Source organism: Microcaecilia unicolor, chromosome 3, assembly GCF_901765095.1.
Source record: "Microcaecilia unicolor chromosome 3, aMicUni1.1, whole genome shotgun sequence".
Taxonomy (NCBI): Eukaryota; Metazoa; Chordata; class Amphibia; order Gymnophiona; family Siphonopidae; genus Microcaecilia; species Microcaecilia unicolor.
This window is the reverse complement of record NC_044033.1, coordinates 120414818-120486906: the sequence shown is the minus strand read 5'-3', so window position 1 is coordinate 120486906 and position 72089 is coordinate 120414818. Positions and strand designations below refer to the sequence as shown.

General features: G+C 42.1%; 1 protein-coding gene across 1 annotated transcript; it reads left to right on the top strand.

Moving 5' to 3' along the window:
* The first annotated feature begins 35814 nt into the window (after positions 1–35814).
* Positions 35815–36669, top strand: LOC115464756 (small acidic protein-like). Its single transcript, XM_030195110.1, is given in 2 exon segments — positions 35815–36136; positions 36169–36669. Coding segments are annotated over 2 exon segments (558 nt in total). The 5' UTR covers positions 35815–35928; the 3' UTR covers positions 36519–36669.
* The last annotated feature ends 35420 nt before the right edge of the window (positions 36670–72089 follow it).

Sequence of the window (72089 nt, the reverse complement as noted above, 5' to 3'; positions counted from 1 at the left end):
ACTACCATGAAACAGCGTTAAAAATATACACATTTAAAAGCACTTAAATTCAAACTACACAGATATAATGTCAGCATAATGAAATATCTAATAAGCACACAGAACATTCAAATAACATAGATATGACTCTAATGATTTTCTACAATACATAGAGTAACGTGGAGGGGAATAATCGAACGGCACGGTGAAATACATGGCCGATGATGTATTTTGACGGCGCCGCAAACAGCTGGCCAGACCCGTATTTTCGAACAAGATGGCGGCCATCTTTTGTTTCGATAATACGGTTCCGGCCAGCCAAATGCCTTGGATTTGGTCGGGGTTTGAGATGGCCGGCTGTGGTTTTTAGCGATAATGGAAAGTTATGTCGGCCATCTCAAACCCCAGCAAATTCAAGACATTTGGCCGTGGGAGGAGCCAGCATTTTTAGTGCACTGGCCCCCCTGACATGCCAGGACACCAACCGGGCTCCCTAGGGGCACTGCGGTGGACTTCAGAAAAGCTCCCACATGCATAGCACCCTTACTTTGGGAGCTGAGCCCCCCAATCCCCCCCCAAAAAAAACCCACTACCCACAAATGTACTGCACCCACTAAAACTGTTCCAGGGACCTGCATACAGCCTCTAGGACTTATTGCTGCTGTATAACTTTGGCACACCAGTTCACACCTGAAGACTAATCGCTCTGAAAAGTCCTTTCTTGAAATAACCATGTTTACCTCACAGTTAACTGCAGATCAGAGGTTGTGCTCCACTGCCAAGAGTCCCCTGGTACTAAGATGAGCAGTAGGTCAGAGCTGGCACAATGGTGTACAATGCTCTCTTCAGCACCATTCAAGGTAAGAACTATGTTCTCTAACGTGGGTAACACAGGAACGGGAACTAAACTGGCTTACAAAAATGGACTACAAAGGAAATAAAACAGGGCACACTCTGACCCAGTAAGCAGAGGGAAAGCACCAGGGAGTAAAGCCTACCAACTACCAATACCTACACCCACCACAATGCATTGCTGATGTGATTCTGCAGTGCAAATAACAGAAAAGGTGTCACACTCACCCCAGAGCCACATCACAAGCAGGAAAAGGCTGTCGGAGGACAGAACACATTCTGTTGTCATGGAGGTGGGTACGGCTTTTGAGGCTGGCATACAGGCTGGAAAAAAAGTGTTTAAAGTGGGGTTTGTTTGGTAGGAAGGGGTTAGTGACCACCTGGGAGAGTACGGGGAGGTCATCTCCGCTTCCTTCCAGTGGTCATGTGGTCAGTTTGGGCACCTTTTTGAAGCTTGGACCTGAAAAAAAAGGGACCAAGTAAAAGCGGCCAAATGCTCTTCATCGCCGCCTTTTTTTTTCATTATGGGCTAAAGCCAGCCATTTTGTAACCCCGCCCATGCCCGCCCATGTCCCGCCTTTGCGTCGCTGCCAACACGCCCCCTTGTACTTTCGCCGGCTCTGCGACGGGAAAGCAGCGATGGTGTCAAAATAGCCGCTTCCGATTATACCGATTTGGCTGCCGTTGCGAGATCGCCGGCCATCTCCCGATTTGTGTCGGAAGATGGCCGGCGATCACTTTTGAAAATGAGCTGGATAGTAACATAGTAGATGACGGCAGAAAAAGACCTGCACGGTCCATCCAGTCTGCCCAACAAGATAAACTCACATGTGCCATTTTTTGTGTATAGCTTACCTTGATTTGTACCTGTCTTTTTCAGGGCACAGACCGTATAAGTCTGCCCAGCACTATCCCCGCCCCGCCTCCCACCACTGGCTCTGGCACAGACTGTATAAGTCTGCCCAGCACTATCCCCGCCTCCCAACCACCAGCCCCGCCTCCCACCACCGGCTCTGGCACAGACCGTATAAGTCTGCCCAGCACTATCCCCACCTCCCAACCACCAGCCCTGCTTACCATGTAGCTGAGGGGCCAAGTGCAGATATATAGATGGGGACAAGATGAGTGGTACAGAGTCAGTTGGGATAAATAGATGGGTGGCTAAAGTCAAGGCAAGTTTTTTTCTACAGTTAAACAAGATATAAGGAACTGATCTAAGTTACAGGGTGTGTAGTAAGCTATTCCAGGTGTAGAGTGATGTATAGTCAGTCACCCTATGTATTAAAGGCTTGGGAGAAGAGCCCAGCTTTCACTTACTTCCTGAAATAGAGTTATTCTTGAGTTAGGTGTAGCCTCTCTGGCAGTAAATTTCAGAGCATGGGGACTACTCCTGAGAAGGCTCACTGGCAGGTATCACATTGTACAATTTCTTTTGATGAGGGTACAAATAGTGATGGTCCTTGAGAGGACCTTAGAGATCTCAAAGATGTGTAAAGGGCCAACTTATTCTTTAAGTACTCTGGCCCATTTTATCTGACGACCTTGAAAAGAGTTTTAAATTTAGCCCTGAAAGGAACTAGTAGCCAGTTGAGGGAAGGGTGTGATGTGGTCATGCAGCCTTCTAGCAGTCATGCAGTAGCTTTCTGAATTAGTTGGAGCAGATACAAACTCTTTTTGGTTTGACCAGGGTACAGTGCATTATGGTAGTCTAGTCATGATGTTATCATGGCATGGACCACTATGGTCAGACTAGTCGTGTCAATATATGGAAAAAGGCTTCGTAGCTGCCGAAAGGTGATAGAGACCATTTTTAAAGGCTGTTTGAATTTGTGGGATCAGAGTGAGTGATGATTCTAGCAGTATCCCAAGATTCCTGACCTGTGATTTTAGGGGGAGTTCATGCTTCCCAGAAGTTATTTTGAAGGCAGGTATTGATGTTAGGTATCCAAATAACCTCTGTTTTGCTTGGTTTCAGGCAGAGTTTGTTTTTATTGTTTGCCCATTCCTGAGTTGCAGTTAGACAGGCTATCAGTTTACTGAAGGCTGTGGATAGATCTGGTTCAATGGGTATAAGTATTTGCATATCATCAGCATAGATATAGAACTTTTGCTCATTGATTCCTAAGACTGAAGTTTAATTACTTGTATTGCGTTGTATAAAATTAAATCTGACCATTTTGAAAATTATAAGTCCTTTTATACAACCTGCTAACCTCCAAGAATATGAACAGTATATTACAAAAAATTCCTAAGTCTCAGTAATAACAGGTGGGATGCAGATTGTCTACTGTAGCTATTGATAGGCAGCGTGATGCATTTAAGATATCTGGAATAATCTGCATGGGTTTAATAACAATGCATCCCTATATCCTCTGAAGAAGGCTTAACTCATTGGTGTACTTGCTAAGATGCTATGTCACTGTGAGATAGATTTGCATGCATTTGTTGTGAATATTTTGTAAGCCAGATTGCTTAGGAGGTACTGTATGTTAGGATCAACTTGAGATATATACTTTATAAAAAGCAGTGATACCATGACTATAGCACCAAGAACTTATGAAATGAAGATTGAAGAATATAAATTTAAAGTGAATATTCTCCAGTTGTTAAGGGAATTTAGTACTCACCAAACTGAGCTATTCAAACTTCTGGTGACAAAGAGAATGAAATATCATGGTTAAATGCCTTTTAAATGTTTTAAAGAAACTCACATCTATAGAAGAAAGCCATTTTCTCTAAAACTGCTCTATGATGAATTATTTAGAGCAACTTGCAGCCTCCTATTTATTATTCAGAAGCTTGTACACTTTATTCAGGAATTATTATCAAAAGCAATTTAAGCCATGCGGTATTCTTCAGCTTCTTTGACCTGTATTTCACTTTTAACTACATGACTGAGCTTTGAGCTAATAGAATTAGTGACAGTTATCTGATCTCTCCCTCTTATTCAAAAAAAAAAAAAAGTAAAATGCCATCTACTCTTGCAATGTGACCATGAAAGAACCAGAATCGAAAAGACAAAAACAGATTCCAAAATGATGACTGTGTAAGGGTTCTGAATTTGCTCCCTCATTCTCACACGACCCTGTAGTGAATCCAGAGCACAAATGAAGGAACAAATTGTGGGGGCCCTTTTACTAAAGCTTAGAAGATATAGAAATCCGAAGGAGATGTACCACTGCTGTTCCTTATGACCTTGGGCAAGTCACTTAACCCTCCATTGTCCCAGGTACAAAACCTTAGATTGTGAGCCCCCTACAGACAGAGAAAGTACCTGTATATAATGGCTACATCTAGTAGCACTATAGAAATGATTAGTAGTAGACACACATGTATGGAAACAATTCAACTATATTAAAGACTCCTCAAGAGGTAGTGTCTCATAATTTAAACCTGATTAGACACAATTCTACTATAATGACAACCATTTGAACACACATCACATCCTGCAAAATCTTCTAAAACCCCATCTGATATTATAACTAAAACTATATTAAAGTTTTGATGTACCCTCAGTAAGGCCAACAAACAATCCCTCCATTGCCAAACGATGTAGAAAAAAAAACACATTTAGAACCTTACCATAACATAACATCAACAATCTTATCCGTGTAAAGGCAACACTGTAAATATTACATTGGCCCTAAAACACCAATACACCACCTAGTGAGAAAACAGAACAAATGGGACTGCTATGAATCTCTATTCAGAAATTATATATTAGCAGAATACTGCACCATGGTAACACATATACAACACAGGTAGACCCTCACTATCTGCCCTCTTTCTCCATCTTCCATCCATCCATCATCTGTCCTCTTTCTCTCTCAACCCACCAACCTACATCACTTCCTGGGCTACCGACCCCCATCCACACCTACTTTCTGAGCCACCAACCTCCCTCCCCACCTCTTTCAGTGCCACCTCTGCCTCCCAACATCTCACCGAGGCTGCTCACTGAAGAAAAAAACCCAGTAAGTGCAGGACTGAAAGCATATGTCAGAGGTTCACATCAGAGGGCATGCGACCAGCAGGGTATTAGAAGTGTACCAGAGTCTGAACATCCCCATACTTACTGATTCTTTTTTTCAGTGAGCAGCAGCAGACTTGGTGAGATGCAGACAGGCAAAGGTGGCCTCAGAAGAGGTAGGGGAAGGGGGGTTTGGTGACCTCAGAAGAAGTGAAGAGGAAGGGGCAACTTCGGAAGATGTGGAAGAGTGTGGAGGTGGCCCTACTGGAAGAAGTGGTTGGGAGATATGGTCCGTATCTGCGGAAGCAAGTCAGGGGGTGGAGACGCTGCTGCTAGCCGAAGGAACAAAACATTGACTGCATCAGGGAAGCCAGTGAAGTAGGCTTTTGGCGCCCTTGAATTTTGCCACCCTGAACCAGTGCCTCATCTAGTTCATGCCTTGAGCTGGCCCTACTCCCAGGCATCTCAGCTTATTCATGAGACTCTGATGTGGGACAGAATCAAAGCCTTTGCTGAAATCCAAGTAAACTGCATCCAGTATGTGCCCTCAATCTCATTCTCTAGTCACCCAATCAAAAAACTATCAGATTTATTTGACATGATCTGTCTTTAGTACAACTATCTTACACCTCTGATCTTGCAGGGATGAACTTTAGTTCATTTAATCACCAAATATTATGAAAGTTGGTAAGGAGTTCTCACACCCACAAATTTTGGGAACTCCCTGCTTAAAGCTTCTGTTTTTGATTACACCAATAAATTGTACATAGTTTTGTTTGATTTATTTATATCCCGGTAGATGGCAGTGCAGCATAGCATCATGTAGGATGTTAAACATTAGAAAATATTTTTTGTTTCATTGTCTATAGGCACTGGGTCACAGCAAGTAAGAATTTATAATGATAGTGGGTGATGCAACTTATATGCCTGTGATTGTTTTATAGGGTTACTTTTAAATGTCTTATACCAGTGGTTCCCAAATCTGGTCCTGGAGGCACCCCAACCAGTCAGGTTTTCAGGATATTCACAATGAATATTCATGAGAGATTTGCATGCACTGCCTCCACTGCATGCTGGACTATCTTATGAATATTCATGTTAAAATTGTTAAAATCACAAAGCTCAGAAAGTTGTTCATAAAAAGTTGACATTAATATGCAAATATTTAATCATTATAATATTAATAGTGATAGTAAGGAAATTTATTTTGCTGCTAGTTGATATACCTTTGTAGCTGAGTTTTCTAATTCAGTGCCTGGATTTTCACTATTATCAAAATCGAAGAAATTGTCTGCTGTAGTCATGGAGGCATCTTCCTTTGTTTCACCAGCATCTGAACTGATTTGTCTTGCTTCATCTAGAAAGACTGATTTCACCCAATGTTTTTTGTCAGGTGATAGCCAGTGCAACTTGAAAATAGGATGACAGACTGCTGCTGTGTAAACCTTAGAATTATTAGAATGCTCAAAAATATGAGGGAATTATCTTTCAACACAGCAACACAATTCTTCTGCCACAGAACCACTCTGTTCCACAGCAGTTGCAATATTCAGCAACTTCTTTCTAACCTGCTGAATAGTCGGCATTGATAATCCACAGTAATAGTCATTCTCTCCTTGAAGCTTATCTAAGGCCATGGCAATAGTTGACGTGAATCATCAGGTATTCCTGAAGAACATCCAATTCAATCTTCTTAAAGTGAGACATATCCGGGGCATCCATTACAGCTGAAAGCTTGTGAAGAACACATGGTTCCATAAGACACTAGATGATATCATATGTCATATCACATCTAGTCTCACCAGGAGTACGAATGGACAAACTTATTATAGACTCGACAGCATCTGAAGCCTTAGTACTTCTACTTATGCTGTTCCAAAGTTTGGAACACTTTGTTAACACACTTCTTATCTGGTGCTTGTAACTGCTTCCATTAGTGGTGATTTTCTTCTCCACTGTGTACAATGGTCTCATTTCACCTATAATATAGTTCATCACCAGTTTGTCAACTCTGTCTTGTGTAACAGGAATGGTCTGAAATGATGTCAATGACTGGTTTTCATGTATGCAGATATTCTTAGTTCCTCTTGAGGTTCCTGTGGCCAATTCCTCAACTGATGTAGATGATGCTGGTCTTTTGCATGCATTTTTATGTTCAGTGTAAACATTCACCTTGCTTTTTATGGATTGTCTGAAACAAGAATTATAAAGTGATATTTTCAAAGAGAATGACATGAGCTGCACGTACTGCAGCAGGACATGTTTATCCACTCCTAACCTAACTAACGTGATATTTAATCATCTTTCTGACCTCATGTGTACCTTCCTTTAAATTAGTCACTTTATTTTCTAACTCTTCTTACTCTCTTACCTATCTATATGTTCCATCATTGCGTATACCCTTCACTGTCAATTAAAATGTTCTATTACGTATATGTTGACATTGTAAGTAGTGTATTATGCTATACTTTGTATTGTTATTTGAATATTTTTACTGCTGTACTTGCCTACTGATCATGTCTGATTTATTCTTACTGTACACCACCTTGAGTGAATTCCTTCAAAAAAGTGGTAAATAAATCCTAATAAATAATTAAATAAACTTTATTAGACTTTAATGCTGCTTCATTAAATGAATTAGATGAATTAGATCTCTTACCTTCTAATGTTTTAGTAAATTCGATGTGACATCTATCTGCGCATTTAAAGTCTTGTTCGCACACAACATGCATTTTACAGTAATCTTTTTACTGTCTTGCTTAAATAATGAAAATAATTTTCCATCTATAATTGCTGGTATTGCATTGCCTTGTTGTTCTTCTGCCATTTTAGAAAGCACCAGAGACCTTATATCACTAGCAATTTTGGGACTGTGATGAGCTCACCACACTCAGAAGACATCTCTTCTCACTTTCTTATGGAATGAGTGCAGGAAGAGGTCTGGAAGAATCATGGGAGGGTCATGTGGGCAGTCCTGCTCCAATCCTGTGCCTTCCCTTCCAAGCAGTGCATCATGGGCACAGTGAAAAATCATTGGTGATGAGTTCACCCTTCTCTCCAGACACTGAATTAGAAAACTCAGCTGCAGACTACAGCTCCCTGGAGCCCCCTTGATGGGGTGTTTCTCTGCCATAAACCTACCTAGTTATAAATTAATTACTACAGAGTGGCTTACCAGATGCTGAGCCTTTTCTTATACTGGTCCTGCTTTGGAGGACAGCATAAAGCAAGTGGAGGAGTAGGCTAGTGGCAAAGTATTTGGACAGAAGTATTTTGTTACACTTTTTGAAATTACTGAGTAATTGGGGAAAAGTATTTAAAGTACAAATGCAAGTACCAAAGCAGGATAGTATTTCAAATACAAGCATAGAATACTTCATATGTATTTTAATTACTATTTTTAAAACTTGTATTTAAAATACTTCTCAACACTGGAGTCTAGACAGATCATGGATGAGACTCACACTTAATGACATAACTTATAAAATACTGTAACACTGCATATGTATCTCCACCAGTTAGGCATGAGTACTTATACTGCCTAAGTTAGAATTCTATAAAGGAAAATAGTTGCCTACTTTATAGAATAGGTGCCTTGATTTTATGCCATAATGCAACTTGTGTTCACTGAAGGTTGCATTATGGGTTTTACATAGTAATGCATCACATTACTATGTAACCCGTGGAGACCTAAATATTGCCAAATTAGGGCAAGACAAGCTGTGTTAATGCCCTTTAAGTCACATTAAGGGGCAAATAACACTACTGACCTAATGCAGCTTGATAGCTTCACTGTATAGTGTAAAATAGAGGATCTTGCTCACATTCAATACTCACTCCATTTGGAGTACTGTATTCAGTTTTGGTGACTGTATCTCGTTAAGGACATCAAAAGACTTGAGACAGTTCTGAGAAAGGAGACAAAAATGATATGGGGCTTGTACCGAAAGACTTATGAGTAAAGACTTGAAGACGTAAATTTTTATACTCTAGAGGGATAGCGAGGATATGATATAAACATTTAAGTACTTAAAGGGTATTAATATGCAAAATATTCTTTTCTGGAGATGGAGAACTAGCGGTCATGAGTTGAGGTTGTAGGGTGGTAGACTTAAGAGCAACATCAGGAAATACTTTTTCACAGAAAGGGTGGACGGTCAATGCTTGGAATGCCCTCCAGGGAAGATTGTGAAGGCAAAAAATGGTGGCAGAATACAAGAATATGTGGGATAAACATATACTGCCTGATGTTCATAGCAATTTAAACGGCCTGGAGAGGTTGTTGGCCACTTAAGTTGCTTGCCCATGGCTAACTGCAAATATTCAGTGGCACTTAACTGGTTAGTACCACTGAATATTTGTGGTTAGTACCTGAGCCGAAACTGTCTAACTTGTGGTTGTTTCAGGGGCAGAGCTTTTACTTATGCAGTTAAGTGGCAATATTCTGCCCTTAGGTTCAACACTCAAAGTTTAAGAAAGTCTATAATACCCAATATACAACAATCCCCCTCTTTTGTGTAACTGTAAAGTACTTGATACACTATATTATTCCTGAGGAGTGCAAAATATGAGAAAGAGAAAAAGCCTCTGTAACCCAACCTTCACCCTTAATGTATTGATAGGGCATAAAAAAAATCTTAAACTTTTAACTTTTGCTAAAATCTCCACAGGAAGTTCTTAATGGATCAGTTCCAAAAACATGAAAAAACACAGCTTCTGGGTTAGTGATCGACGTAAAACGTGCAAACAAAGTCAGTCATACCGACTGTGGCCAAAGTTTCGCTTCTGTGGGCTGTTTCAAGGTGTGCAAGACTAATCTGTGAAAACAGTTGAAACACTTTAATAAAAAAAAACAAAAAACAGAACACAACAATTCTGGTGAAAAAAATGTGAAAATATACAAAACAAGATTAAAAAAAATTTGACTTTTTTTGGGGGATCTTGGAGGTTGGGTTACAGACGTTTTTTCCCTTTCTCGTATTTTGCACTCCACAGGAATAATGTGGAGGGGCATAATCGAAAGGGGCGCCCAAGTTTTCCTGAGGATGTCCTCGCAGGACATCCCGGCGAAGGGGCAGGGAAACCCGTATTATCAAAACAAGATGGGCGTCCATCTTTTGTTTTGATAACGCCCAAATCCCAAAATTTAGGTTGACCTTAGAGATGGTGAGCCCCGATTTTCAGCAATAATGGAAACCGAGGACGCCCATCTCAGAAAAGACCAAATGCAAGCCATTTGGTCATGGGAGGAGCCAGCATTCGCACTGCACTGGTCCCCCTGACATAGCAAGACACAAACCAGGCAGTGTAGGGGGCACTGCAGAGAACTTCAGAAATTGCTCCCAGGAACATAGCTCCCTTACCATGTGTGCTGAATCCCCCAACCTCCCCCAAACCCACTACCCATAACTGTACACCACTACCATAGCCCTTAAGGGTGAAGGGGACACCTAGATGTGAGAACAGTGGGTTTCTGGTGGGTTTTGAAAGGCTCACACTTACCACCACAAGTGTAACAGGTAGGGGGGGATGGGCCTGGGTCCGCCGCCATGCACCCACTAAAATTGCTCCAGGGACCTGCATACTGCTGTGATGGAGCTGGGTATGACATTTGAGGCTGGTATAGAGGCTGGCAAAAAATATTTTTAAAAGTTTTTTTTTAAGGGTGGGAGGGGGTTAGTGACCACTGGGGGAGTAAGGGGAGGTCATCCCCGATTCCCTCCTGTGGTCATCTGGTCAGTTTGGGCACCTTTTTGAAGCTTGGTCACAAGAAAAATGGACCAAGTAAAGTCGCCCAAGTGCTCGTCAGGGACGCCCTTCTTTTTTCCATTATCGGTCGAGGACGCCCATGTGTTAGGCACGCCCCAGTCCCGCTTTTACTGTGCTTTTGACACACCCGCGTGAACTTTGGCCATCCCCACGATGGAAAGCAGTTGAAGACACCCAAAATCGGCTTTCGATTATGCCTATTTGGGCGACCCTGGGAGGACGCCCATCTCCCGATTTATTTATTTCTAACATAAGCCTGATACAACCAGATATTCAATGCCAATGTCCAGAAATTACCCGGCATTGAATATCTGGGAATACAGCCAGTGGCAGACATAAAAATGCTGATAGCCTCCAGCTAAACATCAGCCAGAGAGGATCCCTACATACAAAAAGGATGGAATCAAATTAAACCAAAAAACAAATAACCTCATAGCTGGAGTGAGCTTCAATGGTAGCTCCAGTAGCTGGAAATTAGGACCAATGCCAGGCAGACTTCTACACTATCAGCCTTATTTTAGAAAGTGATGGGCGCCCAGATTTCAACCCAAATCGGGAGATAGGCGCCCATCTCACAAAGGCGCCCAAATTGGCAGAATCGAAAGCCGATTTTGTGCGTCTTCAACTGCACTCCATCTCGGGAATGAACAAAGTTCACGGGGGCGTGTCGGAGGCATGGTGAAAGCGGGTCTAGGGTGTGTTTATTGGCCGAGGAGAGATGGCTGTCTTCGGCCGATAATTGAAAAAACAAAGGCGTTTTTAGCGCGAATTTAGGTCACTTTTTTTGGACCCTTTTTTCACAAACAAGTCCCAAAAAAGTACCCTAAATGACCACATGACCACCGGAGGGAATCGGGGATGACCATCCCTGACTCTCCCAGTGGTCACTAACCCCCTTCCACCAAAAAAAAAAAAAAAAAACTTTAACAACTTTTTTTCCAGCCTGTATGCCAGCCTCAAATGCCATACCCAGCTCCATCACAGCAGTATGCAGGTCCCTGGAGCAGTTGTTAGTGGGTGCAATGGACTTCAGGCAGGTGGACCCAGGACCATCCCCCCCTTAACTATTACACTTGTGGTGGTAAATGGGTGCCCTCCAAACCACCCCCAAAACCCACTGTACCCACATGTAGGTGCCCCCCTTCAACCATAAGGGCTATGGTAATGGTGTAGAGTTGTGGGTTTTGGGGGGGATTTGAGGGGCTCAGCACCCAAAGGAAGGGAGCTATGGACTTGGGAGGTATTTGACTTTTTTTTTTTAATTGTTACAAGTGCCCCCTAGGATGCCCGGTTGGTGTCCTGGCATGTGAGGGGGACCAGTGCACTACGAATCCTGGCCCCTCCCACAACCAAATGCCTTGGATTTGTTTGTTTTTGAGTTGGGCGCCTTCGGTTTCCATTATCGCTGAAAAACGAAACCGCCCAGCTCAAATCCACACAAATCTGATGCATTTGCCAGGCACAAACCGTATTATTGAAAAAAAAGATGGGCGGCCATTTGTTTTCAAAAATAGGGTCTGTCCCGCCCCTTCACGTACCCGTTCTCGGACATAGATGCCCATGGAGATGGGCGTTCGCATTCGATTATGCCCCACCAAGTGCTCCAAAACTGGCAGGGAGCGATACAGATTAAGTATGCATGTACTAGACTTCTACAAATCTAAATTTTGTAACCGTCTTTTTAGCAATATGTAAGCCACATTGAACCTGCCATATGGTGGGAAAATGTGGGATACAAATGCAATAAATAAATCTATCATATCACATTCAAAGTATATGCTAGAATTGCAAGTGATGTATCTCTATAGGAGGGAGGGGTAGAATCATAAAGCTGATATTAGCAAATAAATGAGGCTGGTTAACGGTAGGGGAAGGTAAGACACTCTTAGGTGTCCTTTTCCAAATATGTGTTAGAAAGTGGCCTTAGCACCCTTATGAGGGTTTATCCTGCTTGAAAAGGCCACTTGTACCATAACAGTAAAATGGCTGATTTTCTATTTTCAGAAATAATGGCCATGTGCTAATGCTGTCATTAGCATACAGACTTTAATAAAACATTAGCATGTGAGCGCTTACCGCCACCCATTTTGTAGGTGGTAAGGGCTCACATGCTAATCCTACACTAATCAGATAACACACGTAATGCAGATGTGCTGATTAGCACAAAAAAGCCCACTCTCTGGCCCCACACAGATCTCCATTGCAAAAAAAATAAAAAGAAATATTTTTTATCCCGTGGCTACAAAGCACACATTTTAAACTTACTGCAGGATGCCTCTAGCACATCCTACAATAAGACATTTTAAACTTCAGTATATGTATGCTAGTACTTACCACAGCTTAATAAAAGGACCACTTAGCATTCAAAGCATTGCCAAAAATGTTAAAAAATCCAGTAGCGAACATGGCCATTTTAAAACCAAAAAAACATCTAACTTTTTGTTTCAAAAATGGCCATTTGTTGGCCTTTTTGTGCTCAGTGTGTCTATTTTTAGGGCTATTTTTGAAAAACAAAAGACATCCCAAGGAAAAATGCACAAATTAAACCATTGGGATGTATGGGGAGGGGAGCATTCTTAGTAGACTGGCCACACAGACATCCCAGCAGAGACATCCTAAGGGCACTGCCGTGGACTTCACATAAAATTCCCCAGGTATACATCTCACTGTTACCACTTATATTGTATGGTAAGCCCTCCCAAACCCACCAAAAACCTACTGTACCTTAACTGTACACCACTACAATAGCCCTTATGCTTGCAGGTGTCATTTATATGAGGTACAGTAGAGTTTTGATGAGTTTTGGAGGGCTCACTCTTTCCACCACAAGTGTACCAGTTAGAGTGGTATGTGGGCCTGGGTCCCCTTCTCTACAGTGCACCACACTGACCACTAGGCTACTCCAGGGACCTGCTTGCTGCTCTAATAGGACTGGCCATAACATCTGAATCTGTCATAGAAGCTGGAGGGTGGAAAGGGAATGCCCAAATCCCACCCTCAACATGCCCCTTTGTGATTTACAAGTACTGCAGAGAAAAATATCTGAAATCCGTGTTTTGAAAATCGCAATTCAGAGAAAAACATTCCAAATACCAATTTATGCCGTTTTTGAGACGTTTTTCTCTTTTGAAAATGAGCCCCCTAATCTTTTCTGGTTTGCTATTTAAAAATAATTTTGCATAAAGAATGCCTCGTAAGCATAGTCCTTGAACAATGACAGCACATAACATCTGGTGGGGGAATGCCTGGAAGAAACACTTTCTCCTTAGAGGCTTACATCTCTGTTTGATCTTTTCTTCTGAAGCAGTACATTACAATATGATGAGTGAAGCACCCGGAATAAATCAGGCTGGAAGTTACAGTGGAATGAACAGTTCCCTCAAGATTTCTTCTATTATCAGGACTAATGAGCACAAGTCTCTTGGTCGATTAAATTTCTGTAGGCAATGCAGGGCTAATAAATATGATTACTCAGAAAACAAGATTGACGTATTTAACCTATCCAACAGCACCCTCTGTCGGTTACTCTTGTGAAGCAGAGCCAAAATGAAAACATGCAATAAACACAGCTGCTTGTCTGATTGCCATAGGAAAAAGAGCCTAGAGAATGGCAAATTGGAGAAGGAATGTTGCAAGGTCTGGTGTTAGATTGGAATTCAGGAGGAATAAATAAAAATAAAAGGTAGTAATGTGCATGTTAGCATGCATTTGGATCATTAAGACACCTTAAAAGTTCTTCTGCATGCCACATCAGTGTAACACATATTAATCTACGAGTTAGTGCATGGATAATAAAATTCCATTTATTAAAGGGCTCTTTTACTAAGTGGTGATAAGCATTAATGCATGCTAACTGCACAGTAAAATGCTGTACTGCGGGGTGCGCTCAGGCATCCCACGATAGTTTTTGGTTCTACATGTGCTAGCCATGTGCTAAAAAATAAATCTTATTTTCTTTAGTGCTGGGGCATGCTAATCACTATGCTAATTATTATGCTAATCATATAGCATGTGGGCATTGCCATGCACTGATTAGTGTAGGATTAGCGCGTGAGTTCATACCACCATCAAAATCGATGTCAGTAAGTGCTCATGTGGGCCTTTATTGCTGAAATACAAAAATGGCCCTTTTCCTGGCAGCACTTAAGGGTTCTTTTACTAAGCCGCGTATGGTGTCTACAAGTTCCCAATGTGCAGCAATTTGGAACTACCACCCGGCTATTGTGTGGCCCAGGTGGTAATTTCATTTTGTACGTGCGTCCACTAAGCACACGGGAAAATATATTTTATTTTCCGGTGCACAGCGCTAACTGGGCGGTAATTGGCATTGTACACGCACTGACGATTACCGCCCAGTTAATATACAAGACCTTACCGCTAAGTGAATGGGTGGCAGTAAGGCCTCAGGTCCAAAATGGACGTGTGCCAATTTAAATTTTGTCGCATGTCCATTTTTGGCCCCCCCCAAAAAAGGCCTTTTATGCAGGCGCGCTGAAAAATGGACCTGCAACAGAGCAGGCCATTTTTCGGGGCACCTTAGTAAAAGGACCCCTAAAAGTGGCCTTAACGTGTGGGGAAGACCCTTGCTGGAGTTAGCGCAGGGCACTTTTTGGCGCTGATTAATAAAAGGGCCCCTAAATATTCTATGCATTTTGAGCATATTAACACTGCTTTGGTTTCTTTGCATTGGCTTCCGGTACATTTTAGAATTTAGTACAAGATTTCATTGTTAGTTTTCAATGTGATGATTAATACGATTTCACCTGTTATTGTGTCTAGTCTACATTTGCATCAACCTGCTAGGCTACTGAGATCGTCCTCTACCAAACTTTTGGATATTCCATCTTTCAAGCTGATTTATCTGGATGAATATAGAAATTCTATTTTCTATATTATTGGGATGAAGCTTTGGCATTCCTTACCCCCCTGAATTGAAATATCTGAGAAGTTTGCCCAAATTAAAAAAAAAAGCTTTGAAAACTGTATTCCAGAGGGCTTTTCCCTCTAGGTAGAATGTGAATTATAGGCTAGAATTATTGACTGTACTGCCATGTTTTTTAATTTGTTTTATTAAGAGTTTTGTTTTTATTTGTAATCTATGTTGGCAGCTAGGTTTGTATTTTGTTAGCCGCTCAGAATTGTAGATGATGCAGGTTATAAATTTTATAAATAAGTAAAATTTATATAAAAAATGAAAATGTATGTGCAAAAATGAGTTGATTTTCATTCACGGAAAAGAGGAAAAATCCAATCTTCCTAAGAACTGAAACATTTTTACCTATGCACATCTCTAATTAAAACAAAACACTTCATTTGCAAAAGATTTACAGTCTATTTCAGTTTGGTTTAGTTTTAATACTTAATATACCGCCTTTTGAAACACCTAACTAGAGTGCTTTATAATAAAATAACAGTAAAATATATTAGAATAGCGCAAATTAAATAATAAATAACTACACATGAAAAAAGGTAAGCAACTGTTGAGTCCTGTAGCACCCATTACTACATAAAAGTATGACATAGAATTAGGTTTGCAGAAATGCTTATTAAAAGAGAAGTTTCCAAAGTCAATTTTTACCTTTGAGGTCTCTGCGCAAACATACGAACAAAAGAATAGCCATACTGGGTCAGAACAATGCTCCATCTAGCCCAGTATCCTGCTTTCCAACAGTGGCCAATCCAGGTCAAAAGTACTTGGTAGAATACAAATAGTAGCAATATTCCAATCTACCAGTCCCAGGAATAAGTAGAGGCTTTCCCCATGCCTATCTTAATAGCAGATTATGGACTTTTCCTCCAGCAACTTGCCCAATCCTTTTTTAAACTAAATACACTATTGTTAAGCCTTTCCTCATATAAGAGGAATGCCATTCTCTTAATCATTTTGGTTGCTCTTTTTTAAATCTTTTCTAATTCCGCTATAGTTCTTATTTTCAAAGTACTAGACTTACAAAGTTATGTAACTTTGTAAGTCTATGTGCTTTGAAAATGAGCCTCCTCATCTTTTTTGCACAAAATACTCAAGGTGAGGTTGTAACATGGAATTATACAGAGGCATTATAATATCATTTATTTTCCATCCCTTTCCTAATAATTGTCAGCATTCTGATGGCTTTTTTGGCCACTGCCACAAACTGAGCAGAAGATTTCAATGTTCGGTCCATGATGACACCTAGATCCTTATCTTTGGTGGTGACTCTTTAAGTGGAACCTAGCATCAAGTAGCTATGATTTGGATTACTCTTCCCAAGGTGCATCACTTTGCACTTGTCCATATTAAATTTCATTTGCTATTTGGATGTCCAGTCTTCCGATTTTCTAAGGTCTTCCTGCAATTTTTCACAGTTTGCATGTATTTTAACAAGTTTGTTTTGTATCATAATCACTTCACTCATCCTTTCCAATTCCAGATCATTTATAAACATGCTAAAAAGCATCAATCTTAGTATAGATCCCTGTGGCACTCCACTATGCACCTTCCTTCAATGAGACTAATGACCATTTAACCCTATCCTCTGTTTTCTATTAACTAGTTCCCAATCCACAACACAACATTGCCTCCTATCCCATGGCTTTTTAATTTTTGGAGTCTCTCATAAAGGACTTTGTCAAAAGCTTTCTGAAATACTAGATACTCTACATCAACCAGCTCACCTTTATCCACATGTTTATTCACACTTTGAAAGAAATGATGCAAATTGGTGAGGCAAGACTTCCCTTGACTGAACCCATGTTGTCTCTGTCCCATTAAACTATGTTTATGTGTTTGGTAATTTTATTCTTTATAATAGTTTCCACAATTTTGTCTGGCACTAACATTAGGCTTACTGGTCTGTATTTTTTGAATCATCACTGGAACCCTTTTTAAAAATCGGTGTTACATTAGCCACCCCCCACTCTTTAGGTACTGTGGATGATGTTAATTAATGATAGATTACATATCACTAATAGCAGATCAGCAATTTTATCTTTTCCCCATTGTAACATTCCATTGTTTCTACGCTCCAAATGATGTTTTGACTTTACTTTGTCTTCCCATAACTCCTCATAATGTAACCCATAATCGTACTGTAACACATTGTATTTCCATCATTCACAATGTATTGTAAGCCACACTGAGCCCGCAAATAGGTAGGAAAATGTGGGATACAAATGCAATGCAATAAAATAAATAAATAAATATGTGCAAATTCTTTCAGTACCCTGAAGGCTCATCTGGTCCAGGTGATTTATCACTCTTTAACTTGTTGATTTGGCTCAGTACACCTTCCTGGTTCACCAAGATTTGATTCAGTTCCTATGTATCATCATTCTTGAAAACCATTTCTGGTGCAAGATCTTTTATATCCTCTTCTATAAAAACCAAAGCAAAAAATTCATTCAGTTTCTCTGCTATGGTCTTGTCCTCCCTGTGTGCCCCTTCTACTTCTTGTTGATCTAACAGTCCTATTGATTCTCTCACAGGCTTTCTGCTTCTGATATACCTGAAAAAGTTATTACTATGAGTTTTTGCTTCTGCAGCAAGATTTGCCTTCTTTATCAGTGCTTTACATCTAGCTTGCCAGTGCTTGTGCTTGGATGGCAACACCTGTGTGATGCAAAAAGATCACAGGCTGTGTACCCGATGAGACAGATAGTTAAAGGTTTAATAGTTATGGAAATTTGTTATGATGAAAATGAAGCATGTTTTATGTTTCCTGGCTATGGCCTTAATAAATTCCACATACTCTCGAAAAATGGAGTCCAGTGACTTCTATGGCAATAAGGGGAAATGAGTGAGTGCCGAGTGACCAACTTTGTGAGTTTTTGCCTCTGTAGCAAGTTTCACCTTCTTTATCACCGCTTTACATCTAACTTGCCAGTACATATGCAACTTCTTTTTTAGGCAGAGAAATCTAAAGAACAGAGGCCTGATAAGAAAAAAGTTGACTGGCATGTTATATCTAAATAAATGAATGAGAGTAGGAAAAGCAACAGTCAAAAAGTTCTCAACAAACAAATTTTTGATAAGACTTAAGGCTAAATTTTGCCATCCTATAAATACACGTGTATCTTGCACAGTGTGTATTTTACAAGTAGGCCTATACCTGGGCATAGTCTGGGTGGAACATGAGAAGGGAGGCAAAACTATTCATATAACATATAAAATACTATAAGTCATGTGTGTATCTCCAGCACATAGGCATATACACTCCAGTTTCATGGCTTGTAGAAATGCTCATGCCTAAGGTATAGGTGTGTATTTTCATTACTATACTAGTATTCTCTACAAAAAGGTATGCAACTACATTCCTTTATAGACTATGCTCCTATCAGGTGCCCTCTAGGTGTCTTTTTATAGAATTACCCCCAAAGGACTCCACCAATTAGGTACCTCAAGACTGTGGTAGGATCTTATTCTAAAATGTAACCTGGGTGCCTAGATTCCATTATAGAACAGTAATGTAACTTGGTATTATCCTCCGGATCCTATATATCGTTCCTAGGGTTCCGAAACCAAAATCCAAGTGTATTCTATAACAATGCACGCAACTTAATTGGCTTAACAAGCTAATCAGTATTTAACAAGCAATAATGAGCACTAATGGGCAGTAATTAGAATTTACTCCACAACTTGCTAAGTGTATTCTGTACCGCACTGCACCTAAATGTAAATGTGTGCAGGCAAAAAGGGGCATGGTTATAGGCGGGGAGATGGACATTTCTTGGAAGTTCTAAAATTTACACTGCACTGTTATAGAATACGGCCCTCTACACCTAAATCTACATGCCGGGATTTATGCCACGTTTTCATTGGTGTAAATGGAGGCGCATAGTTTTAAGTGCTAGAATATCAACTTAGCATATTCTATATAGTATATATACCATGCCTAAATCTAGGCTCCACTTATAGAATACGCTTAGGCGGAAATGTTTTCTGCGCCAATTTTTTTAGGTGCCATATAGAATCTGGCCCTATAAGCCTAACATCTAGGTACCCACATTTCCACTGTCCATCGAGCTGACATAAGAGTGGATGCCTAAATGTGGAGAGGAAGGCATATTGGTATTCTGTAAGTTAATCATATAAGTGTTAACCCCACCTATGCCTTGCCATGCTCTGCCCCTGTGTATGTACCCCTTGCAAATATGTGTATCGCAACTTAAACTGGATCCAGGTATATGCCAGTAGTTAGTGTTGCAAAGTTAGCAAGAAAGAACTTGATCATACTGTTTAGCATTCATTTTAAAACATTTAAAGCAATTCTGGCCATGGCAGCTAGATATTGACTGGTATAGCTCAAATTGAAGGGAAAAGATAACTTATGTGGAGGGCAATTTTTTTTAACAAACTGCCTAGGTTAATAGAGCAGGAAGGCACCTATTTTAGCCTCGACTCGCATATGGGTCTGATATTCAGTCAGTGGCGATCAACATTTTGCTGACCACTGCCAGCGTTAAACCAAGAAAATCAGTGTTAGGCCATGTCCGTGCACTGGCATTGAATTTCTGGATTTTCAGATCTGGCTAATGCATAGCCGGTTAAGTGCGATATTCAGCACTTAACTGACTTTTATGTGGTCCTATTGTAAGCAAGAGGCCCCCCTATGCCTGTGGATGACGAAAATAGAACAGGAAACTGAGAAGCCACATGTCGATAGTCGTGGCGACTTCCCAGTTACCAGCTCACAGGCATGAGGGGCAAGCTACAAAAACTAACCTCGTCGCTTACCCTCTAAGGATGAGCGAGGAATTGAAACTAAATTCAGAATTTTACCCCCTTTGTGGACAACAAAACACAACTTCTCAATTAGAATGTAAAACGATTTAAAAGATTTATTTATAACATGCTTCAATTGTATGCACAACTATGGTAGCATTAATGAATTCAGAAAAATCTAACTAGAAATTTTATGTAATATGAATCAATGTGGTTTCAGCATCCTTATGTCACCTCTTTGTCTCCCTGCAGGAACTCTTGCTTCATACAGAAAATAGTTCAGATAAGTACTTAAGTTTATTTCCTAAATTCCTCAGCCAAAATAGACAGTTACTTTTCCCTTTTTCCAACTATTAAGTGTAGAATTTCCCCTGCAAGAAATTGATTCTTTGTGGGGTTTTTTCCTCTTTTTTTTTTTTTTAACGTTAACGAAATTTATGATTTGCTGAGGCAGGTGTATGGTGACAAGGTGGCTTTGGGTTTAAGAATCCAAGAGTTTTACAACTATCGCCAGGGGGGAAAAGAGACGATCAGAATCTTTGCATATAAGCTACAAGAGAAACTAGAGTCAATAATGAAGAGGGATCGGAGACGTATGGGGAACCCAGATGAGACTTTAAAGGAACAGTTTGTGATTGGGTTACAGGTCGAGAGCTTGAAACGTGAGATCATGAAAAGGAGCGAGGACAACCCGGTGATGCCGTTCGCGGAACTGATGCAGGCGGCTATTCGGTGGGCCGGAGAGGAAAGGGGGTTGGCCCCCTGGGAAGCACCCAAGAGAATTCTGCAAAGAAACCGAGATGACGCCGGTGATCACAGCAGAGCTGAGGAGCCTGCCACGGTAGGAGTGTTGCAGCAGATAACCAGCATGTTCGCACGGATGTGCGAGAGACAAGAAGCGGAATGGGAGAGACAAAGGAAAGAACGTAACAGTCAAAGATATCCCAGCTCTGGAGGAGGTTATATGAGTTATAACCAGAATCAAAGTGCTGCCAGGACCTCTTCAGGGGAAGTGATTTGCTACAGGTGCCAGGAGCCAGGGCATATAGCGCGCTATTGTCGGAGTGAACGAGTGACTCGTGCTGGTGCCGGAGGGGACCGAAGGGAACTGGAAGATCAACGAGCTCGTGGTAATGGTCAGAGGAATGGGGACGTGAGAGCGGAGGCGACAGGTCCCTCAAGAGAGAGTGATTCCAAGACTGTGATACGGTTACAGAAACCAAAGAGTCAGGAAGATCTCCAGGAGGAAAAACTGCTTGCAGAGAGAGCGATTGGGCCAAGTCCACTCTTAAAGGTGAAAATAGAGGGAGTTGAGACCCTGTGTACAGTGGATACTGGGTCTAATGTGTCCACTCTCTTGGCCAGTTTCTTCTATAAAATTTTTTAAAATGTTGATTGCTTAAAAGATGCCAGTTGACTGACTCTGGTAGCAGTGAACGGTACCGAGCTACCAGTTCTGGGATATATTGAAGCTGATGTGGAGTGTCTGAGGCAAATAATCCCTAAACGTTGTATTTTTATTGTGAAGGACAACTTTCGAGAAGGTCAAGTGGAGAACGTGAATATCCAGGGGATTATTGGAATGAATGTGTTGCAGCATTTGGAAGGGCTATTCAGGGACCTCTCTTGCTTCGCCCTAGAGCCGGTAAAAATTGCTGGGATCCTGACAAAGATATCTCAGAGGTGAGCAACTAATTCCAGAGAGCCCGAGGGATATGTAAAGCTGCAGGGAAGTGTGAGCCAGATAATTCCGGCTAGGTCCGAGCGAGTTTTGCTTGGGAAATGCCAGAGGATAAGGAAGACTTCGGAAGCCTTTTAGTAACTGCTTCAGGAAAAATCAGCCTACCCGAGAAAGTTTTGGTAGCAAATACCCTGGTCACTCCACAGCGAGGGAATGTGCTGGTGAGAATGATCAACATTGGGGTGAAGGATGCACGTATTCCCGGAAGAGCGCAAATAGCGGAAATTTATAAACCGGATTGGATAGCTTCTCCGAGAACCTCTGAAGGGGTCAGGGAGTCGGAGGAGGACTGGGAAAGAATCATCTCCAAGATGAAAATTGAGTGGGACAATTTGTCACTGGAGCAAAGCCAGAAACTGAGAGAACTGCTGTGGAAGCATCGGGCGGTATTCTCGGTAGATGATACCGATATCGGGTATTCGAGCCTTGTGTCTCATAAGTTAAACACGGGAAATGCCAGTCCTATAAGGCAACCTTTCAGGAGGGTGTCCCCTCATCTTTTCGATCAATTCAAGACGCATGTGAATGATCTGGTGGGGCAGGGCATACTCAGAAGAAGTCATAGTCCGTGGGCCTCACTGGCGGTGGTAATTCGTAAGAAAGATGGAAGCTTGAGGTTCTGCGTTGACTACCGCCGGTTGAATGCAGTGACCATCAGAGATGCATACCCTCTGCCCAGGATAGACGAGTCATTGGATGCTCTGGGTTCCTCGAAGTGGTTTTCCTCACTTGATATGACGTCGGGGTATTTCCAAATGGGCATGTACCCCAAAGATATGGAGAAAACAGCTGTCACAACACCTTTCGGACTCTTCGAGTGGACCCGTATGCCGTTTGGGTTATGCAATGCACCGGCCAGCTTCCAACGACTTATGGAAACTGTCCTGGACGAGTACGTTTTCGAGATTCTGCTGCTGTACCTGGACGGCATCTTAATCTACGCGCCAAGCTTCGAGAAACACCTGGAAAGGCTGGATTTAGTCTTCCAAAGAATGAGGGACAATGGGTTAAAGTTAAAACCTGCTAAGTGTAAGTTGCTGTGCCAAGAAGCGCGGTACCTGGGTTATGTGGTATCTAACAGAGGGGTTTCAGCTGATCCAGAGAAGGTGCGAGCGCTTCAAGACTGGAAGGAACCAAAAAGCAAAACCGAAGTGAGAAGCTTTATAGGCTTTGCCAGCTTTTATCAAAGATTCGTCAGGAATTTTGCAAGAATAGCTGCGCCTTTACACGCTCTCACAGGAAAGAATGGGCAAGCAGATTTTAGTTGGAGTGAGGAGTGTCAGTTGGCTTTTGAGACACTGAAGCAGAATCTTTCTTCCGCTCCTGTGTTAGCTTATCCAGTCTTCACAGAGCCATTCATCCTGACCACGGATGCGAGCAGCAGAGGTTTGGGGGCGGTTTTGAGTCAGATGCAGGAGGGAGAGGAGAAAGTAATCGCCCATGCCAGCAGAGGGCTGAGAAAGTCAGAAAGAAACCCAAGCAATTACTCTGCGTTCAAGCTAGAACTCCTGGCGCTGAAGTGGGCCACCACTGATAAATTTCGAGAGTACCTTTTATACCGGAAGTTTATTGTCAGAATGGATCACAACCCGTTAAAATATCTGGGGACCGCAAAAGTACAAGCGGTAGAGCAACGATGGCTCGCGCAGTTGGCTGAGTTGGAGTTTTCAGTCGAGTATAAGCCAGGACGCAACAATCTGGTGGCAGATGCTTTGTCCCGTTTACCTGATTCAGAGGAGCCAGAAGTTGAAGAAGACACAGGAAAAGATTTTTTGACACTCGCATGTTCTTTAATAAGAGTCGGGGTGGAGGCCCAACAAACAGGGAAGCTGCAAAGGGGTGAACCTGGAGGAACGGAATGAGGTTATCAGGAGGGCACAAGCCGAAGATGAAACAGTAAGGTGTGTGATTTCTTGGCTTTTGCAAGACCAGTACCCATCTCAGGAGGAGATGGATACCTCAGAGAAGAGAGCGTTATGGAAACATCGAGGAAGATTGTTGATTGAGAATGACCTTCTTTACCGGAAATACGAGGACTGCAGACGAGGCAATGATGAATTGCAGGTTGTGGTGCCTCAAAAACTGAGAGAAGAATTGCTGGAGACATTCCATGATAGGATGGGGCATTATGCGACTGAGACGACTTTTAAAAATCTGAGAAGGCGTCATTTCTGGGTTGGCATGAGAAAGGATGTGGAGTTATGGATAAGTAAATGCAGAAGATGCTGTTATTCGAAAGAGCTGTTTCCATGTGAAAGAGTGGAACTGGGATGTTTCAACGTGGTGAGACCGCAAGAAGTGTTGGCGGTGGATTACACGATGTTGGACAGGGACAGCGCAGGATTCGAGAACGTACTCGTTCTGACGGATATGTTTTCTAGGTTTGCGGTGGTGGTACCAACCCGGAACCAGACGGCGAAGACCACAGCAAAAGCCCTAGTGGACCGGTGGTTTGCAGTGTATGGTACACCTGATAAATTACATTCAGATCAGGGTCCGGCCTTTGAATCATCTCTCATCAAAGAGCTGTGCGGCTGGTATGGAATTAAAAAGACACGAACCACTCCTTACCACCCTCAAGGCAATGGAAGATGCGAAAGGTTTAACCGGACCCTGCACCAGATTCTTCGTACCTTTCCAGAGGATAAGAGGAGAAATTGGTCAAAGTTTCTTCCCGAGCTAATGCAAATTTATAACAGCTCAATACATCAGGCGATGGGCTATACCCCGGCATCACTCTTTTTAGGTAGAGAAAGTTTGACACCTTTCGTCCAGCTTGTGGAAAAGAATGAAGATGAAGTGGGGGAGAATTTAAGAGGGAATCTTGAAGATTGGATGATCACACATCAGGAAAAGATGGAAGTGGCATATGAGATGGCAAGAAGAACGATGGAGCAACAGCAGGAAAAGATGAGAAAAGAGTTCAACCGGCACACGGGAGCTGAGGAGCTTCGAGTGGGGGACTGGGTGCTGCTTAGGAGGCAGAGATTCTCCGGGAGACACAAATTGCAAGATTTGTGGGAAGAGCAGCCTTATAAAATAATAGAAATTTTTGGTGATACTTTTCAGGTTATAAGAATGAGGAATAACATGAATGAAGAGAAAACGGTGCATAGGAATTTGGTCAAGAAATATAATTTAGAGGTGTTAGAACCTGTAATGAACCAGTTCCAACATAAAATGGTAACTAAAAGGGAAGAGTCTTATGGGGATAAAGTAGATACGGGTACTAAATGGGGATATACTCTAGTTACTGAGATTACCCTGAATCCTTGTAATTCAGAGCCGAATGTGGGGAATGTGATGAATGTTAAGAGATCTTCTAGATGCAATAAGGGGGTATGTTCCACTTTCCTTAAAGAGAATTTCGTACTAGAATAAATTTAACTTATGTATTGGGGTTATGGATTGTGTGTAAAAGTTTAATGAAGTTGGGTACTTCGTATCCCGTGAAGGGAGAGCTAAGCTGGTGAATGAGGGATGGTGATTGTGAAGAATTTTGATAGATGTCCGATCAAAATTCTGTTTCCCCTCATTCACACACATTCTAGATGGTGGGGATGCTGATGAATATATAAACAGTGATTCCTGTTGGGTTCAGTTAAATGATATTTGCTGTTAGAAGAAAAAAAGTTAGAGATAATTTTTGTTTTTTTTGGTTAAAACTTAGGGGGTTTTATATGTGCCCTAGGTTGGATCAGAGGGTGAGGTATTTCACTTTATTAGTTTTAGGTGGAATTTGCTGAATCTGTGGTTGTGAGAATTGTATTGGGAGACTGTTGGAATTGTAGAGTGGAAGGATGAAAACAGTGTTGGGTGTGTATGTGGTGGAACTAATGTCAGGGTTGTGATGCGAAATAGATTTTGTAATGAGCTAGAGGGTGGATAAGGTAAGGGGGTAGGAATATCTGGTGCAAGTGGGGTTGATAGTTGGGAAAAGTTTTGGTAAGTGAAGGGAATATTGGGACAATATTTGATTTTAAAGCATGGGTGAATGTAATATAGGGACAGGGAAAGGGAAAAAATATATATAATTAAGTTTTTTTACTCACCTGTGGATGTCCGGAGGATGCAGGGCAGTGAGGGGAAGTTTGAGGCATCGTTTGGGGTTGAGGTACGAGGGGAGAGGTGAAGGACTTGGGGGAATGCTGGGGAGAGGGTGCCGGCAGTGAGGAGTGTTGTGGGAGGCAGTGCCAAAAGTTTTGGTGCTCTGGGGACGGTTGGGCACGTCCCCGGAGGTGGGGGAAGCAGCGGCAACATTTTTGGGGCCAGTGTTGCGCTGGGAAGTCGGGCAGGAGGCAGCGCTGTAATTTTCAGGGAGAGGAGTAGCGCAGCGCCGTCTTTGTGGGCCAATCAGGGAAACTGGCGCGCCAGGACAGTGCCGTCGTTTTCGGGCTCCCGGGGACGAATGGTCCCCGGGGTGAGGAAGAGAACTGGGCATCGCCGTTGTTTTTGGTGCCTTTGGGGCCGTGTTGGGAGATTCCGAGTCTGGTAGGAGCCGGTTCGCGGGTCCGGGACGTTTGGGCATCTTCGGGAGGGAGTAGCATTGTGGTTTGGTGTCCTCTGCGATTGTGCGAGGGCACCAGAGGCGGAGGGGACGCCGGAGACAGTTCAGCGAGGAGAAGAAGATGGCCGACGAAGAAAGACGTCGGCGCGAGTGTGCATGAGGCGGCGCGCCTCATGCACATATCGGGATCGCGCGTCTTTGTGAGTAGACTGAAGCCGGGGCCTAAATTTTGGGCCGGCTTCGGAGCTTTTTTATTTTTAACTTCGTTTTGGCCCCAGGATGACGAGGACCGGAACCGAGGGCAGGGTTCGAGTGAGCAGAAAATCCCGGTACAGGTAAGGGGTTTTTTTTACCCGAAATTGTAATGTATGTATTTTTCAAATGTGTAAATATGGTTTTTGATTTTTAAAAATTTAGGGATTGGTTCAATTTAAATTTGGTTTGCATATTCGTGATCGGGGAATTTTTCTGGATTTTTGGGGTGGGTTAGTTTTTAAATTTAAATATTTTTAGGGGGTATTTTGGAGGGGTGCTAGTTTGAAGGGGTTAGGAAAGGGTTAACAAATTGAATTCGATGTAGCAGGTAGAGGGGAAGGTAAGGAAATTTTTAAGGTAGGTTTTAAATAATTTTGGGATTTGGGGGGGATTTTAGGGGTAAATATTGTGGGGCGGGTATTAAAAAGGGTTAAATTTGAAAAATAAATTTATAGATCAGGAATATAAGTAGTGCTTGATGGTGGGTGTAAATTTGGGACATTTTGATGGAAATTTAGGGGTTAAATTTTTATTTTTAGTAATTCTCCATTAAAGTCTATGGGAAAAATAAAAGTAAAATGGGGATACAGTTGGGCTTCTCAGAATTCCATTTGCTACTGGAAAAAAATGGAATTCTGACCCTGAGTCTGATTGGCTGAGGGGGAGCGGAATTCTGCGCTGGGGTTCCGTTACCTAGGAGACGGTGCGGTGCGTTGGCTGTGGTCAGAGGAGGCTGAAGACAGCGAGGCGAGAGGGTGTGTGTAAGCAGTGCTGGTGGAGCTTGTGAGAAAGGGGGAGGAATTAAAGGAAAATTTAAGAAATGAATGTGGGAGAATGAGAATGTTAAAGGGTGAATGAAGGGTAAGTGAGAGGAATAGGGAAATTGTGAATGTGTACCTAAAGTGTCGGAAAGGGGTGTTCCAAAGGATTGAGAAAAAGAGTGAATGGGGTGTTAACCTGTCAGGGAAGGGGAAAAATAGTAGTGAGAAAGGTTTGAGTTGAATGAGGATGCATGGGTTCCTGAAGAGTTGGGTGCGCCTCCTTTATAGATAGGGAACCAGTGATTGAGCTTAGGTTAAAAGGATATAGGGAAAATTAATTTTATTTTATTTTAGTGAAACCGGCCACAGTTTTATTGTCCAAAATTTAAAACCATCTAGGACAGGGAAAATTCATATGAGGTTAGGGAGTGAGGGTTTTATTCCCATTTAAGTTTTTAAAAGAGAGGTTTAGGGTGAAGACGAGCTGAAAGACATCGGAGGAATCAGTTCCAGGGCCCCTACGCAAGACAGATTTCCAGAGAAAATAACACAAAATTTACAACGACAGTTAAGTGGTGTTTGTTCTGTGAAAAAAAAAAACAATTCTTACAAATACTTACCCGATGAGACGGCTGATCCGTGACCTGAAAAAGAAAGAAAGAAAAAGACACAAAGAATCATTTTCTCGCAAGGGAAATCTTACACTTAATAGTTTGAAAGAGTGAAAAGAAACTGTCTATTTTGGCTAAGGAATTTAGGAAAAAAAACTTTAAAATACTTATCTGATATTCTTTCTGTATGAAGCAAGAGCTCCTGCAGGGAGATAGAAAGGTGACGTAAGAACACTGAGCATTGCTTCAAGCAACATAAAATTTATGGTTAGGTTTTAGGAGTTCTTTAATGTTACCGTAGTTGATTTTATAATTGAAGCATGTTTTAAATAAATCTTTTAAATTGTTTTATATTCTAATTGAGAAGTTGTGTTTTGTTGTCCACAAAAGGGGTAAAATCCTGAATTTAGTTTAAATTCCTCGCTTATCCTTTGAGGGTTAGCGACGAGGTCAGTTTTTGTAGCTTGCCCCTCATGCCTGTGAGCTGGTAACTGGGAAGTCGCCACGACTATCAACATCTGGCTTCCCAGTTTCCTGCTCTTTTTACGTCATCCACAGGCATAGGTGGGGTATCTCGCTTACACTATTTGTGTGGTTGACCTGGATGATGAAGTGCTGAATATTGGCACTAAACTGACCAAGTGCTGACTCCGCCTCTGGAATGCCCCCGAAACAGTCAGTTTTCAGTTCAGTGCTAACTGATTATTTTCAGCGGCACTAATCAGTTAGTGGTTAGCCCTGAACAGGAGCCATTCCTGCCTGGTTAAATAGCGCTGAATGTTGGGTGGGGGGGGGGGGTCTCCTACTAATTCATTCACATGGTTTTCCTTATTTCTTTTGGCACCCGTTGGTCTGAATATGCCTATTTATGAACAAATAACTCATCACAATGTCTTTCAGAATTAACCTAGATCCACAGCACTGTTGTAAATCAGCATTACCCAACCCAGTCCTGGAGGCATTCCTAGTCAGTCTGGTTTTCAAATATCTAGAATGAATATGCATGTGATACCTTTTCATACATTAGACACCCACGGGTCCTTTTACTAAGGTGCGTTGAAAAATGACCTGCAGTAGTGTAGATGCATGTTTTGGACGTGTGCAGAATTATTTTTCAGCATACCTACAAAAAAAATGCCTATTTTTATTTTTGTTGAAAATGGATGTGCGGCAAAATGAAAATTTCCACTCATTCATTTTGGGTCTGAGACCTTACCGCCAGCCGTTGATTCAAAGTTTCACGCAGTAACTGGGCGGTAATGACCTAAGTGCATCAAATGCCACTTGGTGCATGTCCAATACTCACGTTCAAAAAGAAAAATTATTTTTTGGATGTGCTTATTGGACGCGCGCCAAAAATGAAATTACTGCAAGAGCCATATGGTAGCCGGGCGGTAACTCCATTTTGGCACATGGGAGCGCATAGACACGCGGCTTAGTAAAAGGGCCCCCAGTGTATGCAAATCTATTTCACAAATAACCACTGTGGTAATCCTGAAAGCAAGCTGAGTAGAAGCACCTCTAGAACAGGATTAGGAAACATAGCAGTAATGATTATTATTTATGTTGATGAAAATCAATTTTTGGAGAGTAAGGCAAGAATTCAGACTAACAGATATATGCATTTCCATGTGTAGGCACAGAGGATGCATAATTGTGTTTTATTAGTGGGGGGACATTTAAAGAAGAAATTACAGACAGAATAACTGTTAGACTATTAAATGTGACCATCTCTGGAAAATGAAGACTAACGTTTTTAGAAACAAAAAGTGAGGTTTTAATAAATTCTGTTAAGCAAGCAATTTGTAATACAGTAGTTCAAAACTCATCCTTTTAAGTGAAAAAATAGAAAAATTACAGAAGGTCAAACATTTAACTTTTTCAGACTGCTTATAGATCCATGACATGAAAAATCGGCCATCCTTAACAATTTGGATCCACTACTTCAGTCGCCTTTTTCCCCAGAGATGATCACAAATGTTAGTGGACATTGCACATCATTTGCTTTTAGTTTCCTGTAGAGTTATAAATATACTATGGTGTTCATTTTCAAAGTAGATTGGACACCTCAAAATGTCTAAAAAAATCCATCTGCTAAAATCATCCAAATCCTGAATTTGGAAAGTCAGACTTTGGATGTTTCACACTGCAGTTCACCCAAATAGCAAGGGGATGTGTTGTGGGTGTGTTTTGGACGGGAATAGGGAAGGCCCAAAATTAGGACGTCCAACTGTGATTTTGAATGGGAAGAAAGGTCCATGTCTAAAAAAAAAAAAAAAGGACATTTCTATCTAGATCTGTTTCAGTCACATCCAAGTTACAAAAAGGTGCTCTGATCAGTGGCGTTCCGTGCTTGGCTGACACCCGGGGCGGTGCAACACGGCGCCCCCCCCCCCCCGGCGTGGCACGGCACCCCCCCCGGCGTGGACACCCCGGCGCAGCGCCTCTCACTCCCCCCCGACAGTTCCCACCTGCCTACCAGCTGAGCTCCGTGCACCCGGCACCTCGAATCTGCAGTGCTGCTGACTGTAAAAGAAGAAAACCGTCTCGTCGTTGGCCCTTCACTCACTGAGTCCCACCCTCTGATGTAACTTCCTATTTCCTCGAGGGCGGGACACAGTGAGTGAAGGGCCAACGACGAGACGGTTTTCTTCTTTTACAGTCAGCAGCGCTGCATATTCGAGGTGCCGGGTGCACGGAGCTCAGCTGGCAGGTGGGGACTGTTGGATGGGGGGGAGTGAGATGTGCTGCGCTGGGGGGGTCCACGCCAGGGGGGGTGCCGTGCCACACCGGGGGGGGGGTAGACGGAGCACCCCCCCACACTCGTTGACACCCGGAGCGGATCGCCCCCACCGCCCCGCCCTTGCTACACCACTGGCTCTGGTTGAGCAACTGACAACTGGAGGGATTAAGGCATGACTCTTCCTTAATCCCCCTAGTAGTTGTTGTCCCCATCCCTCTCCCCTGAAAGTGAAACTGAAAGGAAAAACAGGCTATATGTCAGCTGCAGGTATTATGGCCATTCTGAACAAAGCAGTAAGGAGGTCTGAGGAGTAGCCTACTATTAGGTGCAGTAGACTGTACACCAAGGGACACAGGTTCAAATCCCACTGTGACTCTATTCCTTTTTTATTCCTGGGGCTCCCTCCGGAACAGAAAAATACTTAGGTCTCATTTTAATAAGTGATGGTAAGCCCAATGCAGGCTTACCGCTCGCTATAATGGAAGTACCGCCGGGCTACCGCAGTAGCCTAGCAGTACTTCCCACCACTACTGTGCCATCATTTCCGGCACTACAAAAATGTATTTATTTTTGTAGCACCAGACTGTACCCTGCGGTAATCGGGCAGTGCCGGGTTAGTGTGGGAGCCCTCACCGCCACCTCAATGGGTGGCAGTAAGGGCTCCCCACAAAATGGCTGTGCGGCAACTGCTTCGGTAAAAGTGGTCTCAGCGCACATATAATGCCGCAGCTTGGTAAAAGGGACCCTGAAAAACCTGTGATAGAAGCCGATTGTGGAGAGGTCATCTATGTAGATCTTCCTTGGCAGTTGAGGTTTCATTTGCATAATTATATAAACTCACAGTGACCGGTTCTTTCCCGTTAATATTCTAAGAAAAATTTATTGAATTTTTGATACCCATGTAAATACCTGTTTCAGAAAGCAGCTATTTATATGTAGAGATCTGTATACCATGTAGGGATTTCAAGGGAGCATGGTATGGATGGGACTAAAATCTATATGTGTATTCCACATTTTGTAAAGTAAATATATGTGTATAGGTTTATACCAACTCAAAGGCACACATTGGTTAAAAAAAAGTGCTAATTAGTTAAGGTTTTATACAAGGGATTAAGGGAGTTATTCCCCTTAATCCTATGTAGTTTATATCCACCTCCAAAATGAAACCAAGTTAAATTTGCAGCCTCAATAATATGATATACCACTCTATTTTGTCATACAAAATCAGAGTGGTTTACAATATAAAAAAATTCAATAGAAACAGAAAAGAAAGCCATAAAATATAGGACAGACTCACAGAGGGACCCACATCAAGTCCTTCACTCTTCCGTCCCTGCAGGTTACCCAATTGAATCACAACAATCAGACTGCTTGGCCCAAAGTTTTTGAAAGAAAAAAATAAGTTTTAAATGTTACTTTAAACTGCTTAAACGACTCCTCTTCCTGAATATCTAAAGGGGGGTTCCACAAAAAAGGGGCATACCAAAAATAGTAGAAAGAGTGCTATATTATCCTGCTGGAACCAAACCTAACAAAGTAATCAGAGATGAAACTTTTAAAGACAATAAAACATTTAAAACTGCAGGCTTCAGGAACTACTGTATTTTTCGGACTATAAGACGCACCGGACCATAAGACGTACCTAGGTTTTAGAGGAGGGAAATAGGAAAAAAAATTTTGCTTTTTCCCTCCTCTAAAACCTAGGTGCTCCGGTGCGTCTTGTCCGAATCCCTCCCTCCGAGTTCGGGATCGCCCTCCCCCTGGCCCTGTCACCACTTCTCCCTACTCATGCGATCTTCCCTGGTGGTCTAGTGACGTCGGGGCAGGAAAGAGCCCCCTCTTTCCTGCCCAGCGCGCTGCTCTCCATCCTCCTGTATGCATTGCTGCCTGACGGTCTCGGCGAGATTCAAAATGGCCGCCGAGAATTGAAGTCTCTTTCCTGCCCCGACGTCACTAGACCACCAGGGAAGATCGCGTGAGTAGGGAGAAGTGGTGACAGGGCCGGGGGGGAGGGCGATCCGGAACTCGGAGGGAGGGAGGGAGTGCGATCCCGAACTCGGAGGGAGGGAGGGAAATCTCTACCTTCGGACTATAAGACGCACCCCCCATTTTCCTCCCAAATTTGGGGGGAAAAAAGTGTGTCTTATAGTCCGGAAAATACGGTACTTGGTTACATTGCCAGAGCACACAAGATACAGTATGAAGCTTTGTAAAAGCAATAAGTAGGTCATATTACTCTGTAATGTGCTGACCTACTTTTAATCACAATGGCCCAAAGACATTGTATATCACAATTCACAGATCACAAACAGCAGATTGTTGCATTTTCACATTCCCTCTTTATCCTGTTCTTTCTACACAGCTGCTTTAAATAAGTCCCCCAAAAGATGATGGTTTTGATGAAAAATGAATCTCACAAAAATCTAAAAAAAAAAAAAAAAAAAGATTATTAAAAACCACCACCACAGCAATTATCTGAGAATTCTGAACCACAATTCCTGAAAGATAGGGTAAAATTGATATTACTCAAACTGGGCAGGCGGCGCCTTGGCACTCTCCTTTCATCCCAATCATACTCTATATATATCGACGCGTGACAAGTTATCTGAGTGGAATTTATTTTGACTTCATCATTCTACAACTTACATATTTAAAATACATTCACAGTATTGGCCAACTGCATTCATGCATACAGTTTACAATAGCAATCAATTAAATACATGATTTAATCTTCTTTCGCCCCCGGAGTTCTCCTATTGCTACTTGTCCCACCCTCTCTAATCCTTATTACCTCCTCCTCCCTATCCCTGTCTAATTTGCTTAGTCCTTCTTACTAGCCCTTCCCCAAATTCCCAGCTCCCCCACCCTCCCCTTCCTCCCAGAACCTCATTCTTGGCCATGCCTGGCTGACACCCATTTGTGCTTCTGATCACCTATATGTCTGGGTCATCGCCCCTTACACACTAAAACCTTGCATGGTAAAATGTGCTATAAAAAGTGTCTGATACAGTATGGGAGAAATTACCCTTTTGAGATTTTTGCCTCACCACTCCTCTTGTGACTTGTTTAGATACCTACATCCAAAAGCTGACCTTGAGAATACAACTGCTTTTCTTTCAACCAAATAATGACACAAAACCAAAGCTGAACTCCAGTGGGAGTCTTATTAATGGTGCCTTGACATTTGCTAGTCCACTAACCTTTCCAACACTGGGTCCCCTCACAACCCAGTCCAAGTTCTTTGGATTCCTTAAGGTTAACAAAATAACTATCCAAATGTAGTGACTCTTAGAATCTATTTATGTCTTCTTATGTCTCTGCTTCACTTTACAGTCTACAGTAAGAGGGTTGAGTAAAAAGAGGTAGGAGTGATGCAATGAGAGAGGAGGTATATCAATCCCACTTGGATGGAGGAGAGAGACATTAAAAGAAGAATCAGAGATCAGGGCATGTGGTTGAGTGGATGAGTCTGATAAGGCAGAAGAGGAGAGCAGGAAGCCAAAGGGACTGTGCTCAGCCTGTGGCTTTCTGGAAGGGCATTCAGGAAGAGCTCAGCTTTTTGGGGAGACAAAGAATTTTTTTCCAAGGATGAGAAAAAAGGGATACAGGAGAGGATTCTAGCTATTGTAGCAGTGTTCAACCACAGGTATTTGAATGTCAGTGTTTCAGAGCAGTGAAGAAGCCTTTGTGATATATTTTTTTTTTTTTGGAGATTCAAAGTACAGGAGCTGAGAGGAAAGATTGGGAAGCCAAAGCCATACAATGTAATGCCCACCATAAACTGGAAGAATAGATGACAGGAGCTCAGTGAGTGTTCCCTGACTGAGGTACCTGGCCAGTCCATTTCCTCCACAAGATTGCTTTTTCCCCTTTTCAGTGTTACAGTGCTGTCAAGTGGTTATTAACAATCTTGCTTTGGAATGATGACAGCTACGTAATATAATAGATAATTGTATGATATTATTCTCCAGTAAAATTATGTCACGAGAAGAAATATTACAAAGCTGTAAGATAAAAAAACAAAATAACTTTTATTGCATGCAAAGGTAATGTTAAACAAATATTAGGTATTAAAATGTTCTAGTTAAAATAGTTCTAGATAAAATTATTCTTTTTAAGTTCAATTTCTTTAATAAGTTTTAAATGATGCAACATAAAAAACAACACATAACAATAAATCTCATCACCAAAACAATTCTAATGTGTGCAGTTCAAAAGGGGTGTAGCTATGGGCAGGGAAATGGGCATTTCATGGGTATTCCAAAATTTAAATGCATACTTATAGAATATGGCCCAGTGCTTATAAATCCATGTGCAGGGATTTACACCACGTTTTCATTGGTGTAAATGGATGTGTGGAGTTTTAGGCACTGGAATATCAACTAAGCGTATACTATATACCACGCCTAAATCTAGGTGCTGCTTATAGAATATGCTTAGACGGAAATGCTTACCATTCAGATTTTTTAGGTGCCATGTATAGACTCTGGCCCACAGTGACTCACTAAAGGTGTTGTTAGTACTTGTCTGGTATAGTTACTTAAGACCTTTTGACAACAATATTTTGCATGTTCATTTTTAGTTTGATGGACTATTAATTTATGACATCATCTGTTTGTAATATTAAGTATTCAGATGCATAGTTTTTCCCATTTTCTAATTGTTTTATGTAGGTTTTTACAGTATGCAGATTTCTTACAATTGTAACTATGGATTTTCAAAGAAGGAAACCACACCCCTCAACTTAGTTCTGGTATTTATGTTTCATGGCATATGTTTGATTATTTGTATATGTAGCATGCATTTTTAAGTATTTTTACTCATTTGGTTTTAGGTGTCTTTAATGTAACTCATTTATGTATTTTTCATTATGTGTAGATCCCTGATGCAGGCACTCACTAAAACACAGGTCATGTTGGGTCCATCGTTAAGGTGGTGGTGGTGGTGTTAGTGGGCCCGAGACGAGAGGTCCAGCCTGCAAATCGCGGGACCTTGAGAAAGGGGAGGTCTGGTGGCAGCGCGGCTCGGGCCCGGCTCGAGATGAGCTCCGCAGACGGGCTTCGGCGTGGAACAAAGCGAGAGGTCTCGACAGATGATCAAGGATCTGGCAACTGGGAACAGGCAGATTTAGGTAATGAAGAGTGAAAGCAAAAGTTTTTGAGACTCATGGGAGCAGGCAAGAAGGAACATACCGGCCGTCTTGTCATAGGAGACCATAAATCTACTTCTCACTTTAGAACAGTGAAACGTAATCAAAGTACACTGGACATATAGGGGCAGAAGATGAGAAAATGAATGAAGAACTGGAACATCAGTACCAGCAAAGCATGGACAGTAAATTGTCTGGAAGAAACCGACGCCACTGTGGACTTGGTTTCAGTGAGGCAGAGGATCCTAAAGAAAAAGCTACTGCCAGGAGCTCTCCTGAACCTGAAAGATCAGAGGACTCTGACACTGGATGTGAGAGTGAGAGTGAGAGCGACAGCGAGAGCGACAGTGAAGAAGAGGACGTGGTGTCTCCAGAAGCAGAACAGTTTCCCAAGCAGGACCTTGACAAACCCCCAGCTAGCAAGAAAGAAGACAAGAAAAGCAATTATAAGATGTCCTTTGTTAAATCCAATACTTCATAATTCCTTCCTGTAAATAGTGTTTGTATTCAAGTTGAGCCTTCCTGCTACAGTGCACAGCAGAGGACAGCTTATAGTACAAACCCATGTGTTACAATTTTAAAAATCCTATTTTTTTTTAAGCCATTGGAACTTTTATTAGCATGACCTTGATACTTTTTTTTTAACTGTAAACAGTTATATCATTGAAAAATAAATTAAGATTCCAGTTTAAAAAAAAAAAAAATGTTTATTACGTGCATTTTTTTTTTATTTGGCTAGGGCGAATGTAACCCGAAGGGTTATACTGTATAAATGTACCTGAGAGTTTGGTGTAGACGGAGATCCGGCAGCCGCATGTTTTGATGCGATGCGCCGAGATCGGGACCGGGAGAGAGGAGGAGTGCACGGAGAGAGCGGCGATCAGCTGTTCAGCTGATTGGCGGTGTTGGGGGGCAGCGGCGTTCGGGTTATCTCCGGGTTTGAGGCTTCTGCTGGAGGTCGGCGGCGGCGTTGGGAGCGGCGATTACGGGGAAGGCAGGGCAGGAGGTCTCAGGTCGTCGGGGTGAGCTGCAGCGCGAAAAAGATGCTGGATGTTATGGAGGGGCGGAGCGAAGGCGAAGAGGGGGAGGTCCGAGCGCTGATTGGCCCTGCGTCGGCGTCTGACGTCGCGCAATGACGTCAGACGTACACATCCGATGCAGGGCCCAGGATATCATTTATTTTAAAGGGAACCGGCTCTATTAAGCGGGAGAGCCGGTTCTGAAGACAAATAAAGCCGGGGGTGAGACTGGAGATGGTGGGGAGAGTGCTCCGGTGCACTCTCCCAACGTTTTATTTTATTAATGTGGGGGTTTGCGGCGGAGAGAGTGCGGCACGCACTGGGGGAGCGCATGGGGAGTAAGAACAGCTGATGACACGAGTCAGCTGTTGCCTCGAGAGTGGAGCGGCGAGAGGCTCGTGCTGGGATGAAAAAGGAGCTTTTCTAGGCTTCAGAGAAGAAAAAGGTACAAAATTTACATTGTTTGAACATACTGTTTATGTATACATGTTTAAAAAATGGTTATTTTGATTTTAAAATGCTGTGTTTATGTACTGTGGGGTTTGGAGTGTTGAGCTCGTGCTGGGGCAAGAGCTAGGGTAAGGGTTTAAGTGTGACGGTTTTGTCAGTTGGGAGGTGAGTGCTGAGCAGGGCAGAGCTGTTTTAGAACTGTGCTCAGCTGAGAGAGTACTGTGGGTTAAAATTAAGTAAAAGTGTTTAAAGATGTGTTTTATATGAGTGTGCTGTGAGAGGTTTAAAGTGATTCAGTTAATTTAAAAGCCCGCCGCGTTTCAAAGGGCTTTAGGAAAAATTGATGACTGACTGTGAGTTGAGATTGTAAGTGAATTAAATTCCTCAATCTTGACCTCAGATTAATGTGTTCTGGGCTCTCTGAGAAAGGAGTCCTGAGCTAGTGGTAGCTTGATAGCACTTTAGAACTCTATAGAGCATAAATGGTTAAGAAGGAGTTAAAAAGTGAAAAGCTAACCTGAAAGTTTAAGTTCCTAATTGATTATAAAGAAACAGGGTTTCTTTTAAATTTCAACCCTGGAATTTTAAAGAACTACTTAGCACATGCTGATGTTATTAAAATTCTGATGGGGGGAGGTAAATAGAGTAGGGATTAATAATTATATGTTTTCTTTTAAAGCTAGATAGGAAATGTGTGCAGTAGGCACCTGTATTGTGGGGATCAGTTAGATTTTAGGGTTATTGCTTTGTTATAGATTAGAGTAGTAGGTGTCTTCGTTCCTGGTTCCTGTACCCTGGCCAGGGTTCAACTCCGCAGCAAGCTTATGGTACCCAACGATTGGCAGAATAGAGAAGATACAAAGCCAGCTGAGGGGACGTAAATAAAAGTATCCTTTTGAACTTTAATGGAATAAAGAGAAAAATAGTATACTTACCTTGAAGTCTCTGGAAGAAAAAACCTAAACCTGAAAAAGAAGAAAAGAAACAAAGAATCAATTCTATATAAGGGACTCATATTAGAATATAATCTTCTGCATGCATGTTTAAACTTTAGTTTAGGAAATTAAACTGCTACTTATCTGATGTGAAGTCACTCTGAAGTTGAGCCTTATAGAGAATAGAGGAACCTATGGGAAATAAAGAAATGTAAGGTTAAGGCTACTGAGGGGTGGAATCTATTGTGTTCATTTAAGTGCATATTAGAATAAAGTGAACTTTTACTAATCAATTGTTATTTCAAAGTTTTTTTTGTGCCCTTCTTCTGCTCTGGGTGAAACACTCGGCTCAGACTATATTCTATTTGAACCCAGGAGTGGGGGAGGGGTTACATTGCTTTCTTGGCAGTTTGACTCCGCTCGTTTGTTTTATCTGATTCTGAGGCTCTCTACACTGGTTCTGCTCCACGACTATTTGTTTTGCTGTTTCCCTCCGATCGGCCGGTATTGACTAAAGTTTAGCCTTACCTAAGATAACTACAAGCTATTTTACTGTGCACTGCTATATTTTGGTTCTGTGTTATTGATACTTTATTTATATTCTCAGTCTTCTGTAAAACTATACCGTTACTGAGGCTAAATCACAAAATGTTTGCTGTCAGTTTTTATGCAAAAACTTCTCTTTTTAAAAATGTTTTATTTATTGAATTTACAATTTGAAACCAAGAAGAATAACCTTGTACAGTAAAGCTGAGAATAATAAAAGCAATAACACAAAGAAAAAGTACAAAAATCTTCCCCTATCTCTCCGAATTCACAGAGTGAGTGACAAGTATATCAAGTTAAATTAAATCAGCACAAGTCCACAATATATGAGGAACAAAGGCAATAAATTTTTAAAGAAATGTTTTATACATGTTCATTAATGAGATAGATACTTACATCTTAACTTCCAGAGAGAGCAATCACTCCCTGGGCCATTCAACCTCCCTGCTTTGTGAAAGATTCCTTAATGTTGAATATATTTCCTTTGTGAATGACCGTGGGGTCCTGCATAGCTAGTAAAAGATATAACCAAATGAAAATTCTATGAAGGATCTCTTCAGTTCCAGTGGGTATGCTAGAAGCTTCCATTGAGTCTAATGTTAATTCTGCTGTTCTATCCACATTTAGGGGTCCTTTTACTAGGTCGCACTAACAGATTTAGCGTGAGCTAAATGATAAGATGCCTCTTATATTCCTATGAGAGTCTTATCAGTTAGTTTGCGCTAAATGTTAGTGTGCACTAACCTGCTTATAATTGAAAAAGAAAAACGCCTATATTGCAACCCAAATCGGGAGATGGACGTTTATCTCACAAAAACGAATAAAGCGGTATAATCGAAAGCCGATTTTTGGACGTTTTCAACTGCACTCCGTCGCGGATGCGGACAAAGTTGATGGGGGCGTGTCAGAGGTGTGGCGAAGGCGGAACTGGGGCGTGGTTATCTGCCGAACAAAGATGGGCGCATTTCACCGATAATGGGAAAAAAGTATGCGTTTGTAGCTAGAATTTAGGACACTTTTCCTGGACCCTGTTTTTTCACGAATAAGGCCCCAAAAAGTGCCCTAAATGACCAGATGACCACTGGAGGGAATCGGGGATGACCTCCCCTGACTCCCCCAGTGGTCACTAACCCCTCCCACCACAAAAAAATGATGTTTCACAACTTTTTATTTTCACCCTCAAATGTCATACCCAGCTCCCTGGCAGCAGTATGCAGCTCACTGGAGGAGTTGTTAGGGGGTGCAGTGGACTTCAGGCAGATGGACCCAGGCCCATCCCCCCTACCTGTTACAATTGTGCTGCTTAATGCTTATTAGTCGTCCAACCCCCCCCCCAAACCCCACTGTACCCACTTGTAGGTGCCCCCCTTCACCCCTTAGGGCTATAGTAATGGTGTAGACTTGTGGGCAGTGGGTTTTGAGGGGGATTTGGGGGGGCTCAACACACAAGGGAAGGGTGCTATGCACCTGGGAGCTCTTTTACCTGTTTTTTTGGTTTTGTAAAAGTGCCCCCTAGGGTGCCCGGTTGATGTCCTGGCATGTGAGGGGGACCAGTGCACTACGAATCCTGGCCCCTCCCACGAACAAATGCCTTGGATTTATTCGTTTTTGAGCTGGGCGCTTTCATTTTCCGTTATCGCTGAAAAACAAAAACGCCCAGCTCACAAATTGTCGAATAAAACATGGACGTCTATTTTTTCCGAAAATACGGTTCGGTCCGCCCCTTCACGGACCCGTTCTCGGAGATAAACGCCCATGGAGATAGACGTTTTCGTTCAATTATGCTCCTCTTGATCTGCTAGCGTGCCTTAGTAAAACAACCCCTTAGTGATCTCTTAGCAATAGGGAGATAATAAATTCTATTAATAGTAGGTGTAGATGCAGGTGATATATTGAAAAACATCTCTAGCAAAACTATTCTCACATGGGAAGTTCAATAATCTTAAATTTATTCTCCAAATTGAATTTTCTAGAGATTCCACTTTAGACTTAATAGCTGATTGTTCAGTGATAATCATGGCTTGCACTTTCTGGAAGCGAACTACCATTGTTTTAAAATTCTTGAGATGTTTCTGAAAAAGATTTCATTTTTTCTAGAGCCTCATCATATTGGGCCATTTTAGTCTCCAAAGTTTGAATTCGAGGAGACAAGTCATTTATAAAGTCTAGACCAAATTAGATTTAGACACCCAGATAAATAAACCTACTGAGATGACACTGGAATCTATCAAAGTTAAAAGTAGATTTAAACTTATCTCTTCTGGAGCTGGCATGTCCTTGAATGTCACTCCTTCGGCCCTCTGATTTGGGGGGGATGCAGATGCTGTTGCTCCGAAAAAGTCCCCACAATACTCTCTGGTGCTCCCAAGGATGCTCCTCTCCTCCACTCTACTGTTTGGGGTCACTTTCTCCTCTCTGGGACACCAGACCCATAATGGGGTGAATTCTATATTCGACACCAAAAAAAATAGTGCAAAAAAAAGTGTTATTCTATAAACCGCATTTATGCCCATGAATCGCGGCTAAATTTAGGCGCTGCCATTTGCACCAACTGAAACATGGTGCAAATCTTCATGCCTAAATTAGGTTCCTTGTAAAATATCTGTTCCCACTGGATGTGTTGCAAACTACATGTTTTCTCTTGCAGCCTTGAAAGGTATTTTTCAAAAGGGTCCATGTCCAGAAAGCCTTTTGTAAAGTACTCTGAAAAACTGTGAACATCCAGACTTGAACATCCTTTTTTCTACCTAGAAGACCTGTGCAAAACCGGGCTGTATGTCTGTGTGCATGGGTGTGTACGTCTATGTACAGCATGTGAGAGTGTTTGTGTCCCTGTAATAACCCTTTTTGTTAGTATCATATTCACACCAAATTTTCAGGACCTGTTGGACTTGGGATTGTCCTGTCCCCCCACCCCCACTTCCTGGAAAATAAGTTACTACTACTACTACTACTACTTACATTTCTATAGAGCTACAAGGCATATGCAGCGCTGTACACCATACACAAAAAGACAGTCCTTGCTCAAAGAGCTTACAATCTAGATAAGACAGGCAGACAGACAGAAAAATTAAGGGTAAGGGAATAAAGATGTGAGGATAAAAGGACAGGGCAAGTAAGGGTTAGGAGTCAAAAGCAGTGGTAAAGAGGTGGGCTTTAAGTTTGGACTTGAAAACGGCCAAAGAGGGGGCTAGACGTACAGGCTCCGGAAGTCTATTCCAGGCGTGAGGTGCAGCAAGATAAAAGGAACGGAGTCTAGAATTAGCAGTAGAGGAGAAGGGGACAGATAAGAGAACTAAAGTTCCTTTAGTTCTGGGTGTAACTTCTTATTAATATTAGTTCTGCAGACAACTGTGATGGGGTGATGGATATAATATACCGCCTTTCTGTGGTTCAACCAAAGCGGTTTGTATTTAGTATATGTAGGTACTTACCATTTAAAAGCCCAATATGAAAAGATGCTGTAGTTCACAAACTTTCAAAACATCCAGGCCTCCTCTTCAGAAGAAAAGGCCAGAAAGGTCTTAAATTTCATGCATATTCTTGGCAGTCCTCAAAAAGTTATCACAGTCTACAAGGAATCCAGTTCTATATAATGAGAGTATTTTTCAATATAGAGGACAGACAGGTAGTTTCAGTGCACACTTTCTTCTCTATCCAATGTGCATGTTTACGGATGTAGTTTCAACTCACTTTCCATTTAAAACAAAACTAATCTACTTCCTATGAATGTTTCAAGTTTGCACATTGTTTGCTAGGATTGTTTTGCCTCTAAGAAGGAATTCTCTTTTGGTATTTGCAGAGGTCTGACCTGTTTTTTTTCCCTTTCTGAATGCTGGCATGGCTGTTGACCTCCTTTGTTTTTGCTGTTCTCTTGCTCTGGATGATATTTTCCTTCAGATTGTTTCATATTTCCTCCCGTACAACCCCAGAGAGAGCAATCACTCCCTGGGCCATTCAACCTCCCTGCTTTGGTAACCAGTTGTTTTAAAACAAGCGAAAGCACTGTGAGTTGTTAATATGCTGAGAAGTCATGAATAATAATATAAATAGAACCAGTTCTGCTAATATACCATTAGATAAATGTTCAGTTCATTAAAATATTTAAAGAGGATCATCTTCCTGAAATAATGCTGCATAATGCAGCCTCCCCAGTCTAAACTGAACTGCAATGATTTTGCTGCATACTTTGCCAACAAAATTAAAAGTCTCCACCAGGATTTACAGACAATCCCACCCAGTGCCCAACCATTCAACCAGGGGTGCACAAACTTGCCCCCTCCTAACAGAGACAGATGGAACACTTTTAACCTAATGACAGAGGAGAGCCTTGACAAACTCCTAAGAGACCTTCAAACCAACTACCTGCTCCTTCGATCCCTGCCCATCAAAGATAGTGCAGCAGGCAAATACGGGCCTTATAGAAGGCGCCACAAAAATTGTGAACACCTCTCTTTCTAATGGGCAACTACCAACAGCATTAAAAAAGGGCAGTGGTTCACCCTCTGCTGAAGAAAAACAACCTTGACCAGGACAAATTTGAAAGTTTCAGGCCAGTATCCAAGATCCCATTTCTAGGGAAATTCATAGAACAAGCAGTCTGTGTTCAACTTAATGAATGGCTAGAAAAGAGTAACTGGCTAGATCCATGTTAATCTGGATTCAGACCCGGTTATGGAACAGAAACGGTTCTCGTATCCCTGCTAGATGATCTTCACAGAAACCGAGACAAGGGATTCGCCTCGATGTTAGTACTGCTAGATTTCTCAGCAGCTTTTGACACTGTGGATCAACTGACAGAAACAGATATCAATGGTACAGTACTTGCCTGGTTCAGATCCTATCTATTAGACAGGCAACAATCCATGTTTGGCAGCAACTCATCACCACCATGGACACTGACCTGTGGGGTACCACAAGGATCGATACTGTCACCTATTCTGTTCAATATCTACCTCAAGCCGCTAGCTGAGCTGATTCGGTCAATGGACTCTCAGTTCTACATCTATGCGGATGATGTGCAGCTACTCATACCCATTGAACTTGGCTTATCTACAGCCTTGAATAAACTGATTACTTGTCTAACATCAATTCAAGAATGGGCTAAACACAACAAACTTTGCCTGAACCCAAGTAAAACCAAGCTTCTCTGGGTCCCTAACACAAGCAGATACATACCTGACATCAAAATCCCTTTTGGGAAGTATGAACTCCCCCTCCAAATCACAAGTCAGGAACCTTGGAATACAGTTAGATTCAACCCTTACTCTGATTCCCCAAATCCAAGCAACCTTCAAGAACTGCTTCTACTATTTGTGACAGCTATGCTGCCTCTCTCCTTACGTCAAGAAGGTAAATTTTATCCCAGTGGTGCATGCCATGGTAACATCAAGATTGGATTACTGCAATGCACTATACAAAGGTCTGACTACAAAGCCATCTACCATCTATTGATGCCTTTTGAGATTCAAGTAAAAAAAATAAATATTTTGCTAAATAGTGTAGAAAAACCTGCTTTCTTATGAAGTGCAGGAGAGTAAGCATGAGAGGGATCCAAGAAAATTGTATTGCAAAACATTCTGATGCAGGTAAATGAGTTTCTTGTAACATTATAATATAAAGGTTTTGTTTATTTTGATATAAGTAAAGATTTTCATCCTTTTCACCGGGTGCTTTAAACCATTGACATTCAAAGATATAATGTAACATTAGCTATACTCAAAGGAATGTAAACATAAAAGTGAAAAATGAATTCCATCATTGAGCATAAAATAATTTTGAAAGAGTTTCCAGGAAGGTAAGAGAAAGATATATCATAGGAACAACAAAAGAAATTGTAAACCTATACCATTGATGCACAACGGGAGAGAGAGACATGATATGAAGAGGCACAGAAGGAGACCTCTACTATTAAACAAATTCAAGAGCCAAAAACAATCAAAAGAAAAATATGTATCAAACATGGATTGTATAATAAACAGTAGATCTGGATTTATCTGACAAAGTTAAAGAAGACTTATAATAACATATTTAAAGAAAATTAGGTAGATCCATACATCAATTTAAACATAAATCATGAAAACAGGTTACCATGTTAGAAAACAATTATGTATTTTAAACTATGAAATTAAAACAAAACATAACATTTATGACCTATATGTAATAGTTCAATGAGAACAGGAGAAATATGAGGTAGCTCACGGATCAGAGGATCAAGCCTGAGGTAGTATTTCCTGATGTCTTCAAGAAAATAAGTCAGTATATCTGGAATAGAATAAATCAAGTATAAAACAATATATCATCTTGACCTGGAATAATCTAATATATATTTCAGGCATCTAAAGGTGAATTGCAGTGAAATTTGTTACTGCAAATCAAACGTTCAATGCCAACATTCCAAGATAGATTAATTTAGTTTAAAAGACATGACATTATATTCACTGCATTTTATGGCTATCAATAGAATCTTGTTTAGCTCCTAGATCTGAAAGGTTTTGTCTCATATTCTGGAATGTTTTTCTTTTAAGTGTAGTTTTCGTTAGATCCAGAACGAAAAGTATTTTCTTACCCTGAAAGAAGATATGTTGTTTAGACTTTGCAGTAGTAAGAATTTTCAGAGCATGTTGGTAATGAAGGATTTTCGCTACAATAGGCCTTGGATGTTTAGCAGTAGAGGAAGACCTTGAAGGAACTCTATGAGCCTGTTCGATTTCCAATTGAGGCTCAAAGGAGAGATATTTTCGGGAGCTAAGAGGAAAGAAAAGCAATTATATCAGAGCCCACTGAAGTTTCAAGCCCAAAATTCTGATGTTGCTTCTTCAATTGCAGTTAAATAAGTCCTCCAGGTCGAACTGAAATTTCTGCATATTAGTTTCATTTTGCTTCCTTTCTGCGCAGTCAGATCCAAAATCTTTGTTCTCTGTTCTAAATTATTTAGTTGTTGTTGTGATAGATTAAATTTAGCATTTAAATTCTCAGTTCTTTTTTGAAGATTTCTGGTCGCCTCCAGTTGCATTTTGAGTATGTCTTTTAGTGTGTGAATCTCTGCAAGAATAGAGTTCGGTGATTTCAGTTTGTCTCAGTCCACCATCTTGTCTGGAGTTGGAGGATTAGTCGCTGGTCTTTTCAAAGTGGAGAGAATACACTCTGTGCCACAAGCACAGGATAAGCAGAACAGCGAGAGCTCACAGCTGCAAAAGATACCTCTTCCTACAGCAAATGCTGTAGCGTTAAGTTTAAATAAAGTTTGACGTCTGCTGCCTCAGACGTCAGCTCAATCCCTGACAGGCCAATCAGAAGCGAGTCCCAGTCATTCCCCTGCCTGTTTCGGTGAAGTACCTAATCAGGAGACTGTGAGTTGTGAAAAATAATGAAAATGTACTAGAAACGGGGATAACACAGGATACACAGTCAGGTGTGGAAGGAGGGGTGTTTGCTTGTTTAGCTGAAAGGGGGTGTGGGCAAATGAACCTTGATGGGGAGGGGTGGAAGGGAGGAGAGGACGAGGACATCAGAAACATGTGCAGGCAAGTTATGTGGATGTTATGTGGATGTTGGCCGATATTCAGTGAAGAATTTACTGGATCACCCAACAGAGCGCCACTGTTTCATTTAGAGCTTCTTCAGGAGCACAACCCATAACTAAGACTTAGTATTTAGTAGGTCATTATATCACTACTTGCTAGCCTTAAAACAAAAATAAGCAAACACACAGAGCACACCTTCTTAATGCGGCTGTCACAACTGCATTCATTAGTGATGTCCAAGATGGTGTCAGACCTTTAAAACAGATGCCAACTCAAACAGCCAATCAGGGCACAAGTAAACTTTAATTGGACAAAAAGCGGAAAGTAGATGTTGCCTCAAAAAGCAGAAGTTACTTCAAAAAATACTTTCCAGTCTATTTCAGTATTTAAAGGTTGCAGTCTATAAATCCATTACATGATCTATAACACAGCACTTCAAATCTTCAAACATATGAGTCTCTTTCAAACAATGTGTAACCAAAGGTGCTTCAAGTTTTGGTGTGTACTAAGCTGCGCTAGCAGCTGCCATGCGCTAATGCCGGCACAACCCATTCACTTTGACATTTAGTCACAATTTTAAACTTCAAGTGTTTTCCTCTGCATATACTTTTGGACACGAGCATATTATGATGAAAACCACATGATTACTATCACAGTCCATTCAAACTTTTAATTGATATTGTTTGAAGCCACTGGAATTAACAAATTCAGAAATTTGTAGCATACTGGAACAAGATCTACATTTCCCACATTTAAAATGCTCTTTACTACTAGATATATGACTCTCAAGGGATGATGGAGAGAAGGGAGTAGAGTGATCAACAGGACTCTTCTAGAAAATCCCAGGGGGCGTAATGATGAAGTAAAAGTCTTTAGTCAAGTATAAAATAGTGATCAAGTATAAAATAGTGTTTCGGCGAAGTACCTGCATCAGGAGGCTGTGATTTGTGAAAAATAATGAAAATGTACTAGAAACGGGGATAACACAGGATCGAGTCTTTAGAAAGATTCCTGTTGATCACGTTACTCCCTTCTCTCTGACTTTGTTCTGTTTGTAGCAGATCCTGTTTCTCCACCTTTGGTGGTTTTGTTTCAAGGGATGATGAAATCTGATTTTGTAGATTTCTACCCCTGGAGTATGGTATTCTGATATCTTGATCTTGCAATACCGGATAAGCTTGCATAATACGCCAGTGTCTTCTGATGATATTGGCTGCTGTAGAGGATCCTTGAGAAAAACCGCACTACACAAGTTTGCATATCCGGATCTTCTTCTTAATGTTCTTTATGCTATAACAATAAATCTCTGTGATTATATTTCGCTCTAGTGTAAGCATTTCTCAAATATGATACCCTCGATTTACCAATTTAGCAGTAAGTGCTTTTGATTGATGCTTAAAAGTGCTAGTATCCATGCAGATTCTATGATATCTTAGATACTGAGAAAAAGGTAAACTTCTTTTAAAAGCTTAGGATGTCTGCTGGTAAAATGCAATAAAGAATTGCGATCAGATTCCTTTACATATACATCTGTGTTAAATATTTGATTGTGCTAGGTAATTAAGACATCCAACAAATTTTAATTTCCATTTAGAAAGCTGTAATGTAAATTCAATATTGGTATCTCATTGTTTCAACCAGTCATGAAATTCCGTAAGTTGACTGTCGTTACCTTGCATAAAAGGAAAATATCATCTATGTAGCTCTGCCATTTGTAGATATATTTAGACCACGGATTTTCATAGATCCATTGGTTCTCAAACTGCACCATATAAAGATAGGCTACTAAGGGGGGGGGGGGGGGGGGGGAAATAAATCTGAAAATGATCCAGACACAATTCTAAAAAAAACTTTTCTGTGAGCACTCCTCACAGACTTTAAGTGTGTCCTGGCAAATACACACATGTGGTCATGTTGCCCCCCTTTCATACATTAGACATTTATTGTTCTAAAATGGATGCTCCTGCTGTACATAGCCAGCTGATAAAGACCAATTAGCAACACTAATAGGCCTTAGTAGGAATTTACGCACTCGCCTTGCTAGGCATATTCTTCAAAGCCGTGCACGTAAATTCCGACATGCACAGTCAAAATCCCCATGCACGCAGTCAAAATGGAGGTGTGGTCATGGGCAGACTGTGGGCATGCCAGGCCTATCAATCTCATCTATGCATGCTGCTACAGAATTTGTACCAGTGCTCGTAGATGTAGGCACAAGCATTTACACCAGCTTTTTGAAGGGGTAAATGGATGTACTTAGATTTAGGCACATCCACCCAGCCCAGGTGCATTCTACACAGTACGTGTTTTCTAGCAAAAAAGGTGCCAGTACTCAAATGCCAGACCACCCTTCAGGGGTGGGGTGATCACTGAGGGACCCACCCCACAATAGCCAGGCCCCCTGCAACAAGTCACAGAATCTATGAAAAGGCAGAATTGGTTTGTAGAGCCTGAGCTCTTTTACTATAACTTGGGGACCATGCGTCAATTTTAGTAGACAATGAAAAAGGTGCCGGTACTCAGTACCCCCAAGTACCCCCTCAAAAAAAGCCATGATTCTATATATTATACCTGAATTTAGGCGCGTCTAATAGAAAATGCCTAGGCATCTCTATCAGACGCCATATATAGAATCTAGCCCTAACAAGTTAAAAGCCGATGAAAATGAGCGGTTTGCCCCAAACAAGCGATTTAACTGGCCAGGAGCCATTTCTGTCTGGCTAAATTGCTTTGAATATCAACCTCTAAACTACTTTGGTTACTACAAAGTTAAGTAGTATATCAAATTTTTAATAAGCATAAATATAAACATTGCTGTCTTAACTGAAAGCCTCTTATTTATTTTTGTTGTGTACTGTCTGGCTGTCTTGAGTAACCTGCAAGCTCCATGGAGTGTGCTATAAAAATCATGATGATAATAATAATAATAATCACAACACTATGGTCATATTCAAATATGAATAATACACAAAAAGAAGGCATATTTAGGTAGAAATGAAGTTCCCAAACCTGAAACCTGGTTGGCGAGGGACTCAACTCAGGATCTATATATGGAAAAATGTATTGATGAAAATGATGTTGGATGTATGGCGCCAGGGGCATAGCCACAGGTAGGCCATGGTAGGCCTGGTTCCACCCGGTCTCAGCTCAGATCCACCCAACAATTCTGACACCTTTTGGTCGGTGGAGATTCCCAAGCCCCACCAGCTGAAGATGTCCTTTGGCAGGCAGAACAAGTGATTTTCCTACCTGCTTCTGCTGGCGGCGCTTTCTACCTGTTGCCACAGCACCAATCACCCCCCCCCCCCACATACTTCATACACATGCTTGTTTATTGCGCATACCTGAAAACCGAGCTTAACTGTGCAGGAAGAGAGAGACCAGCACGGCGCCAACAGGTGGAAAGTGCCACTGGCTGTAACAGATAGGAAAATCACTTGGTCTGGTCGCTGAAGGACATCTTCAGCTGGTGGGGCTTCGGGGTCCTTTGCCAGCTCAGTATTTATTTTATTCTTTGGGGTTGGTGGTGCGGGGCTGGGGCAGAAAACACATGCATGCGATGAGGGGAGGCGATTGTATGTGAGGCAGGGGCAGAAAGCGCACGGGGGGAGGGGTGGGGTGAAGTGTATGTCAATCCAGTTTGGGTGCAGGCCCACCCAAAATACTATATCTGGCTGGAACCACCTCCAAGTGAAAGCAATGGGGGTAAAATGGTGTCAGAATTCAAGAAGTCTTGGGGCAAGTACAGAGGAGTGCACAAGATCAGAGTCTGTGATGTCACAACAGGAAAGGGATATACATAGACTGGGTGTACTTTGAGGTACTCCTGCTGCTATCATATTCTGGGTTTCTGGATCACCACAAATAACCAATTGCTCAGTGTAAGTGTTTAAGGGTGGTTAAAATCAAAGGATAGGTTTCTTCTTTCATCCTAGAAAAAAATGGGCCACATATGTTGGACAAATGGTAACAGATACACAGAGCCCTTGAATTAGCATTTGTGCTAATCCAACTCCTTTGTGTATTCTTTCATCCTGTAACTAATTAACTTATGTCAAGGATCTTGACCCCAATCATTTCTTGTGGTGCTCTACATTATCAGGACTATTCAGCTGCTGAATGAGAGTTTCTTTGTACAGGTCAATACTCTGTTCCAAGCTGAAATATTTTTTAATAGAAAGCACAAATCACAAGCTATTATTATTATTATTCTGCCTCAGAAATCGCAGGTTCTCAAACAGAACAGTTTTTTTTTCACACCAAATAATGCTGAAAGAATAAAATACGACATTTTGGAAATGTGTAAATGGGCTTCTGGAAAACTCACTGCAATAGTATATTATAATTTGTTCAGGTTAGATTTAAACTCTCTTGAGTAAGGGATCTAATATGATACAAAAATTTGTGATGCAGCTACCACCGTCTCAATATGATTCACCTTAAATTGAAACCTCTTATCCCCTACTGGAAAGGATCTAAACCATATCTGAATTGCTTCTAAATTCCAGTTTTGATTTAACACAGCAATTTGAGATTATAGGGGATCATGACCTAGTCCTTCATGTCTGGCAAACTGCTAAGAATACCTGATCCAATTTGATTTATTAATGTTATTCCACACTGCACCAGACATCTTAGCGGATTAAAATATCAAGAAAAATGAGCAATAAATAGTGACCTGTACTGAAAAAGGCATATGAGAAGTGACAAAATTACGTAAGAAGCTGCAGACAGCTTATGGCTTTGTTTCTGGAACACGAAACTAAGGAAAGCTGAAGAAAAGAAGACATTATAAAAGGAAAGATGAAAAGGGTCAATGAAGAAACCATGGAGACAAGAAAAAAGAGAAAGGAGGAAAAAGGGCATATTTATTTTCTTAAACTGTCATTTTCAGTTTTTAGAACTAACTGCAAACGTATTAGTCATTATGGGGTCCTCTTACTAATGACCTTACTGTGCACTTACAAAGGTCTTTCCTGCACACTAAGGACATTTTTACTGTGGCTGTAAAAATCCTGATTTTCTATTTATTTCATGGATGGTCGTGTACTGATGTTGCCATTACCGCGCAGCCATTTTGTTAAATTACCACAGGAGCATTTACTTCCACATATTTTGCAGGCAGTAAAGTCTCCTGCATTATATTTGAGCTAACCAGTTACCCCCGGATTCTATATATGGTGCCCAAATTTGGGCACCTAAACTTTGGTATGTTGCCAAAATGCACACACAAACCCAGAGCCATCAATGACTGGGTGCTAACGAGCAATTATCAAAGTTAATTGGCACCATTAGAATTTGTGTGCACATCTGACTGTGTGATAACTCTCAAAGGGGTCCTTTCCCCAAGCTGTGGTAAAAGGGGCCCTGCACTAGCGGCGGGGGCCATTTTTGCTGAGCACTGAGTCCCTTTTTACTGCAGCGGGCAAAAAGGCCCATTAACGAAATGGCCATGTGGTAGGATTCACTTACTGTGTGACCATGAAGGGGAGGGGGAAGCACTTACCATCACCCACTGAGGTGGCAGTAAGGGCTCCCGTGCTAACCTAGCAGTAACCGGGTAACATGTGTCGCTGCCTGATTACCACAAGGTGAGCGCCTGCAGAAATATTTTTAGAATATTTCCGCTAGCGCTGGAAATGCCGCATGCTGGGTGTGGAACTAAAACCGGTGCCTGTATTGTGATGGTTGTAGCTCCAGATTGGTGCATGGTAAGCCACTTTGTAAAAGGGCCCCATAGTGCGTAATTCAAAAGGAGGCATGGCCATGGGAGGGGCGTTCCAAAATGTTACATGCAAAGTTATAGAATGCCTCAGTGCACCCAACTTGGACACCAACATTTACAACTGCTTTCAGCAGGCATTAGTATGGTGCTTAAAATTTGGGCACGGGAATCGTGCTTAGCACTGATGATTCCAGCACCCATTTTTCAGCATGGTTTATAGAATCTGACCCTTAGTGCATAGTAACATAGAGGAACTAATTGGTTAGGGCAGGAACGCTAGATCCTCCACCCCGACACACACGGATATTCCAAAACTAGCTTGTCACGCTTTAGCACGTCCCGTGTTAGGACTTTTTTTGCTGTGTTAGTGCCTAATGTAGCATAGTTAAAGGACCCCTATGTTAACTGCAACTGCACTATTGGCACACCAATGACAGGTAAATCAACTGATCGTTTGAAACAATGCACCCTCTTTATTGGCAGTAAATTTTGGAAAATGACCAAATAAAACTTTTACAAAGCGGTGATAAGCCCAACGAGGGCTTACCGCTCGCTAAAAAGGAACTACCGCTGGTCTACTGCAGCAGCCTGGCAGTAGTTCCTACCCCCAGTTCAACGTCATATCCAGTGCTATAAACATATATTTATTTTTGTAGCGCTGGTGTGTACTCGGCGGTAATCGGTCAGTGCCACATACAGCCTGATTCCTGCTGGGTTAGCACAGGAGCCCTAAGGCTCCCCTCAAAATGGCCACACGGCAAGTGCTTTTGTCGTACAGCCATTTCTTTTAAAAAAGAGAGACCTAACTTTCACCCGCTGTGGTAAAAGGGGGCCCCAGCACACATCAAAAGCACGTGCTGATGCCAGTGCAGGCCCCCTTTGGCCGCAGCTTGGTAAAAGGGACTCTTAGTGCCCTGTTTACTAAGTTGCGCTAGCATTTTTAGCGCACGCTAAATTTAGTGCATGCTAATGCTAGAGACAGCATGTGGGTGTCTCTAGTGTTAGCATGGGCTAATTTTTAGCGCATGCTAAAAATGTTAGCGCGCCCATAGTGCGACTTAGTAAACAGGGCCCTAATGCGTGATTACCAAAGCTTAAAATGCCTTACCATAGGGTGTGCTCAGGCATGCCATAGTGATTTTGGCATCTGTGCACACTTTCCATGAACTAAAAAACAGATTTTATTTTTTATTACTGGGGGTTGGTTAAGGCTATGTTACCATGTGCTAACCAATGAGTGCATGGTTAGTGCATAAGCCCTTACCACCTACAAAACAGGTGGTGGTATGCGCTCACATGCTAATGGGAAAAATAGTATGTGGTCATTAATTTAAAAAATAGAACACTTGCTCTGATTAAGGATGTCTAGTAGTATACTAGAAATCTCCAGTTGTGTGCAGAAGGAATGGATCCACAGAAGCTTAGCTGAAATTGGGTGGCGGGGGGAAGAGGGGTTGGTGGTTGAGAGGCTAGGATAGGGGAGGGCAGACTTATACGGGGGTCTGTGCCAGAGCCGGTGATGAGAGGCGGGACTGGTGGTTGGGAGGCGGGAAATACTGCTGGACAGACTTATACGGTCTGTGCCCTGAAAAAGACAGGTACAAATCAAGGTAAGGTATACACATATGAGTTTATCGTGGGCAGACTAGATGGACCGTGCAGGTCTTTTTCTGCCGTCATCTACTATGTTACTATGTTACTATGTCAGCATCCAATTTTGGTAAAGGAAAACATGTGGAGGGGTTGGTTAGGCCACCTGTGTCAATCCAATTTTTAGAAGGTAGGTATCTATTTTTCTTTATAGAATATTAGCATGAATGACCAAAAATGCACATATATTAAGACATAATTCCATATTCTAACTCTATAGCTGTGTAAATGCTCATGCCTTGATGTTCAATGTTAACAGTATCAATATCTTCTCTCAATGGAGGAGGCTCCTATGTCTCCAAGCTAGAATGCCCAGCTCCAAACCATTAAAAATGTTTTATAGAATACACTTGTGTCTAGTAGCACTATTGGATCTATTGGATGCGCATGACACCACTACTATGGCTCAATTTATCAAGCCTAGCATTGCGTAGAGTGGGCATGTATTTGTCATTGAACCAAATTTTTATTTCTTTTTATTCATTTTTTTTGCTTTTTCCTTATAAATGATCTTTTATCAAAAAGCTTATTTATTTCAAAATTCAAATACTTAGCTTGGAAGCTTCTTTTTTAATTTCTCAATTCTCTGTTTTCCACATATTATATTGGAGGAGACTACTCATACCAACATGAAACCATGTTTCGCAAAGCTGCCATATACAATAGACTGCATCTTCATGACGAATACATGCCCACTCTAAGCAATGCTTGGCTTGATAAATTGAGCCATAGTAGTGGTGTCATGCGCATCTGATAAATCCAATAGTGCTACTAGACACAAGTGTATTCTATAAAAAAATGTTTAAATGGTTTGGAGCTGGGTATCATGCCTTGATGTTAGCATATATACATATAAGAACATAAGTGTTGCCATACTGGGATGAACAGAAGGCCCATCAAGCCCAGCATCCTGTTTCCAACAGTCAACAATCCAGGTTACAAGTACCTGGCAAGATCTCAAAACAGTGCAATACATTTTATGCTGCTTACCCTAGAAATATGAATGTAGGTTTTTAATCTACAAAAGTGGAGTAATGTTTGAATAATTGTTCCAGCAATTTTTTCTAATTAATTTTTTTAACTAATCGTTCTAACATCGTTTTTTGGCATTCAGGTATAAGAGTTTTAGCCTCTAGCGTCACGAGATAAGGATGACTTTGATTTTGAAATTCCCGCTTATGACGTTTTTAAATCAGCTGGCGTAGGTCAACAGTAATATAAAGACGCCGCCGCCATCTTTAGTTAGATTAAGCCATACAACATATGCACTTGAGGCAGCTACCGGGTAAGCCATGAGATTTTAGAAATGAATGTAGGATATAATATCGTGTAGAAAGACCTAATAGTTTGTTCATCTCTCTTTTTTGCACAACAGAATTGGTGACTCCCCCTTGATAAAGTCAGTACGAAACGGGGACCTGTCCGGGTTTTTGAGTGCACCATCCTGCCTAAGCTAAGTGCTAGATATATTTTTGTTGTTGATTGCGACTAGATTGAGAGTTTGATCAACATATATTATACGTTTGTGAATAATAAAGGGTGGTGGAGGTTAAGTCAATGATTAAATTGTACACACGAATCACACATTCAGTGATTGAATGAGAAAAACAATTCTCTTTGTGTTTTATATATGAGACTTTACTCCACTTTTGTAGATTAAAAACCTACATTCATATTTGTTTATACATTTTGCGATTTTCTATGCTCGACGGAGTGTTGGCTCAGCCTTGTGTTTGACAGTTACCCTAGAAATAAGCAGTGGATTTTCCCCCAAGTCCATCTTAATAATGGCTTATGAACTTTTAGGAAGTTATCTAAACCTTTTTAAAACCCCGCTAAGCTAACTGCTTTCACCACATTCTCTGGCAATAAATTCCAGAGTTTAATTACACGTTAAGTGAAGAAACATTTTCTAAGACTTGTTTTAAATTTACTACTTTGTAGTTTCATTGCATGCCCCCTAGTCCTAGTATTTTTGGAAAGAGTAAACAAGTGATTCATGTCTACCCGTTCCATTATTTTTAGACCTCTATATCTCCCTTAAGTCAATAGATTTCTATAACTTATATGTGCACCTGTTTGTTCCACCCACCCTCAAGGGGTGGGTGGAACAAACTCCACCCATGTGCATGCACACTGGCAAAGTACACACCATCAATCTGTGGCACATACTTTTCCGCTAAGCAGTATTCTATAAGAAGTCATATTGCCTATGTTCAGCTTGTTCTTGCTGTATGCTGCCTTGGGTGAATTTCTTCAAAAAGGCAGTAAATAAATCCTAATTTTAAAAAATTGATGGTGATAAATCTGAAACATTGGTGCCTTCTTTTTGGCACCCTGATGCAACAAGAGGAACACCAATTATCTAATTCTACTAAGAATGTTGGCCCCTTATATGTCCCAGTGGCTTTTTTTGTGCGTTTTTCCCTTGGGTCTTTTTTTCTCCCAAAAACTAGACCAAAAAGATAGATGCACTGAGCACAAAAATATCTAGCAAATGGCCAATTTCAAAACAAAAGTTGGATGTTTTTCTGGTTTAAAAATTCCCATGTTCTCTATTGGCTTTTTGGACATTTTTCGCAAAATCCAAATGTCCAAAATCGGATTTAGACATCATATCGAAAATGCCCCTCCACAGGAGTGCTGTGTTTAGCACCTGGTAAAATTGCTGCATTTGTTGGGCATGACTTACTGCCTTCCTATCATAGTCCCACCATACGGAAAAAAAAGATGGAAAAGATTCATATGAATTATCACCATTATGAGTTTATTTGGAATAGTGCAAGTTGTTGTTGTATGAATTATTATATGGCTGGAGTGTTTTAAAGTTGTTTGTTGCCTTTATGAAATAGGCATCTAACATGCTGATTTTTGGACTTTTCACCTATGCATTCTATTATAAAATTACCCATTTAGGGCCTGATTTTAATACAGGATGCCTATCTGAAAAGCCCAAAACTTTTTTTTTTATAAAAGCAACATAGATTCCTATGTGTCTTTATGCATGCAATTGCAAGTGTAATTGTGTGCATGTCTATTTTATAAAGTGATCGTGTGATCGTGTATTTTATAAAGTACACAAATCACAACTCCATCCTTGCTTTTCCCAAAATTCACCCCTGGAAATGCAAACACTCAGTATACATATAAGCACACACTTTCTTTGTGTAAGCCTAGGCAGGAGGCTTGTGCTGAGAAAAGATTTTTTTTTTTTAAACTGGGACAGGTCATACCATTACCAATATACATTCACTCGGAACTAAAGTGGAATGATTGTCCTTATATGGAAGAATGACCCTTCCAAGTGGTAGTACTGCAAGATTACCACTAGGGGTCACTGATGCTTTTTTGACTGCTAGAGCCAGACTGGGCAGGAGTGGAAGGGAACTGCTCCCATCCCATCCTATCAGACTACAAGAGAACCTCTGGGTAAGTGCCAGAGGATTGGGGTGGGGGGTGGTGTTGTACCTTGTGGGATCAGAAGGGGGTACTTATTTGTTGCATTTGTATCCCACATTTTCCCACCTATTTGCAGGCTCAATGTGGCTTACATTATGCTGTAATGGCGATCGCCATTACCGGAGTGAGAAATACAAAGTGGTAATGCATTACAGTTCATAAGTGATAGAGTAATTTAAGCAGTCAAGTATAGAGAGTTCATTTCCGGAATGAGAGATAAAGTGGTATTGCGTTAAAGTTAATTAATATCAAAGTAGTTGAGGTAGTCAGTTCGGTTTCGTCCAGGTCTGGTATAAGTTTTGGTTTTTGGTATTTAGGATGGATCATTGTGGTATGCCTTTTTGAACAGGTGAGTTTTTAGTGATTTTCGGAAGTTTGTTAGGTCGTGCATTGTTTTTATGACATTTGGTAGTGCATTCTATATTTGCGTGCTTATGTAGGAGAAGCTGGATGCATATGTTGATTTATATTTCAGTCCTTTGCAGCTGGTGTAGTGGAGATTCAGGAATGTGCGTGATGATCTTTTTGTGTTTCTGGTTGGTAGGTCTATGAGGTCTGACATGTAGACCGGGGCCTTGCCGTAAATGATTTTATGAACCAGGGTGCAAATTTTGAACACAATGCGTTCTTTAAGTGGGACCCAGTGTAATTATTCTCTTAGGGGTTTGGCACTCTCATATTTCGTTTTTCCAAATATGAGTCTAGCTGCTGTATTTTGGGCAGTTTGGAGTTTCTTCAAGATTTGTTCTTTGCAGGGCCGTGCCGATGCGGTAAGCGAGGTAAGCGCCGCAGGGGGGCGCCCACCTCTGGAGGGCGCCGCCGCGGTGCTTACCCTCACCCCGGCGCCCCAGCCCAATCGTCGACTTCGGATGTCCCTGCTGCCCTCACAAGCGTAGCGCTTTTGCGAGGCAGCTCGGGCTCTCCCTCCTTCCTTCCTTAGTTCCCGCTCTGGCTCCCCGATCAGCAGCCCCCCCCCCCCGCGTGTTTTAACCTTTACGCGATGTCAATCAATGAAGAACGCACACCAGATTCGTTTCCAGCTTCTCTCTTCACACAGTGTCCCGCCTTCAGCGTCAGCGATGATGCATTTCCTGTTCCCGCGAGGGCGGGACACTGTGTGAAGAGAGAAGCTGGAAACGAGTCTGGTGTGCGTTCTTCATTGATTGACATCGCGTAAAGGTTAAAACACGCGGGGGGGGGGGGGGGGCTGCTGATCGGGGAGCCAGAGCGGGAACCAAGGAAGGAAGGAGGGAGAGCCAGAGCTGCCTCGCAAAAACGCTGCAGCCTGCCACATGTAGGGGGGAGGGCAGGGGAGAGGAGAATTGTTGGCCATGTATGGATGCAAGGCAGGGAGAGAGAAGAAATCACTGGACAGGAGGGGAGAGGGCAGAGCAGGGGAGAGAATTGCTGACAGGCATGGATGGGAGGGCAGAGAGGCATGGATGGGAGGGCAGAGAGGCATGGATGGGAGGGCAGCAGCAGGGCCCAGGGAGAGGACAAATTGCTGGAAGGGGAGGGGAGAGAGGAGGATTGCTAGCTATGGATGCAGCAGGGAAGGGCAGAGAGGGACAAGGATGGACATGGGGGCCCAGGGAGAGGACAAATTGCTGGAAATGGAGGGGAGGAGGATTGCTGCCTATGGATGGAGGAGGAGGGAAGCGCAGAGAGGGACAAGGATGGACATGGGGGCCCAGGGAGAGGACAATTTGCTGGAAATGGAGGGGAGGGGAGAGAGGAGGATTGCTGGCTATGGATGGAGGAGGGAAGGGCAGAGAGGGACAAGGATGGACATGGGGGCCCAGGGAGAGGACGGATTGCTGGCTATGGATGGAGGAGGAGGGAAGCGCAGAGAAGGACAAGGATGGACATGGGGGCCCAGGGAGAGGACAAATTGCTGGAAATGGAGGGGAGGGGAGAGAGGAGGATTGCTGGCTATGGATGGAGGAGGGAAGGGCAGAGAGGGACAAGGATGGACATGGGGGCCCAGGGAGAGGACAAATTGCTGGAAATGGAGGGGAGGGGAGAGAGGAGGATTGCTGGCTATGGATGGAGGAGGGAAGGGCAGAGAGGGACAAGGATGGACATGGGGGCCCAGGGAGAGGACGGATTGCTGGCTATGGATGGAGGAGGAGGGAAGTGCAGAGAGGGACAAGGATGGACATGGGGGCCCAGGGAGAGGACAAATTGCTGGAAATGGAGGGGAGGGGAGAGAGGAGGATTGCTGGCTATGGATGGAGGAGGGAAGGGCAGAGAGGGACAAGGATGGACATGGGGGCCCAGGGAGAGGACAAATTGCTGGAAATGGAGGGGAGGGGAGAGAGGAGGATTGCTGGCTATGGATGGAGGAGGGAAGGGCAGAGAGGGACAAGAATGGACATGGATGGGAGGGCAGGACCCAGGGAGAGAGAAGAAATTGCTGGAAATGGATATAGAGCAAGAAATGAAGAAGAAAGGAGGAAAGTAAAGAAATAAATGGAAAGGAAGCCCTGGAAATGGAGTTAAGAGGACAGATAGCAGCAGACTCAGATACTGGGCCAGCATGATCGGAAAAAGAAAGTCACCAGACAACAAAGGTAAAAAAAAAATCATTTTATTTTCATTTTAGCGTTTGGAATATGTCCACTTTGAGAATTTACATCTGCTATCTTATTTTGCAATGTATAGCAATTTGTTTCTAAGAATATTGCTGACAGTTCCTGTCAGTGTGGCAAGTGGTGAGCGATCATTTTCACCGGGGGGGAGGGGGCGTGATCATTTTCACGGGGGGGGGGGGGCGCCAACTGATAGTCTGCAGGGGGGCGCCAGAGACCCTAGGCACGGCCCTGGTTCTTTGCATCCAGAAAAGATTGCATTGCAGTAGTCTAACCAGCTCATTTTCGAAAGTGATCACCAGCCATCTTCCGACACAAATCGGGAGATGGCCGGCGATCTCCTGAAACTGGCCAAATTGGTATAATCGAAAGCTGATTTTGGCCGGGTTCAACTGCTTTCCGTTGCGGAGCCGGCGAAACATCAAGGGGGCGTGTCGGTAGGGTAGTGAAGGCAGGATGGGGGCGTGCTCATGAGATGGCCAGCTTCGCCTGATAATGGAAAAAAAAAAGCCAGGCTTGATAAGCATTTCACCGACTGCACTTGGTCCCTTTTTTTTCACGACGAAGCTTCAAAAAGGAGCCCCAACTGACCAAATGACCACCGTAGAGAATCGGGGATGACCTCCCCTTACTCCCCAGTGGTCACCAACCCCCTCCCACCCAAAAAAAAAAAAACAATTTTTTTTGCCAGCCTCAAATGTCATACCCAGCTCCCTGATAGCAGTATGCAAGTCCCTGGAGCAGTTTTTAGTGGGTGTAGTGCACTTCAGACAGGTTGACCCAGGCCCATCACCCCCCCCCCTACCTGTTACACTTGTGGTGGTAAATGGGAGCCCTCCAAAACCCACCCAAAGCCCACTGTACCCACATGTAGGTGCCCCCCTTCACCCCTTAGGGCTATGGTAATGGTGTAGAGTTGTGGGGAGTGGGTTTTGGGGGGGATTTGGGGGGCTAAACAACCAAGGGAAGGGAGCTATGCACCTGGGAGCTATTTTTATTTTTAATTTTTAGAAGTGCCCCCTAGGGTGCCCGGTTGGTGTCCTGGCATGTGAGGGGGGCCAGTGCACTACAAATGCTGGCTCCTCCCATGACCAAATGCATTGCATTTCGCTGGGTTTGAGATGGCCGGCATTATTTTCAATTATGGTCGAAAACCGATGCCGGCCATCTCAAACCCGGTGAACTCTGACATTTGGCCAGGCCCAACCTTATTAGCGAAAAAAAAAGATGGCCAGCCATCTTTTTCGAAAATACAGTTGGCTCCACCCACTTAAGGCGCCGACCCCGGAGATGGCCGGCCAGCTATTTGGCCGGCGCCGTTCGATTATGCCCCTCTAAGTGACTTAGTACCATTGATTGTACCAGGCTGCGGAATATTGCCCTTGGGAAGAAAGGTTTTCATCTTTTGAGTTTCCACATTGAGTGGAACATTTTCTTCGATGTATTTTTCACATGGCTTTCTAATGTAAGATTCCGGTCAATTGTAACGCCAAGAATTTTCAGGCTATCTGAAACAGGAAGGGTGTAGTTTATAGTGATGGGTTTGTACGTGTTACATTGTGATGAGAGGATGAGACATTGAGGGGCATAATTGAACAGCGCCGGCCAAATAGATGGCAGGCCAACTATGTGGCCGGCGTTGTAAAGGGGCGGAGCCAACCGTATTATCGAAAAAGATGGCCGGCCATCTTTTCCTTCGATAATACGGATGACACTGGCTAAATCTCAACATTTAGGTCAAAAGTTGAGATCGCCGAGTTTAGAGATGGCCGGCTTCGGGTTTTGGCCATAATGGAAACCGGGCCCGGCCATCTCAAACCCGGTGAAATGCAAGCCTTTTGGTCATGGGAGGAGCTAGCATTTGTAGTGCACTGGCCCACCTGACATGCCAAGACACCAACCGGGCAACCTAGGAGGTACTGCAGTGGACTTCAAAAATTGCTCCCAGGTGCATACCTCCCTTTCCTCGTGTGCTGAGCCCCCCAAATCCCAGTCCCCACAACTCTACACCACTACCATAGCCCTAAGGGGTGAAGGGGGGCACCTACATGTGGGTACAGTAGGTTTTCGGGGGTTTTGGAGGGCATAACATATACCACCACAAATGTAACAGGTAGGGGGGGGGGGGTGGGCCTGGGTCCACCTGCCTGAAGTGCACTGCCCCCACTAAAACTGCTGCATGGATGAGTCGGAGAAACTTACTGACTTCACGGTAAACCTGGAGGACGTAATGGGGCAGTTTGGCAAACTGAAGAGTAGCAAATCTCCTGGACCAGATGGTATTCATCCTAGAGTACTGATAGAACTGAAAAATGAGCTTACGGAGCTACTGCTAGTGATATGCAATTTATCCTTAAAATCGAGCGTGGTACCGGAAGATTGGAGGGTGGCCAATGTAACGCCCATTTTTAAAAAAGGTTCCAGGGGAGATCCGGGAAATTATAGACTGGTGAGTCTGACATCGGTGCCGGGGAAAATGGTAGAGGCTATTATTAAAAGCAAAATTACAGAGCACATCCAAGGGCATGGATTACTGAGACTGAGTCAGCACGGCTTTTGTGTGGGGAAATCTTGCCTGACCAATTTACTTCAATTCTTTGAAGGAGTAAACAAACATGTGGACAAAGGGGAGCTGGTTGATATTGTATATCTGGATTTTCAAAAGGCGTTTGACAAGGTACCTCATGAAAAGCTACAGAGGAAATTGGAGGGTCATGGGATAGGAGGAAAAGTCCTATTGTGGATTAAAAACTGGTTGAAGGATAGGAAACAGAGAGTGGGGTTAAATGGGCAGTATTCACAATGGAGAAGGGTAGTTAGTAGGATTCATCAGGCGTCTGTGCTAGGACCGCTGCTTTTTAATATATTTATAAATGATTTAGAGATGGGAGTAACTAGTGAGGTAATTACATTTGCTGACGACACAAAGTTATTCAAAGTCGTTAACTCGCGTCAAAATTATGAAAAATTACAGAAGGACCTTACGAGACTGGGAGACTGGGGGCTAGATGGCAGATGATGTTTAATGTGAGCAAGTGCAAGGTGATGCATGTGGGAAAAAAGAATCCGAATTATAGCTATGTCATGCAAGGTTCCACGTTATGAGTTATGGACCAAGAAAGGGATCTGGGTGTTGTCGTTGATAACACACTGAAACCTTCTGCTCAGTGTGCTGCTGCGGCTCGGAAAGCAAATAGAATGTTGGGTATTATTAGGAAAGGTATGGAAAACAGGTGTGAGGATGTTATAATGCCATTGTATTGCTCCATGGTGCGACCGCACCTCGAGTATTGTGTTCAATTCTGGTTGCCGCATCTCAAGAAAGATATAGTGGAACTGGAAAGGTGCAGCGAAGGGCGACTAAAATGATAGCGGGGATGGGACGACTTCCCTATGAAGAAAGACTAAGAAGGCTAGGGCTTTTCAGCTTGGTGAAGAGACGGCTGAGGGGAGACATGATAGAGGTATATAAAATAATGAGTAGAGTGGAACAGGTTGATGTGAAGTGTCTGTTCACGCTTTCCAAAAATACTAGGACTAGGGGGCATGCGATGAAACTACAGTGTAGTAAATTTAAAACAAATCGGAGAAAATTCTTCTTCACCCAAAGTGTAATTAAACTCTGGAATTCGTTGCCGGAGAACATGGTGAAGGCGGTTAGCTTGGTAGAGTTTAAAAAGGGGTTAGACGGTTTCCTAAAGGACAAGTCCATAAACCGCTACTAAAGGGACTTGGGAAAAATCCACAATTCCGGGAATAACAGGTATAGAATGTTTGTACGTTTGGGAAGCTTGCCAGGTGCCCTTGGCCTGGATTGACCGCTGTTGTGGACAGGATGCTGGGCTCGATGGACACTTGGTCTTTTCCCAGTATGGCATTACTTATGTACTTATATATACTGCTGTCACAGAGCTGGGTATGACATTTGAGGCTGGCAAACAATGTTTTAATTGTTTTTTGGGTGGGAGGGGGTTGGTGACCACTGGGGGAGTAAGGGGAGGTGATCCCCGCTGCCCTCCGGTGGTCATCTGGCCAATTGGAGCACTTTTTTGAGACTTGGTCCTAAAAATAAATGGACCAAGTGCAGTCGGCGAAATGCTCATCAAACCCGGCCATCTTTTTTCCATTATCGGGCGAAGCCACCCATCTCGTAACCATGCCCCTGCCCCTCCCCCACCCCACCTTTTATACCCTGCCTTGAAGATTGGCCAGCTCCGCGACGGAAAGCAGTTGGCGCTGGCCAAAATCGGCTTTCGATTATACCGAATTGGCCAGGTTCAGGAGATCGCTGGCCATCTCCTGATTTGTGTCGGAAGATGGCCGGCGATCTCTTTCGAAAATAAGCTGGATTGTGTTTTTTCTGCGTTGAGTTTTAATTGAAATGCATCCGCCCAGGAATTCATGATATGGAGGCTGTGTTTGATTTCATTTGTGATTTCTGTTAGATCATGTTTGAACGGGATGTAAATCGTGATGTCGTCTGCGTAGATGTTGGGGTTGAGGCCTTGGTTGGATAATGATTTGGCTAGGGGTGTTATCATTAGGTTGAAAAGGGTCGATGAAAGCGGTGATCCTTGGGGTGCTCCACAGTCAGGTTTCCATGGTGCTGATGTGTTCGAATTTGATGTCACTTGGTATGTTTTTGCTGTTAGGAAGCCTTTGATCCAACCAAGTACGCTTAACCCTTATGCTGGAGAGGGGGCAGCAGAAGGGGTAAACCACCACTGCTGAAGCTTCATCTTTTTTGACAGTAGGGGCACCACTGGACCAATCACGTTACATGCACCAGCAGATAGTGAGTGCACTAGAGTAATCTGCAGTTTTGTGTACCACAGTTGCCTGTGTGATAAATGCAGGGCAGATGCTGGGCATGATCCCTGCATTTACTATGTGGACTTCACACTTACTGTACATTTACTGTTGCAGTTAGAAGTGGTAAATATAAAATTGTACTGCATTTTAGTAAAAGGGCCCCTTAGTATTCTTCCTATATCCAGTGCACTCTCATGCATTTCAGTTACATAAACCAATCAGATATACATACCCAAAGTTCCTCATAATTTGTGTTTGGAGTTTGGGCTGTTATACATATAAAACTCACTTAGGCAGATTCAATCAGTATGCAAGTGTACTGTCTACCCCATCTCTGCCACTAGGAATGATAACCTCAATATGTCCTTGCTTATTCAGTATAAGCATATGTCCTGGACAATTTTCAAAAGCTCTATTTACACAATGCTGTATGTGCTTGCCTTTGAAAATTGCTGTATTTAATCAATTACAATGATCCAGATGACACAGAATAAGAGGCAAATAATCGATTGGAGCTTACAAGTCAAGGACTTCCAGAAATACTGTACTTAAAGGAACTAGACAAAACTTCTCTTCCTTATGTCTACACTGATCAGATCTCAGCCTCAGATGATCAAAAGCAAATGCAGGCACTAGAGGTCAATAGAGATAATAGCTTGCTTAAATTTGCATGCTATTATCTCTGATCATAGGGGCGATATAGCCCCCCCCCCCCCCCCGCGCTGTTCCAGTGCTATTTTTAGATCACTGTATGGAACAGCGTGGGGCTTCTGATCATCCCTTTGCCAGTGTCTCCCCCTCCTCCTGGATTTCTTAGCCACTCACTTCTGCTTGCTACTGCTGCTATCCCCCCCCTCCACTCAAGCATTCTGTTGGGTAATGCAAAAACTTACTTTGTGCCCTCTTGAAGAAATTCTTTCCTATACCATGTGCAACCTACTACTACTACTACTACTTAGCATTTCTATAGCGCTGCTAGGGTTACGCAGCGCTGTACAATTTTAAACAAGGGGAAGGACAGTCCCTGCTCAAGAGAGCTTACAATGCACCGTAGACTGGATTGAAAGCCACTTTTGAACCACCTGTAATCTAGGATCAGTCCCATAAATATTTTTACTCCTGTCTGTATTTACTCAGATAATGAAACTGGATATTTTTTTTCAAGAAGTCTAGATTTATTCAGATTTATATAGTTTTCATAGATTTTGGATGTATGTGAAGACAAGACAGCATCTTTAAATATCTAAACCAGAAACAGGTCAAAAGGTCTCAACAGGGAGATTCAGGCTTTGCTGTGAGAGGCTTAGATTCACAGGGGCCCTTTTACTAAGCTGCATAAGTGTCTACGTGTGCCCAACACGTACCAAAATGGAGTTACCGCATGGCTCTTGCAGTAATTTCATTTTTTACACACGTCCGCTATGCGTGGCCAGAAAATAATTTTTATTTTCTGCTGCGCATATCGGACATGCGCCAAGTGGCATTTTGTGTGCGTAGTTCATTACCACCCGGTTACCACATGAGACTTTACCACTAGGTCAATGGCTGGCAACAAGATCTCAGACCCAAAATGGATGCATGGCAATTTTGATTTTGCCGCGCATTCATTTTCGGCAAAAATAAAAAGAGGCCTTTTTTACAGGCACGCTGAAAAATGGATTGGCACACACACAAAACCTGCGCCTAAACTACTGCAAGCCATTTTTCAGTGCGCCTTAGTAAAAAGACCCCACAATTGCTACAGGAAAAGGAGGCAGGCGAGGTGTATACTGAGCAGCTGGACCTAACATGGCGGCTGCCTCATGTTAGCCCCCTGGCCCAAATCGTCTTGCGCTTCCGGCTTCCCTGCCATCCCAGGTGACGTTGCGGGTGACCCGCTGCGTCATTGGCGGAGGGGCCGGAAGAGGGCGGGATCTCAGCGGGTGGCCCCGTGCACTGCATAAAAGATTGCCGACGAGACGGAGCGAGTCTCTCAGCGGGAGGCAAGCGGTGCACGGGTTTCCCACCCCACCCTCCCTATGCAGGTTTCTCAAGACGAGCAAGGGGGGCACTAGGATAGTTTTACTGTTATGTTGTGATAACCATGGTGGGGGGAAATTGTTAGTTTGTTATGTCATAGCACTAGGGTATGATTTGTTAGCAAGTTTTACCATGTTAAGTTTGGGTATCCATTGTTAATATGATTTGCCACTTCTATGCATTAATACGCTTTACGACAACTGTATGTTGGAAGGGTTGTGGGAGGTTCAACGGGTAGGCCGTAGGGTATTACCTTTTGTCACTCACTATGACTGTTTTGACCAATTTTGTACGCTGTCACAGCAGCGGAGGCACCCGAGCCTGGGAACTCTGGGAGGTGCCAGAATAACAGGCAGAAGGAAGATCGGCGCTTCTGGCAAGAGACTGGGGCACTCACCGCTAGCAGACTATTCACCTCACTGGCTTCCATGGCAGGTGGAACACTGGTCTGGAGTGCAGTTCCAAATCCGATGGTCGCTCGGTCACGCTGGGGGCGGAGACATGGCTGGCCGCAGTGCTGGATGGAGATGCAGGCTCTCTAGCTGGAAAGCATGGCGAAGGGCTGGAGCATCTACAACGTCAGGCCCAAGGCTCGGGTGCTTCCTAGGGGTTTGTTGTTAATATGTTTACAATAAAGCTGTGGCCAATTTTTCCCAAAAGATAAACCTGTCTCATGCATGGTCTGTGGGGCTTCGGGATAAAGATGAGGGAGGGGGGCGAGAGTGTGTGCAGCCTGCCCAGGTTATTGATCTATTGTAATCCCATGCTTCATTGATAGGGTTTTGATTCATCTTAATGTCATCACCCTTTCCTTTGGCGCGTCTATGGGCTATTTAAATAACAGTCATCTGGACAAACGCTTTTGCTTATACTTCATTTAGACTGCTATGGCAGCCTTTGGAGACAAAGTTTTTTTTCCTTTGGTAAGTTACATATTCCATTTGGATTTTGGTGCCTTATTCACATAAAAGATTGGTACAATGATATAACTATATGTACTGGCTGTGATCGTTAGAAACAGTACATAGAATGTATTTTCGGTAGCATTTTAAACCATTATTGTTCCTGCACCGCTGACATTTGTTTTAACTATCATTGACTATTCGGCGTATGCAGTAGTGTAACACAGCTAGCAGACTTTGTTGGATTTTGCGGTTTCTGGACAATAAAATAATGCCTTCCAAACACATACAGTCAATTTTTAATGGTTAAAATGTTTTATACCCAATGCGCACAGTACTATCGCTTAAAGACCAGGACCTAGATTGTGTGCTCCGCTTTCTATACAGTGGGGCATTTTTCCTTTAATGTCAATATAGCCCCCCCCCCCCAAAAAAAAAACAAACAAAAAAAAAAACAATGCATCATGGTATGCAAGTTTGGATGTTGTAATTATCCTTATTATGTTGCTTTTGAAGTTCATGAGCATTTTCCTTTTACACTGCTGATTTTGTATACTTGTCTGTGCATGCTCTGTTTTTCTGGTGCAGCTTTTGTACATTTAAATGCTCGACAATTAGGCAAACGCTTTTTACTTACATTTTGCCTAGGCTATTGTGGAACTATCTATCCTGATCTAGTCGGTTTGGGCACTTATTCATATAATCATTGCCATATTCACACATTTATATGCACTGGCTGTGTTCTTTGAACATAGACTGTTTAAAGATTTTTTTTAAAATTTTTAAATCATTGGTTTTTTTTTAACTCATTGGTTCTTGTTCTACCACCACAATTGAAACATTATCATTCAGTGTATGCAATCATGTAGCATAGCCAGTAGGGTACATCAGTCTACACTCAAGTATTGTACATCCGTTAGGCTCAACATCTCTTCCATTTCAAGCAATTTTATTGTTGAAAGATTGGTCCAGAGATCGTATGCTTCTTTCTTGACAATATGTGAGATTGGTCCTCTAACATTTCCCCCTTTCTCTAGTATAGAGTATATTAGATTCGGTATAAGCTTCATTATAGTCTCCCTTTCTTAAAGCCATGGTTTCGTATCATTGATGCTCCGATGAGATCTCCGATTTTGTAATGTCATATTTTTGATGTATATTTGTATTTTATCACCTTCAGTATGAGAATTGTTTAAAACACTTTTATTTTTGTTACATAATATAAACCAGATATGCAAAAAAATATATGTTAACATTTCAGACATGGTGCTTCCACTCCCTCCTTTATCCTTCCACTTTTTAAATAGAATGAACATTTTCACATTGTTCTCTTTTATAGGATCAAAACATTTTAACATTAATCTTGAAAGAACATTTTGCTTTCTTAATAGACCTTTGAAGCAACTTAAGGCCAGTAATCTAAAGCACATAGCCTTAAAGAAACTATGTAATGTTATACTTATGTTTTATAATTTCTCTGGACATCTTATATCTTTTAATAATATTATTTTTAATGTTTTTATTAGTTTGTTGTAAAAGTATGCTTATGATTCTTTCATATAATTGTTGTATACTTATAATTTTTGTATACTTTTTATTGGTATATAATTTTTACAAATTTGTGCATGACTTCCTATGTCTTGTAGGCTCCTGAGGCAGACCCATAGGTGCCGAAACATGACAGCTGTGTCGAGTCGTTTTGATGTTCTTTAATAAAGATTTTTGATTGAGTATAAGTCTCCCTTGGTGTGTGAAAGTGACAGGTCATCCTACTCCTTGTTTGCTGTATCACCCTTTCCTTGTCATCGCATCTTGCTTGTTGTATAATTATGATAGTCCTGAGCAGTGAAAAAACTCTGATTACTGTGCTAAGAATCCTGTGATTCCTCTGTTTTCTATAAATGTTTCTAATTTGACGTACAATTTATTCCCTTTGATTCAGAGGCAGGAGCGCTCACCTGGCTGTCAGATGTATCTGAGTTTACATTCTGGTTCAAAGCACAACTATTTTTGTCACAAAATAATATCTGGGCAGAGAAAATAGACAAATGACCATCACCGGGTCAAGTCTGCAGTTTGCTTCTCTTCTTCCCAATGCTTGTGAATATCAGATCATTTCACCACTCAGATGTACCTGACTGAACTTGGGTAATGGCTCAGTCTGGCACTTGAAAAGTAATAAGTGCCTGGGAAAGCCGACATACATGTGGTCTCAATTTTTTCAGTGGATAACCTCATATTACCCTTTAACAGGTCACCTGATAAACATCAGCAGTGGGCTTTTCTCACAAACCCAACACCTTTATTTGCCTCTGGCTACTGTAATATGGCAAGGGAAGTTAAATTAGAAACACAGATTTGGTAATAGCACTTCTAAGAGAGCACCCTTAAGAGATTGCATCCCCATTAGCAGATTAGAGGACTTTAACAGCCCATTAGTGAATGAATGAATGAGAGAGAAAGAAAACATCTGAACTGAGATACACATATTGTCACCATTCACCCCCTTCATCAGTGTTAATTTCTTTTTTTTTTTCTTTTTTCTTTAATTTTTATTTTAGAATTTCAACGTAACACTTGAAAAAGCAATCTAAAAAATACAGATACAGAAAGCCCACTTAATAGAGGAAAAAAACATCATTCATCAGTCCACAATTTTGCTGGAGTCAAGCAGGACATATAAATATAGAAAAAGAAGTAAAACCCTAACAACAAGGCAGATGAATCCTATACAGTGACAGCCAGATTGTGTGCTAGCCAAAGGGACCTACCATTGAAGTCAGACCACCCTCCCAAGCCACCAAAAATTCCAAGAACTGCTTAGGTTCAAGAAATAAATCACCACCATTAAATTTTTACATGACATATAACAGAAAATGTTAACAAATATGATGCCCCCATCACCAAGACCCTTGGGCAAAATCACCCAAAAAGTCCTTACGGCACCTTGGGGTCACCAAAAAGAAATCAGGAAAATATAGGAACATTAGAACCCAGAAATTGTTCATCAGTGTTAATTTTTGCATTATTTACTTTCCACCTAAAGCAATCATAGAAGAACTGAAAATTTGGTAAAGAGATTTAAAGCTGAGGAAGGTCTTGGAAGTGACTGGTGAAATGGAGTTTGATAAATTTAGTAATTTCAATAAAGATTTCTTCATTTTGAATTCAACAATCAAACTCTGCTCGAGAAACACCTATACACAGCACGCGTATAAGTATATTTTTATTATGGGAACGATATACCGCCTTATCTGGTAAGCAGGTCAAAGGGGTTTACAAACAAACCAATTGTAGGAGAAGGAAAGGAATGCCAATAAACTCAGGGGTCCGTTTACTAAGCCATGTAAGCGTCTACGTGCACCCAACGTGCGCCAAAATGGAGTTACCGCCTCACTACCGTGTGGCTCTTGCGGTAGTTTCATTTTTGACATGCGTCCAATGCACGCATCTGAAAAATGTTTTTTTATTTTCCACGCGACAAGTAGTTTTGGTGTGTGTAGGTCATTACCACCCAGTTACCACATGAGTCTTTACCTCTAGGTCAATGGCTGGGGGTAAGGTCTCAGACCGAAAATGGATGCGCAGCAGTTTTCATTTTGCTGCATGTCCATTTTCAGCAAAAGTTTTTTAAAGGCCCTTTTTACAGGCGTGCTAAAAATGGATTGGCACACGCCCAAAACCCGTACCTACACTACCGCAAGCCATCTTTCACTGCGCCTTTGTAAAAGGACCCCTCAGATAGGATAGAAGACAAAGAGCCACACAAGAAAAAAACCAGAGAAGACAAAAAGAACTCAATAGCATCAACCAGGAATGCAAATAGGGGATCTTTTACTAAGCCATAATAGCGTTTTTAGCTTATGGTAGAAATCAGCTGGTGGTAAACACCGAGATGCCCATAGGAATATAATGGGGATCTCAGAGTTTACCACCAGCTGATGTCTACTGCGAACTAAAAATGCTACCACGGCTTAGTAAAATGATTCCCAAAGGAGGCAATTTTCAAACTGTAGCATGGGACATAGCTCATGTCTACGTTTTGTATGAGATCTTTCTCTTTAAAAATTAGTCCAGTGCCTGCATTTTTAAAAAAGAACCCATGATCTGTGTCCCAGTGATGCAGTTTGAAAAATTGTTCCCTATGAAGGTCATTTTAGAAGGGTTAGGTGTATTTACATGTGTAAATAGCCATACATGTATAAGACACTATTTTCAAAAAGCCATTACATGTCTATAACTGTGACATGCAAAGTTTTGAAGGGGGCATGTTCTAAACACAGTTTAAAATGTAAACATGTATTTCCAATTTTGCAACAGAAGTGCACGTCTACCTCAAAACATTTCTCTGTCAGCATTTATGGATGGGCAATTCAAAAAATTCTGTTTCGTTTTCCTTCACGTGTTCTGTGCAGCAT